Source organism: Carassius gibelio, chromosome B2 (genome assembly GCF_023724105.1).
Source record: "Carassius gibelio isolate Cgi1373 ecotype wild population from Czech Republic chromosome B2, carGib1.2-hapl.c, whole genome shotgun sequence".
Taxonomy (NCBI): Eukaryota; Metazoa; Chordata; class Actinopteri; order Cypriniformes; family Cyprinidae; genus Carassius; species Carassius gibelio.
This window is the reverse complement of record NC_068397.1, coordinates 6993691-7061303: the sequence shown is the minus strand read 5'-3', so window position 1 is coordinate 7061303 and position 67613 is coordinate 6993691. Positions and strand designations below refer to the sequence as shown.

The 67613-nt window shown below is 37.8% G+C and overlaps 1 protein-coding gene and 2 long non-coding RNA genes across 4 annotated transcripts; 2 read left to right on the top strand and 1 right to left on the bottom strand.

The window, feature by feature from the left end:
* The first annotated feature begins 16645 nt into the window (after positions 1-16645).
* Positions 16646-65334, top strand: LOC127951183 (alpha-N-acetylgalactosaminide alpha-2,6-sialyltransferase 5-like). Its single transcript, XM_052548935.1, has 5 exons — positions 16646-16793; positions 17414-17605; positions 46105-46517; positions 61670-61777; positions 63492-65334. The coding sequence occupies exons 1-5, from the start codon at positions 16779-16781 to the stop codon at positions 63736-63738; spliced, it is 975 nt and encodes a 324-aa protein (XP_052404895.1). The 5' UTR covers positions 16646-16778; the 3' UTR covers positions 63739-65334.
* Positions 20958-25555, top strand: LOC127951184 (uncharacterized). 2 transcript variants are annotated; one of them, XR_008152615.1, is made up of 4 exons: positions 20958-21027; positions 21944-22097; positions 22270-22339; positions 25066-25555. It is a non-coding gene; the product is annotated as an uncharacterized LOC127951184 (long non-coding RNA). The 2 variants fall into 2 exon arrangements; XR_008152616.1 differs by having other exon boundaries at positions 20981-21018.
* Positions 30714-42745, bottom strand: LOC127951185 (uncharacterized). Its single transcript, XR_008152617.1, has 2 exons — positions 42429-42745; positions 30714-31090 (listed from the first exon to the last, which is right to left on the bottom strand). It is a non-coding gene; the product is annotated as an uncharacterized LOC127951185 (long non-coding RNA).
* Positions 65335-67613: the final 2279 nt, after the last annotated feature.

Here is a 67613-nt window from a genome sequence, read left to right as displayed (position 1 = left end):
TCCCGAGTCGAATGCACAAAGTCTGAACTACCGAGGATGAACGTCCAAAATCAGCGTACTTCGTATTGAGAAACGCGTGCAGACCTACGTCACCAGTCTATTTGCCTTATCTTCTCGGTACTTTACACCGCAGTGGAAATGCAGAAATAGGTCCGGGGGGGAAAGGTTCCTGGTACAAATGTTCCGTGTAATTTTGGTGGAAAGGCGGCAATAGAGTTGAGGGCCTGGTGACAGACGTTACGTCACGTCTGGCTGCCGAGGGGATGGTGGAGCTCGACAGTGTCTACTGTATGAACTCTCTGGAGCATTTTTTAGCAAGCCGACCTGAAGCCAGGGCCTCTCACCCATTTGAGGTGAGAAACACAGGAGGATACCAGCTCCACATGAAGGCTATAGAATCTAGTGAAAATGTTGGGGGTTGTCCAGCCCGTATCTCTACAAATATTTGCCAGCGAGGTACCACAAGCCAGCACCCAGGAGGATGCAACACTTCTAGCTGAGTGAGCTCACAAACTGAACGGGCAAGACACACCCTGTGCCTGATAAGCCAGGGTGATGGTTTCCACTATCCAGTGATAGACAAAGAGCTGGTCTGAGGTCCTGAAACTTTGTGTCTGGTAGACCTCTGCACACACATAAAATTTAAACCCTAGCCCGGCCCCGGCCCGAGACGCTCAGGCCCTAGCCCGACCCGTGTCCAACAGCTTATCTGAATTAATGGCCCAATCCCGACCAGAGCATGCACACCACACCCCTTATATGTAATTGTTGAATAATAAAAAATTAGAAACTTTTTTTATTAAATTAATCTTAAAAAATGTAAATATAAGCTTTAGCTTTTTTTTTAGCCTTCTCAAATCATCATGACTAATCTATATATATAAAACAGTTCAAACATATAACAATGTTTAAACGTTAAACCTATAAATGTGCACTATATCCATTAGTTTGTGTGGAGACGCTTTGCAGGACATGGAGGTGCCAGCATGATAATATTTTCATTGGATATTCCATAATTTTTGCTCATAAATGTAAGAGTAATCATTTGTACGGTTCTGTTTGAGTCACTAGATGTCCTCCTTCTCCACAGTGTCAGTCACTTCCTCAAACACATTCCCCACGATCTCTGTCCTCTCATTGCACTTAGCTGTCACTAATCATTAATCATTGCACTCAGCCCATTCCCCATTAGCGTTTGTCTGTCTTAGTATGTGTCACAGAGTCCTTATGTTTATTACGTCCAATTCAAAGTGTTGTTCTTGCCATGTGTTAAGTTTTTTTTATGTTTGGATTGATACTTTGGTTTTGACCCCTGCCTGGACTGTTTACGATTTGGATTACCCCTAATAAAAGACATACCTGCACGTGGATCTCTCTCTGTGTTTTCCTGTATCCCGGTCGTGACAACAGTGTACTGCATCGGTAAATGCTTTTGCCCTGCTAAATAAGCCTACCAACGCCTGTGTTTCTTGCGTACATTTCGGAGAACCAGGACAAAATATTTAAATTGATTTCTCAGGCATTTAAGAGGCACCAAAATGAGGCACCGAAATCTGCATTCTGATTCAATTTGGTTTATACCGGTTACAAAGCTACCAGTGCCCAACCCTATATTACAATGGGAGACTTCTGCATTAATTTCAACATATATGGTCAAAACAAATCTTTTTAGCTGTGTAATAAGCGGGAAAATGTACATCCAGTCGCTTTTTGTTTGGGTCCTGATCACCCTGTCAGGGTTTATTCTGAGATAACAACCAGCTGGATGTACATTATACCTTACTTATTACACGGCTCTGTGGGATACTTGATTCTGATTGGTCAGTCACGACATTCGAGGTATTTTATCCCTGGATAACAACCTGTAAAAGCTAATAACACAGGCTTATCCAGGTAACAGCAGTTGGCGCTGTACTCTTGCTTGAACCATTTTTTTTCTTGGTGGAAGCTTTGCATTTGTTTTGCTAATGAAGTATTAAAACTTAATTCAGTATGGTGTACAATTGTTTATGTCATCCTGGTGTCGTGGACTCGTTTCATACAAACGCAGCTGCTGCCATTTTGCAGCGATTGTTTTGTACACTGTAATGGATTAAAAAAAGAATTAACAAACTGCAAGCTTTTAAAACATTTTTGTCTTAATTATTTTATTGCCTTAATTATTTTGTGGTGAATTGTTGTGTAATACGTGGTTTGCCTGCACCGTTTTCCCTAAACAACCGGCTGGATGTACATTATCCCTTACATAAAGGGTAGGCATAATAAGCATGGCTTTGGCCTACACCATAATTATGTTTATTTATTTATTTTGTGAACAGTTGTCTGTGAGAGCTGAAATAAAATTATTGATTGATTGATTGATTGATTAACTCTAGCATTGAGTTTCTCAATTAGACTGTTAAACTTTATATCAAATGCACTAGTTCAGCTAGTATCAAGAGGTACTTGTGTTGCCTGTTTATGAGGTTCCCTTTTGTTGTCGCAGTTGCAGCAAGGAGTTTCCTAAGGTTGTTGATTGGCTGGAAGTTCAGTAGTCCTTCGAAGTGACATTTTGGGCAGTGGCTGACAAATGGTGTGGAGCGTGCAGGTTGGTTGAACGCTTGAGGTGAGCACAGTCATACTCTGAGCCTCAGCTTTGCGGCAAAACTTAACTCAGTATGCGAAACGTACCTAAGTAAAAATACGAGAAGAAGAGTGTGATAAGACTAGATGGATTTTTTTCCCCATGATGTTCAAAGAAGCAGCTGGCATGCAAGCTAGAGCATGCTCAACAATCGCTAAAAAACATCCCAATACATAAATTAACCTATTATCTTATTAGTCACATGGTCTGAATTCTCCCGCTCTTTCAAAGTCAAGCAAGAGTTGGTTGGGTAGAATTACTTCAGGGTGGCTGGCGCTAAGGTCTGATTTACAATCATACACGTTGTCTTGGGCCTCATTGTGAAATTCAGCTCCTCATGTCTTAAATTGTCTGATTCACTCTGATACCCTACAAATAAAGAATGAAACACAACTACTGTGTGTCACCTGGAAGCACAACATCGTGATGCACAGTATGATATAGGCACAGACTCAGACTTTGATTCCATCTAGGAGGATATGAGAGTTTTTTGATATTTTATACTGATTATAGAACAAATATTGTTTCCATTAGTCTTGCATCTACTACCAGTGAGGCAAATGTTTCTACATGCATGTTTCTGAGTTTGTAGTGTTCAGAAAAGCATGACAGTCTATTAGTGTGTGATCTTCTTTCATTTAGTTTATGATACCCAGTTTTTCTCTGTAGCTACTTAGATATTTTGAGCTGATTATAGAATGCATATTGTTTTCATTTTCATGAATCTACTAGCTACAAGGTGCATGTTTCTGTGCGAGTTTGTTGTATTTGGATTGACTTAAATGTCTATAGTTCATGATCCTCAGACGGTTAATGTGTTATGCCCAGTTTTTCTCTGTAACCATTTACAAAGTCTGCAACTGTATGATGCCTAGTGATTAAAAATCTGTTAGGATTTTAAAGGTGGTGTAGTGTATTCCAGTCTTAACTGCCAAAATGTATCTAAAATGTCTAAAATGCCAAAACTTCTTGTTTAAAGCAATATCACTATTGTTCTGTTTACTGGAGGCGAGAAATGCTGCTTTTCAATTTAAGCTTTTAGATTAGCCGTGACCATGAGACTTTTGGAAAAAAATCTGAAATAACCAGGTTTAGCATGAAAATCATACACAGCATATATTGGTTGTTTGTGTTTTCTGCCATTTACATCTTCTGAACAAATATCCCACAGCATTGCATATGTGTCTCTAAACCTTTCTGTGTTTTACGACTTCTCAAAGGGACTTGAAATATGAAAGAATTATGAAATATGCATGACGACATATAGCAAATCAGTTGCTGTGCCTCTTCCTCACGCTCTCTCCCTCTCTCCTAATGTGGCTGTCATAGCAACATCCACACATGTGGCTTTTGGCAGCAAATGTAATGAGGTGAACACACACACTGTGTGCATGGTGTGCTTTGGCAAACTCATTCGGCATAGTGGTTCTCACAGAAATTAATATCAGCGAGGATCTAAAATGAATTGTCTTCCATACACCTCTTCATTCTAGCATCAGACGTGTCAGACGACCATCTGACCTTTTTTTAATTAAATAAGCTTTGAAAACACAGTAGACTTTTCATTAGTACATTAGCATTTTTATCTAAATTAGTACAGAACATTGATTGACGTTGCAGTTCAGCTAAAGCAGTTACAGTAACTGCTTAAGGGAAAATAGTGTTCTATCAGTGGGACTGTGGATTATACATATTTTCTCAGAGCCAGACTTTTGGCTAGCGGCACAAAGTCTGATCCACTTTGCAACCAGAGCTGGGTAGATTACTTGGTAAATTGTAATCCATTATTGATTCCAAATTACATGACAAAGATTGTCAACCCAGGCTTATTGGAAATAAATACCTCTAAATACATTTCTGCACACTGTTATTACGTATCTTACTGCATGTTTCACAGCAGTTTCAAAGTTAAATGTCCAGAGACATACAGTATAAGCTGCCTGATACCGTATTGCGGCTTTTCAGAATTCAAAAATCTGTGGAGTGTTGCTAAAGGTTAATGCTCTATCGTGTTTGAAATATCCCCTACACCACACCCAACCTTAAACCAACCCAAACAGTCTTAACAAATGCAAAAGTTATATAAAAATGCATTTGTTGATGCAGCCGTACTATTTCAAGTTCCTCATGCGGATTTGAGCCGTTTTGTTCATACCAGAGCTCTTCGAGTGAAATCATGACATAATATTCTGCAAGCAATTGTGTGAAAATTTGCCTTTACTAATCAAAACTCTGTCCCTGTAAATCATACTTTGTGTGAAAAGGAATAAAAGTTGTCAGAGTTGTACTGCCTCTACTGTTTATTTCAACTGGAAACCACAGTGATTCATACATATATGTAGGGTTGATGTTGTTGTTTTTGTTGTTGTTGTTGTTGTTTTTTCAGAAATGTATACAGATGGAAGGCGTAGTTGTGAGGCGGTTTGGTGCTCGGCATCTTTGCTCTGGGTGCGCTGGTGCAGTGTGGGTGTTGGGGCTGGCGGTTACACGCTGCTCTCTGCGGGCTCAATGAAAGACATGATTAGCCAAGTCTTGCGGAGACATCTCTCACCTCTGTGCCCGCTTGCAGTGTTTATATGAGCAGCGGCTGATGGGGCGCAGGTGTAGCCGCTCAGCTCGTGATGAGCAGGTGCAGGTGTGCCTGCTCCGTTTCCAGGGCGATGCTGATGAGAGCTGAAGTGGGGAGATCGGGGGAGGGCGGGGAGTGGAGCCTAACAGACCTGCGAAAGCTGACCACAGCCGGGAGAGCCTGTCGGCATTGGCGTTGGCCATCCTCACTCGGTGTTGCATGGTGAAGTTGAAGTCCTGGAGTGTGAGGAACCACCCAGTCACCCTGGCATTTGTTTCCTTGGCTCGGGCCATCCACTGCAGAGGAGCGTGGTCCGTTAGGAGCGTGAAGTGGCAGCCGAGGAGGTAATACCTGAGCTCCAGGACTGCCCACTTGACGGCCAACGCTTCCCTCTCCACCGTGGTGTACCGTTGTTCTGCAGGGGTCAGCTTTTGGCTTATGAACATCACTGTGTGTGACGAGTGGGGCAAGGCTGAGAGCCTTGGGAACAGGGCGAGGCCGGTGGAGTGATTGGAAATAAGCAACACCTGCTTGACCCACTGGTCTCGATTCCTACAGAGGAGATGGAAGGATTTAAAACAGGTGATGACAGTGAAGGATGAGAGAGGACCAGGCCTGGATTTTAGTTGTGTTTGGTTTTTGTTTGTGTTTTGTCTTTATTTTGTTATTAAAGTCTTATTTGATTGTCCGCCGGTTCCAGTCTCCTTCTTCCCTATAATTATGGAGTTTTTATTGTTACAGGGTGTTCCTCACCGTTGTGGCCCTCGATAGGACGGCTCCCAACTCGGTGTCGGAGGCATCCGTCTGCAGCAGGAAGGGGCTGTTGAAGTCGGGGGCTCGGAGGAACGGTTCCATTGTGAGGTTCGCTTTGATCTTGTAGAACGCTGCCCATCTCAGGGGTCCACGGGACCTTCTCCGGCTTCCCCTTCCTGGTCAGGTCTGTCAGGGGAGAAGCTAAAGAGGAGAAGTTAGGGATAAAGCAGCGGTAGTACCCCACCAATCCCAAAAAAGGCCCGTACCTGTGTCTTGGAGGTCGGCCACGGCACAGAGAGGATACCGGGCCCTTCCCTAAACAGTCCAATAGCTCGTCGACGCTGGGCATGGGGTAACAGTTGAACTCAGAGACCTCGTTCAGGCTGCGGAAGTCGTTACAGAAGCGGTGGATGCCGTCGGGAACCATGACATGCGATGGTTCAATTACCCCTAACCTCAGCATCTCCTGTACCTTGTCCTCGTTGGCGTGTCCCCGAGCCTCCGGGACACAATAGGGCTTGCTGCCGGACGATGGACCCTGGTGTTGTGCGGACGTCGTGTTCCAAGATGTGGGTCCGCCCAGGCTGGGGGGGAGAACACATCTGGAAACTGACTGACCAGGTGCTGTAGCTCCGACATTTGGGCGGTGGAGAGTTGGGGATCCATATCCATGACCACGGGAGTCAAGCCGGCGTAGGTGGAGAGCTGGGGCCCGGTCCTGACCCAGCGCTTCAAAAGATTGACGTGGTAGAGCTGATCCTCCCTCCTTCTACCCGGTAACGGGGCCGACCTTTTCCGTGACGGTATAGGGACCTTGCCAGGTGGCCAAGAACTTGCAGGTGGCTGTGGGCACCAGCACCAGGAGGTGGTCTCCTCACTGGAACTCCCATGATTGGACCGCCGTTGTAATGCCGTTGCTGTGCCTGCTGCGCCTTGACGAGGTGTTCCCAGATGATGGGCATAACTTGGTCAATCCGCTCCCTAATCTCATGCACATGCTCAATCATAGCTCAGTGTACCGCCGGCTGACGGACCGAGCCAACGTCCATTGGCACGTTGGGCAGGCCTGGCAGAACCGTCGGACTTCGGCCTCTAGGCCCGGCCAGTGGAATCGGTCACGGAGGTGCTGGATCATATTTTGGTCCCCCAGGTTGCCTGCCATCAGATGGGCATGGGCGATCTCGATCACCGCCTCCGTCTTGTTGCGCGGGACCACCAGCAGGGATTTTTCCTCCCCCTCCAGTGGGCGACACAGTAAAGCAGGCCATTATTCATGATGAAATGGGACATTGGGTGGGGTGCCAGCTGAAGCTCCTTTCCTTCAGCAACCCTCATCTGAGCCCAACAGTGCTTGAGGCGATCATCCTCAGTCACCTGCTGGAACAAATCAAAGTATAGGTAAGGAGGAGGATGGGGTGACTTAACACTTAATAATCATAAACTCCACCAGGGGTGAACAGTGTTCGCAGATCACAACAGCATCGCGTCACAGCAATATTGCGGTGCAGCGGCTTCGCTTTCATGATGTCATGAGCAATCCAGTTTCTCTATTATAGATCAGTGTTAAGAACTCAAGAACTGTTCAATAAGATGGTGGCAGAAAAAGTGGGGGCACAAGGAAACTCAGTCTGGGAAGTTAATGTCAAGAGAGTTTTGTGTGGTAACAGTTCATTATACAATAATTTGAATACCTGGATGCTAATCTTTAATCTGTCCACTATGACATATTCATTTTTGTAAAGAGCTTTATCTGGAGTGTGCAAAAAACATCATGGGAGTTGTGTGACTGATAGGATTTATTTATGGAACTACCCACTCATGTCTATAGTTTTCACCAAAAGTTACTGACTGTCATAAAACTTTGGGTTGAACTCATCAAATATAATAAGACCTAAAATGAATAATTTCTTCATTTCTTTATTTCTTTGCCTTCATACCAATTGAATTCAAGCAAAACTGATGGTAAGGATACATGTAAATTATAAATCAATATAATCATTATCTTAGTCACTGCAAGTTTAGAGTGTGATTTATAATAATAGCTATAATGAAAGTGAGTAGTGACATCTAAAATGATTAAAACAAATATATAACCTGAATAACCAATTTTGTAATGGATATTTTACTACAACCTTAGTGTTTGGTTTATAGAAAAAATTACCATGAGAAAAATTGGTGCCATCTGCATTGATTATAGTTTTTGGATGACTAGATTGACCGTATTCAACTCATTGTATTTATGATTACCAGTCTCACAACTTGAATCAATCAGGCTGATCTGTGGTGATCAATGTTATTTATAAGACCATTTGTTTGATTTATGTATAAATTGGGGTTGGGGTGGATCCTAGCCTAAGGTTTTTATTTTTTTTTTGTATTTGTCATGATTCTGCCTTCATGTCCTGACTTTCCTCTAGTCTTGAGGCAGGATCATGACAGACCCGTGTTTTGTGTACAAGCACATGGCCTTGTCTTTGGGCCATGTGCTTGTGTTGTCTCATTCCCTTGCCCCGCCCCCTTTGTTATCCTAGTTGTCGTGATTGCCTTACCTGTGCCACCTGTTGTGTCTTGATTAGTTTTCCTATTTATATCCACTAGTGTGCTCTGTCTTTTGTTGGTTCATTGTTTCCACATATGTGTATCTACATGTTAGCTTGTGAGATATTGTTACCCCTTAAAGAGCTCTTTGTATTACCCGTGAGTGTTTATTTGTAGTTAGTGTTTAGAGTCTATGTTTAATTGTGTCAACCCAGTCTTGTTTAGTTATTTAGTCTCTGCCCTTGTCATTGTTTTCCCCCTCGTGGGTTTTGTTTTCCCCTTTTTGTTTTTAATAAACCATTGTGTTGTACTTTCTGTCTGCAACTGAGCTCACCCCTACCCTCCACTTTACAGTATTATTATTAAAATAATTTTTCTGTACAAATAAGATTGTATGATTTCATTGTAATTGTCACTTTGTAAAATACTTCTTTTAGTTAGATTGGGTTGACAATTTTTAAGAAAAATCAGCTAGAAATGATTGTTGTAGCCCGTGGCAAACAACAGTTAACTTGCATATGTTCTGTATTGTCATTTTGGAGTTAAACAGTATAGACTTTTTCACAATTGAACTCTCTCAATCTATCTCTTGAATAGACAGACCAGTAATAATGCTGAATCTGCCTTTTGGTCGAACCAAAAAAAAAAACAAAAAAAAAACAGAGGAGTAGATTTGTCAATGGATTTGAACTTGACAAATAGTTTATATTGACGTCTTTCCTCAGTTGAAACAAGATCCATTCTGTTGTTCAGTCCATAGACTGTATAAAAATACATGGTTGTAGAGTCCGTGACATCACCCGTAGGTTTCTGAAGAGCATTTTTGTAGCCTAAAGTGGGCGGAGCCGTTCATCGCCATCTTGGCAGCGCGTCACCATGCATCACTCCAGGATAATCAAAAATGGGCAAAGATGCGGGAGATGGATGCTTAAATCACACCCACCTAGCTCGATGGTGGCAACAGCAGCGGCCCACGCCCTTAATTACGCAGAACTTTAAAGGGGTGCTTCATTGCAACTTCACTTTTTAAATGTTAGTTAGTTTGTAATGTTGCTGTTTGAGCATAAACAATATCTTCAAAGCTACGAAGCTGAACGTTCAATGCAAAAAGAGACATCTGCTTTAAAAAGTCTGGCAGTTTAATGCCTACAAAAACAGCTGGTAGGGACAACAATGAGTTATTTGGTTCGTGACATCACCAACCCAGATAAACCCTGCCCTCTGGAAAACGGGGCAACAGGGGCGAGGCCATGCTGCGCTGCTTTAGAGAAGAGGAAGAGAAAACTAAAGGTGCACTTAAAAAAATGGTGATGTGGTTCTTCATACTGTTCCACATGTCCCCCTGCTCTGCACACCCTCTACATCTCTCTCTCTCTCTCAGCTCAGCTCCAGCAATGAACTTTTACAATTATACACTTATTTTCGTACTGTATTAAAGTTTGCACAGGTTCTGCACGATCCCCTTCAATAATATCCTCTGCTTCTCAGTCGGGCTCAAATTGTTAAATGATAACTGCACCCCATAACACAATCAAGCCTAGAAAAAAAAAACCCACTGAATCACACCTTTAAGGCAAAATATAATTTAAATGAGTTATAAAAAAAAATCACCCCCCTCACAGCTGTCATGAAGGGCAAAATTTGCTATATAGACCAAAACCACTTTTTGTAACAGGCTGTAAACATATATTTTTTTTCTGCTGTAAAGTTGGGCATTTTAACATGGGAGTCTGTGGGAGTGACTCTCTTTTGGAGCCAGCCTCTAGCGGCCAGTCCCTGAATTGCAGTTTTGGTTACAGAGAGAGACTGGAAGGTTGCTGCTTGGTTCATTCATGTTTATTTTGTGCTATAACCAGCAAAGAAAATACTAATTTACATTGTATCAAAGACTATAGAAGGGATTTTGGTTATATAATGTGCCCTGGCAAATACATATTAAACAAAAGAGATGTCTCAGGTTCATGACTTTATTCCTTTTTTATTAGGATTACATTGCTGTATAGAAAAATAGTGCATCTGTATATAAACGTTGTCATTTTTAAGTAATTTATCATCTTGTGGTGATTTGAGGAAAATTATATACACTGAAATGTAAGAGATTGAAAACAGAAACCACCTGGCGCTATACTGGGAGTATTATCTCGGCGAGTCAGCAGTCTGAATGGCCATATAAGTTACATACAAGTAAAATGTATTATTTTTATTTTTTTTTTTGTAGTGAAAATCAAAATTTACACCATTTCCATTTGTGTTTACCATTTCAGTGTTAACCATTTCAGGCAGTTTCTTAACATAAACTCAAGGGGAAAACACAACAGTATCACATTCAGCGTTTTAAATTACTCGCAAGATGAACACAATTAATTTTTTTATAGTGTTCTTCACTCGACCTACAGCAAGTAGCCAAGATCTCTCTATGCTGCTCGTATGAGCTTTTTAAAAGGGGCGACTCTAATCAACCAATCAACACAGCCAGTGAGGCAGACCGTTTTTGAATATTAAATGAGGAAGCATTCTAAATTCCTCTATATTATGTCTACACGCACCAAACTTTAACTGAATCTGTGCACTCTTACTAGGAGTATCTCCTATAATCTACGACAATTATTAAGAAAAAAGACCCCCGACTCAAGTAAGTAATGAATCAAAGCGACCGATACAACTGATTCAGTTGGGTAACACAGGCAAATAGGGCAGACTACTAGAAACCGGTAACAACTCCCAGATTCAAACTTCTGTGGCAATTTAATTGCTGTCAACAGTAGTTTGATGACCGATGGGCCTCTGTATTCAGCTTCTCCTGGGATTATTGGAAGGAGGCCAATTCCTCCAGTGGTGTGTTGAGTGGAAAACGGGATACAACAACAGTAGAAATGAGGGTGAGAACTCTACCTTTAACATTTGTAACATTTGTAACTGCAGTCAATGTGTGAGTCTTCCAGCGTCATTCTTTTTTTTTCCGTTTTTTTTAGCTGAAAACAACTTGTTATGCTGATTGATGATGCAAACTGGCATTAATTATATCATTTTAATGTATTGGCATAATTCTTAACACAGCCACCTGATACAGTTGGATACTTTGGCTGACCAGGAACACCTATAGAAAGCAACAACTCAGAGATTATGGGGTTTCTGAAGTTTTAATTATCTCAATGCAGCTTGACTCATCACAGAGCTCGATGAAGCCCCTCAGCGGGTGATGGATGGGTATCTGTCTTCAGCTTCTCACAGGATCGCTATCTTGCATGTTCTTGGGTGGTGTTTCTCTGCACCATATACTATATGGGAATGACCCACTGTGTCAGGTGTTGTGACACTCTCATTCACTCTTCGCCCCACTTGGAACACTTTTATCATAGCTAGACACTGCTTTATTTCTCTCACTCACAGTGAAGATCAATAGAGAAGGCTTCGCTCGGTGGCTGAAGAATGGGGCAGTTCAGCTTCTCGTGGGACTGCTGACTCAGTAGGTGTTGTGCTGAGAGCCAGTGTGAACCAGTTAGTCTGGATAGTGTCTGGTGCTGGCCCGCTTAGGGGTCAGCCTCATAGAGGGTCAGCATTAGGGGCTTCCCAGCCAAGTTTTTGGAGCTGAAAAGAGACCGACCTCTGTCCGGTGCTGTGATTAGTTGGAAACTGGAAATAAAGTAATATAAACTAATATAATATAATAGATATAATAATGTAATATAGAGCAGCAACATGTAAATGATAATAATATACTACTTAAAATATAAAGAATAGTAATTTATAAGAATAAAATTATATATAATAAAAATATTAAATATTTTTTTAATAATCCTAATAAATTCGATTAATAATATTTAATAATATTTGTTTAATTCAATAATAACATAAAATAGAGTAACAAATTATTCTGATATTATTGTTATTAATAATATAATTTAGGATAGCAAAAATAACTAAAGTAGAATAGAATGTATAATAGCAACAAATCAGCTAAAATAAGAATAATATAAATATGTATAATAGTATAAAAATAAAAATTTTATAACAAAAAATAATATAGAAAAAACTATTAATATTAAATATATATATTGAAATATTTAATGATATAAACTAATACTAATACATTAGATAAGATCTATAAAATACCAACTACAACAATAACATGATAGAATAACATGGTAATAATAAATACATCCGATGGTTTTATATGGTAAATAAAAGTATTAAACACACACACACACACAAACACACACACACACACTTTTGTTTTTGTGAAAAGTGGGGACATCCCATAGGATTAATGGTTTTACCTTTTATACTGTACAAACTGTATATCCTATGACCCTACACCAACCCTACACCTAACCCTAACCCTCACAGGAAACTTTGTGCATTTTTACCTTCTCAAGAAAACTCATTCTGTATGATTTATAAGCGTTTTGAAAAATGGGGACATGGGTTATGTCCTCATAAGTCAACCTCTCCTTGTAATACCTGTGTCATATACCCATGTCATTATACAGAGTTGAGTTCTGATATGCCACAAAAAACAAGAGCACACACACACGTACACACACAAAAAGCTTCTTTTTTTGAGTGTGTGGCTGTGTAGCATAGACAAATGTTTACCATGCACTGGAACCGAATTCCAACGAGACGAAGAACAGGAACAGGGAACTCGAACACAGCGAGAAATGCGAAATGATCACAGATAGCGCAGGTATTAAATAGCTGAATTGATGAGCTACAGCGGAAGCTGATCAACCGGTCAGCAGCAATTACAGACACACCCACTCACACATACACACAGAGTGAGAATGAGTCAGTGAACCCATGAACTGTGATAGTACCCCGCCCCCTAAGAATTTCCCCTGGCACTCCAAGGCGAACTTACCCATTGATTGTAATCATCAATAAGGGAGTGATCCAGAATGTCTCCTTGGAAGAGGGTAATTTGGGCAAGGGAATGAAATGGACCACCTTTGAAAAAACGGTCCACTATGGTCAAAACAACCATATTACCCTGGGATGGCAGGAGGGCAGTGACAAAAATGTGGGACCATTGAATTAATCCGTCCAGGGATCAATCGGAAGTCTTACCACGAGCAAACTGAGCAAGGCAAAAATGATTCACTCCTGGATGACAAACCACATTGGAACAATGACCACCAAATAACATCAGACTGTAATTTCTCCAGCACAAATAACTGACTCGGTGGGCACCCGGGCAGAGTCGTAACCCCTTCTATAATACACTCAGGAGTGGACGGGTGCTCGGAATGATCAAAAATATGAGATAAGGTGTTGGGTTTGATGTTCTTGGAAAAATTCAAAATGACCAAAAAAAAAAAGTAGTCACCGAGCCTGCATGGAATTAAGATGTTTAGTGGATCTAATATACTTAATGTTCTTATGATCGGTCCAGAAAATAAAGGGTACCTCTGAACTCTCTAACCAATGATGCCATTTCTCCAAAGCTAACTTGACTGCCAGCAACTCTCTGTTACCAATGTCGTAATTACATTCAGCGGACGACAAACAATGAGAAAAAAATGTGGAAGGGTGCATCTTGTCGTCCAAGGTAGAGCGGTGGGAGTGAACCGCGCCTACCCCTACCTTTGACTCACCACAAACTGACGTGTATTATCAGGGGCTATGAGAATAGGAGCTGAAACAAAGCAACTCTTGAGGTTGGCAAATGCAGTTTCAGCTGCACTGGACCACGTGAGCATAGTTCTATACATAGTCCCCTACATGCCAAGATGGAATTCTGTTTCCAGTCCACCCTAGGATTGTGATGCACTAGCCAGGGATGGCCCAGAATGACAGGAGCCAGAGGAGATTCAGTGAACCCATGAATCGTGACAAACACAAGTATTATGATCTGTAACACTTTTACACTGACTGGAAGAAAAAGAATGAAAAGTAAATACAATCCAAGTTGCCTGTTGAAGAGAAGAATCATTATAACGCATTATTTACTTATAGAAAAGTTCTAAATCCTTGCTGATGGAGAGCTAAAGCCCTCCGCGACCAACAAGCCATCACTAGAGAGAGCGACAGAGCTGAGAATCGCCGTGGAGCCAGAAACTGTGACGTCAGTCCAGGTCTGTGAGCTGGCAACACTGCCTGCCATGAGGGAGAAAGCTATGGATGATTTGAATGCATAGAGGAGCTCCACCCCTGCACTGCCAATGAGGGTGAACTGAGTATGGTGCGGCAAAAGGGCCAAAATAAAGAGGAGGAACTCATTGACTGGGAATCTTATCTGGAGATCGAACTGCCCCCTCTCCTCTCTCCATTATCTCTGCTGGTCCTGTCCAGCCCTCCTTCATACATGGTTCCCTCATCCAGGTGGCTTCCGATTCTCCAGTGCCTGCTCCTAGAATGTGTCCTCCAGTGCCCTCCACTTTCAGCTCCTGCTTCCTCCACAAGCTCCGCCTGGCTACCCCATCCCTCCGGCTCCACCTTGGTCTGGCGTCGACCAACCTGCTCCTCAGGACTCCACTCTTCTGGGTTTGCATCATCCCTCCGTCCTTCCAGTTCCGTCAGACTCCTTCATCCTATTGGATCCACCTCAGTCCTCTGTCACTCTGGCTCCACTGGGTCCTCATCTCTGCATCAGTCACCGTAACCATTGTCTCTGCCTAGGGACTCCATATCCTCCCTGTCGCCCTGGCTCCACCATAGGCTCCTCCACCACCTGCTCCGCCACCGTTGGTCACCCCCCTGGAGTCGGCGGCCATTCATCCTCTGTGGCTCCTCCATCCTTTGGCTCCACTGTGGGTCGACATCATGGCTGTGGCCTGGGTCCAGCTGGACTCCTTCTGCTCCAAGCCCTTCCTGTCTCTTCCCTGGCTCCTCCCTCTATTGTCTCCTCTGTAGGCTCTGTCTGCCGGCCTTTCTACGAGTGTCGGTCCTCCACCAGAACCTCGTCCTTGGTACCCACCCAGTCCCCCCCATGTTGTCATACAGTGCGAGGTCACACCCACTGGAAGGGGGGAGAAATTTCACGCCCTTGGACTCATTTCATTGTGTTTTTCCACCCCATGTGTCTTCCCAATTATACTGTGTTCATAAGCCCCAGTCCTTTCAGTTTGTGTTTGTCGGTTATATTTGTTGAATGTCCTCCTTGTCCTTGTTTCCTGTGAATTATTAAAGACTATTGTTTGTGTTACTCCAGCGACTCTTCGTTCCACGTTCCTCTGCTGGGATTTATGACAACAGTGAATTTCCGCAACCTAAAAAAACTATTAATACCCATTTATTATTATTATTTTGTTGAATCAAACGGTTTCTTTCTAAAGTTTTTTTTTTTTTGTAATTTTTTTAAATGTGTTTCTCATCTAACACAGTAAGGACTTTAATCTTTTTTTTTTGGGGGGGGGGGGGGGTAATTTCTCAGACAAAACTGATGTGTGATTAATTGCCAATTAATTATTTAGTACATCATATGATTAATTATAATAAAAAAAATATAATAATATTTGACATCTCTACAATAAATGAAAAAGGGGGATAGGGAAGCAGAAATAAACAATTAACAGCATAAGAGTTATAAGTCTGCTCTTTTAATGGTCAAACTTATCAACTGCTCTGAGAAGTTAAATCAAGATAGGTTTAAATATTTAATATTTCTGTAAGTTAAAACAAATATATAATTAAATATGAGGGTAAGTATTTGAGACACACACACACACACACACACACACACACACACACACATATATATATATGAAAAAGACAAGTATTACATTCAGAATTGCAGGTATGTCATTAAAAAGTATTTTAATTAACAAGAGAATTTAGATATTAAAGCGTCATAATTATACTGGAGAATTTACTGTCTGTTTCAACGCTTAACATTTAATTTGTGTATAGTGCAATATGCATAAGCTGTAGATTGAGCTTTAACTTGTACTGAACCTGTAATATTCCTGCACACTTGTACGCCCATTGTATTTGTACGCAAAAAAAAAAGAAGCCCTACTCAGATATATATTTGCCTCTTAGCTTAGATGCCTATTGTATTTCCATGTCGCCGCAATGACTATATAGTAAGTGTGCAATTTGTTCTGAACGCTGAATTAGAGTTCACACTCAGTCAAACCCAATGCTCTTTAGGACCGGGCGTTTTCACATTCGCTTTCTGCTCGCCGTTCTCAAGAATGGGTTCAGTCCGCGCGCACGGCACACACACTGCCATCTCCCAGCTCGAGCGGAGCGCGGCAATTTAATGACGACATAATCTGATGAAGTAGCAACAAATCGAGAGGAAAAGTGGATCTTCATGCGCACATTCCCTGGAATATTCCAGCTGGCTTCAGGATGAAGACACCGATGGTAAGTGTAGTAAAAACAGTTTGAATGTCTCATCTCTCCTGTGCAGCATTGTTGCTGAAGTACTGCGGCTCTCTGTTGCTTTCACATGCTGAATGAAAGAAGATTAAAGACAATAATAATAATAATGCAAACTAATCTGCTTTTCCTGAATAATTACTTGTCGGAAATTAATTTTGGGGAACAGGACATTTTGAGAAAAGAACATGGTTTTTGTGATTTTCTTTTTAAAATTAATACGAATATGGTGTATTATTGCACAGCAGTTTACTTAAGTATGAAACTAGTAAATACAAAACATCGTTTTAAATAAGGTAGCTTTTTTGCGCTTTTTTGTTGTTGTTGTTGTTGTTAAGACCACCATATATAACGTTAGCCTAATTATAGTAGTTAGTTTAATGTTGCTGATGCAAAACCATTTTTGCAGGATCCGATGCATTAGTTTTAGGCATCTGCATTTAGTAACAACCTGCAAGTTCTTATAATCGCAGTCCCAAACTAATTAATATTTGAGAATGGAAATGTGATTTGTATCCTATAACTGACTGCGCTGCGGGCATGAGTTGATGATTTATGACCTTGCGCTTTGTGTGGATTTGAACTTTTGCCCTCGTGTTTTCCAGCGTCATGGAGTAGCCGTGTTTCTCGCGATCACCATGTGCACCAGTCTGTTGTTCGTGTACAGCGTCAGCTACAATAATAATACTACAGCATCCAGCCCGTCTAAGGGCGCGTCAGGTGAGAAAGTGGAGCCCACCAGTGCGCCCCGCGCGCCTCCAGCACTGCAGGGATACAGCAGCATCATTGAGCACAAGGTAAACGCGCCTACTTTTTGTATTCAAGTGAAGTTAATTGTCCGTAACCAATAGAGCGATGCACGTTTCTACGTCCTTCTGGAAAAGCAAATTGTGTCTTGAAACAAAAAAGCAAGTTTCTCACTACCCCAAGGTGGTTATTAGCTGGTTTAAGCTGTATGAGCTAAAACTTTAACAGCTGTAACAGTGTTATTTTTTATAATAAAAAAATCTAATATAAATATTGCAAAGTCTGCATTTCGATGTTATTTTGATTTCTTGATAGTTTTATTTTTTAATTCTGTTCTGGTGGCATACAGATCCAAAATTATACAAATTGTGTCAGTGTGCAAAAATAAATGGACCTAATATATATATATATCAATATTTAATTTTAATTTAATTTAATTTAATTTTCTCCTAGCCCGTAATAGTTTTAGTCATTTCCATTATTACATTGAGAAAAAGAATTATGATTGACCTTTAAGCTTGATCATAACTTGCAATCTGCACTTTATGTACTGTAGCAATTTTGTGCCTAACTGTCTTAATATAATAGGGGAAACAGATATGGTTTGAACAGATATTAGCTCTCAGCATACAAAAGTCAAGATTGGTGACATAATTTCAGATTAAAAAAATTATATAATATTAATCTGTTTATGTTCAAGAGACTACTGCAGTGAAGACAGCTAATCACTTTGCAACGTCACAGTCATTTTCTGATCTTGTTCACCGTTGCCACGAAATTGTAAAATCTTAATATATGGCAAATAGTATTGAAAATTATTCTATAAATATTTGGAAATGTTGTCACAGAATGTTTCCATCTGCTATAAAGGTGAACATGTTCAATAGACTTTAGAGAAATTCTCCACCCCTGCACCTTTCTTATTTTTTTTAAATGTTCATAATTCAACATTATTATTTAAGGTTGAATTTTGTATAACAGTGTGCTTTTCAGACTTGCTGTAGTTTTCGAGGAAACTAGTTTTGTCTTGGCTTATATAGTACAATACAGTAGAAAGTGAAAAATGGAGGTCTTGTGGTTAAAAATTGAACTGTGGCATTTAAAATGTGTAACCACTGACTACAGGCAGACACATTTCTCCTAGCTTATTTTCAAACTTGGATCCAGTTCAGTCAATACTGCCTGAGCCATTCGGACAGATTTAAAGCTTGTTCAGCTGCTGACACGGCTAATCAATAAACCAGATTAGTTTGGAAAATGATAAAAATCATTGCTGGTGTTCTCTTATCTCATCTTTGGTTAGCCGGAGCAATTTTAGTCCATAAAATAAATTTCCATTTCACTTTAGAATTCACTTCTCTTGTTGAAATCGACAGAGTTGCATGAGCTTGAGCAGAGCGGGGTTAAAGAGAAGAGTCAGATTGCATGCACTCACACAGTTCCTTGCGAAACCTTCCTCCATTGCCCATTAATCACTATTTACCCCTGGCTCAGGCAGACGGACCGTTCGATACTCACCTGCCTTTAGCAATATCAGCTTCAACTGGAGTAAGATCCCTCTCTGCCCTCTTCTATCTGTTATTGATAAAGCCAAAGCAATTTTTCTACAATGAGATCTGACACTACTTGTCTGATGCCACTGCTAGTGACTGCTATTGTTGTTCACATGAGGGCTGATAGAAAATGTACTGTTATGGTTAGAGATGTTCCGATACCCTTTTTCTCTTCCCGATACCGATTCCGATACCTGGGCTCAGGGTATCGGCCGATACCGAGTACTGATCCGATACCTGGGTGTGTATCTGTATATACAGCTGTATATACTACTAGCCCTGTGTAAATTGCTAGAATTCTTTTTATGGTGTGCTTCAGACAGATCCCTCAATAAAACATGAACAAATACATGGTGAACTACTGTATTTATTACAGTATTTTTATTATCTAACATGAATTTGACAGTATTATTTATTTTCATATGCAAAAAAGAACTTCAAATGCAGCCAAAAATCTAACACCGCAAACTAAAAAAGGTATTTAAGTTTTACAATATAACTGTATAAAAAAACTGCAACAAATAAGTCTAGGAATATAAAAAAAGATCTATTAATCAGATAATCTCTTTACAACAAAACAAGTAAAAAACAAGCAACCATCTAGGCATAATTATTATTATTATAGAGACGTATTATTATTACTGTAGGCTACAACAGTAGCTTTATATATTGTCAATTTACTCATGTAAACCAAACATTTATTTTAATGGGCTGCCATGAAGATCTTTGAGTGTCTGTGTTTATGATATGACAGTATTCTCAAATGAAACGGTAAATTCTCATGAAGTGACGGTTTATGCGTTCGTGTCCTCATGACACACAGCAGAGACTACAAAACAGCGAGCTCTCGCGCATCTGTGCCAGTCACCCACAGAGATGTAGATTTTGCGGGAGTAATATTTAAATAGTATTTTGCAGTTTAATATTCACAGACACTAGTATATATTCGGCTACTGTCTGGAGCCCTGCGCTTTGACTTACACTGAAGCGACTGAACGCAGCTGCCGGTACTGAATATACTTGAGAGTCTGTAACTACCGGTACTACAGAGACATACTGCTAACCACTGATCTATAATATAGTAGCGGCTTCACTGTCTTTTGGCAGTTTAGAATGTGATGAGTGATCCAGTCATATATAGATCAGGGCTGCTAACGCGTTTTCATTTCTTCTTCGCTGCTCTAAACAGGGGTTGCTTGTGGCAACACAGCACAACTTCCTGTGTTTTCAATGCATTTTGAGCAGCGAAGAAGAACCGTGCAGCGGTTAGGCAAAGCTTGCGGTCATAACTAGGTATTTTTTAAGAAAATGGTATCGGATCGGTATATGGGTTCATGTACTCGCCGATGCCGATGCCAGAATTTGTTGTGGTATCGGAGATATTTCCGATACTAGTATCGGAATCGGAACAACTCTAGTTATGGTAGGCTCTGTGCACTTTAAGTCACAGAAGAGCTGTTGACAAAGCCAAATGACTCTGTGATCGATAGCCCAGTTGCTTTGATGGCTCTCTATGGGTTGGTCTTCTGACGCTCAGGGTTTTTTGGGAGGTAACTGATGGCTGGAGTTGACATTTCTCGAATGATTTCATTTCATAATGCAATTGTTTTAAAATATGAATTATAAGTATTTCATTTAATATTCATTGTTTCATATGTAAACAATGTACACTCAAAAAAATGATTTTTGCTCTTTGTTCAATTTAATTAATTAACATGAGCACATACAACATAACTCTTTGTAAAAATGGTGTCAACTTAATTATATTTAACAGAAACAATGTAATTTTCAAAAAATTAGGTTTACAACATTTTTTTAAATTGAGTCAACAAGAATATTTTTTGTTCATCTTAACCGGATGCACGTCATCAACGGAAACGGATGCAGATGGATTGCTCAGCAGCTAACATGTGAGTTGGGTAAGTGGCCTTTTTTTCTTGTCTATCACCGTCCATCTAATTTTATTTAATTAACAAACTAATTAAAATATGCTTTCTTAATATCTTGTTGCATACCAGAAAGTTATTTTTCTATAAGCACTGTATGAATATAGCTCTTAAGTGTGTCATTTGTAGCTGATGTTAGGTTTCTGGATTCAGCACGTGGTGCAGACTTTCTTTTTTTCCTAAAAGTATCAAAACGTTAAAATGAAGAATCGCGGAACAAGAGAGAACAGAACACCCTTCAGTACCATGAATTAATGTATAAAACCAGGGCCATAAGACACGACTGATAATTAGAAATTGCCAAATTGTCCCCTAGGATTTTAAATTCTTACTCTGCATTTAGCTGTTGTTAGGGTGACAAAGTTTCAAATTTATATTTTAGGTCTTCCTCATCTATAATTTATAATTTATTGCTCGTCATTGTTAAAACGATTGAGATGCCAATCAAAGCGCACAGCAGCCAATCCAAGGCTTTAGATTAGTCACGCTTGTTAAGTTCACGTGCTCGTGACTGAATTCACCGCGTTCACGGAGTCTCGTCTTAAACAACAAATAGTGTTTTAGCGACGTAAGTATTACATTTCGCTGCTTCAGTAATTGTAAGTGGAGTTTTTGCATTTCTTCTGCTAGCTAGGTTATGATCATGGACCGACATTATGTCTGTGTAGTCAGCTAATAACGTTTTGTTTCTCCAAGCGCTTGTATGTGTAAGTTAATGTTATTCTGTTACTTGCGATTAATATATCAAGAGGAATAATCGAAAATGATTTCTGTCATAAGTTGTCACCCTGACCCTGTATTAAATATTTTGTTTTCTTTGTAGCATTTTAACCTTTTTTGTCTTTGCTGAATTGCCCATAAACAAGACCTCTGTAACTTATGTCTTCAGATAAATGAATTTCATCGGATCACAACCCTTCCTTTACACTCCAAAATTCATGTCCAAACTGGATCTGTTCTCTGATGATCTGCTAAAAGTGTTTACCAAAAAGGGTGGAGTGTTTAGAAAAAAGATTCAAGATGTGATGCTGCCAATGTCTCAGGTAGTATTTTTATTTTTTTCAGTTTTTTTATAAATTGCTTTTTAATACAAGCTATTGATATAGTGCTCTGTAATTCATAATGGCTCAGAGATGTGTATTGGAGGGTGTCATGTATGAATATCAGAAACCTGAAAAAATGTTTTGTCTGTTTTCTTATAATGCCACCATGGAGACCAAGCAAGAGTGCATTCTCAAGGGGCTATGCATCTACCTGAATGAAGATGAATATGATGGAGTATTTGGTGAGTTCTTTTTCGTTACAAACAGTTATCAAAAGTAATAACAAACTTGACCTTGCAAAAGACGTGACATGAACTGTGCCTAAAATTTTTTCAATTTAAAAGCAGAGACACTTTCTTATATATATATATATATATATATATATATATATATATATATATATATATATATATATATATATACACGTTTGTATGTTTGAATATCAAAAGACATTCCCCATCAAAACTGCTGATGGGTAAAGAGTTAATGTACATTTTTTAATTTTAAAATATTGAGTAAATTGTAAAGCTCAGATATGAATTAAATGACTGATGTTAACTTCTCTTTAAACCTTTGTACTCCACACAGCCACTGGTTTAGGTTTACGTGATATCATCCTGTTTGATAAGCACAGTTCTTAATAGTCAATTCGATTCACCTTTATTTATATAGCACTTTTCACAATACACATTGTCAAAGCAGCATAATTAAACAGGAAAATAGTTTGTCGGTAATGCAAGAGGACAATAACAAACAGACAGTTTTTGTTTTATTTTTTAAGAAAAAGTCAGTTCATTGATTATTCAGTGATGTCATCATCCAGTTCAACTCTCTTCCAATAGTGTCTATGCAATCAGTCAAGCATCCCTATTCGCCAAAGGTGGCAGTGGCAAGGAACCAAAACTTAAAGGGATGGTTCACTTTCAAATTAAATTTTGGTATGTTTTAGCTTACCTCAAGGACTTCCAAGATGTAGGTGTCTTTGTTTCCGCAGTATTTCCCATTTTGATATTTTTAGGTCAAACTGTTCTTGTCTGTGACTAATATAATGGAGGTCTATGGTCACCACCTCAAAGAGCATGAACAGAGAAGTCCAAATTAAACAATTCCCACCGTAAGTACACATTGATGACCTAAGACACGAAACGAGTGGTTTTTGTAAGAAACCAAACAGTATTTATATCGTTTTTACCTTTTGTACACAACCACGTCCAACTGATGTGAGGGCGCGAGTACTTCCTGTTGTGTGACGTGTGCACGCTCTGGCTTAGTCTGCGCAAGCACGGAAAGCACACTCATGGTTTACACTTACTGTCTATGGTTTACACAGAGATTTCTGAAGTGTTACCTTACACTGTGAAGATTTAAACATATTTATACGTACAGGAAATTGCAATGGAAGATGATTTCAATACATCAACAGACAACGTTGAATTTGTCACAGCCATATTTAAACCAGAATACACAGATAAAGTACTCAGGAGCGATCATGGAAGCATCCGCTGCGGCAGCACGTCTTCAAGCCTCAGAGAGACAGAGATCTCTTAAAAATTGGTGGTGTTTTAGTAGCAAGTGTTGTGAGATGCCGACAGAAGTGGAGAGCGTATGTTGTCACGAATGGAACAACTACAAGACGACGAGGACATTGACTGTATCGCATCACACCTGCCTGACTGAAGATCCTGAGTTTTCTCCGCTGTTGAGCCGCAGCGTTTTGCACATTGTGTTTAGTATGCCACGTATAAACTAGAGGCGACGTCCAATGCCAGAGGGACCCAATGGCACACTGTCAATAGTGAGTAATGTGTTGTTTATTATAATTGCAACGATTATAGGGTGCATTATAAACAAATTAATAATTACAGTTACTGCATTATATTTCAGACAATGCAGATTGGTGGTGTATTGTGTGGTAAACCATAAACAATGAGTGATGTACACACGCGAGAGATCGCTTCCGGCGCTTTTCGCGCTTGCGCAGACTAAGCCAGAGCGCGTGCGCACGTCACGTCAGGAAGTACTCGTGCACTCAGATCAGTTGGACGTGGTTGTGTACAGGAGATACATACATAAACCGTTTGTTTCGTGTCTTAGGTCATCAATGTGTACTTACGGTGGGAATTGTTTAATTCGGACTTCTCTGTGCATGCTCTTTGAGGTGGTGACCATAGACCTCCATTATATTAGTCACAGACAAGAACAGTTTGACCTAAAAATATCAAAATGTAAACTACTACGGAAACAAAAAACACCTACATCTTGGATGCCCTTGAGGTAAGCTAAAACATACCTAAATTTAATTTGAAAGTGAACTATCCCTTTAATTAGTGACAGAAATGAAAAATAAACTTTGGGAGAAAGTTTACTTAATCTGGGTGCCAGTTCTCCTCTGGCCTGATGAAAACAGCAGTTTAATTCCAGGCTTCACGGGTTCAAAATACAAAATATGATAAAATGACTTTTGCTTCGTATGGCTGCAAGACAACAACAACAAAAAATCATAACTGTTGGCAATAAATTTCAAGTTCTTATGTTTTAAATCAATGGAGGAACAGTAATGTATTGTTCATTGTTTGTTCATGTTACTTAATGAATTAACTAACATTAACTAATGGACATCATTCTAAAGTGTTACCGAAGTATCAATGGCTCTTGAGAATATCTGGTATTTTATAAATGTAATTTGTTAATGTCATTTAAATTAATTAAAAATTTCAAACAGTCACTGAGTGATAGTTAGAGATTTTAAGGAAGCATAGTTATTCATTGTTGTGATATTGACAAAGGCACTGTATTATTTTACATTATAAAGTGGAAAACAGTCTGCCAAAGGTGTTGAGTTGGGTTGTGATCTGGTGACCGAACGCAATAGCATTGTTTTTAGATGGCTCGTGAATGTATGAATGTGCTGTGGAAGTAGAGTTGTTCATTAAAAATAACTGTTTTTTTTTTTTTTTTTTTTTTAAAGGATGATGACCCTGCAAGAACCGAAGCGGACATAAAGAAGACCTTTTAGGGATTCTGTGATGTAAAGCATGAATTTGCTGATGCAACAGAAGACCCCGAAGATATCTGCATTGTGCTGGAAGATGTGGAGGTGCTTTCTGGTTTAGGTAATGTAGCATTGGCTACAGCCATGCTACTTGGACTAATATACTCTTTAAATCTTACTCATCCACAGGAGATCCACTACACTTTTAAGGTGCTCCAAAAAATGATTCTCGAGCTGAACTTGTGTAAATTGTCTGCCAAAGCACAGGCGCAGAAAACAAAGCTCTTCACTTAGGTGTGCTGTGTTTGAGGATCCCTTTGTGAATGCTGTTTTATTTCTTTGTATGCTCATGTGATTTTGTTGTATCTGAATTTTTGCACGATGAGCAGAGGTGATTACGTCTCTCAATCACATTTAATATCATGTTTAAGAAAACAAAATAAAATAACATTTTGTTATATTCTTATATGCTCATGTTTTATTTGAACTGTCATTTTTGTAACTTAATGAGCATGTTTAATTGCCATATTTGCAGTTTTAAGCAAGAAGACACTCAAGGTTAAATGTGCTCATGTTTTAAATACAGATTTTTACTAAATGGATTGACTTTTAACATATTGACTTTCTTCACAGTAGACTATAGGTATACAGTAAAAAGGTTTTAATGTAATAGAACACAATTATTTCACTTTCATTTGGAAGTAACTGTAGAATCAAGTTAGATAAGTGTAATGATTTAAATTGTTTCTAGTATGCAGTACAAAAATGTTTGTAGTTGACATTGCATTGTTAGATATAGTAGACATGACCAAATTGAATGTAGTTAACATAGCATTATTTTATATAGTAGGCATGACAAAATTCAGAGTAGTTAACCTGACACAACTTTCTCTATTAGGCATGGCTAAACATTATCTAGTAGAATGGACCAATTTTCTTCTTGTTGTCTTGACTAAAATAATTTAAGTTTACACAACAAGATTACAACAAATAATTTCAAACTAATTCGATATTGTTTGGAAAATGTAATTCAATTTCGTGGAAAAGTTTACTCAAATTTTTTTAAGTTCATTCAACAACTTTTTTTTTTGAGTGTAGGCAAGAACCTAAATATGGACTGAGCATTTCTGAATGATTTTATTTTATTTAGTCAATAGCAAAGATTCGAAACTGTGACCTTGATAATGCATTAAGCATGTTGCTATGTTGGGTTGTTGGGATGAGAATTGTTTCTGTCTTTATGGAATAATTTGCAATAACAAGACCCAACGCAGACATCAGATGTTTTGTAATCTTTAATGATTTTTGAGAGTCTTAACGCCTTTGAGAAATACAGTACGTCTCTCCCTCTCTCTTTTTTATTTATTTATTTATTTTGTTGATAAATTCATTAGACTAGATTCTAATATTTCTGGTTTAATGAATGTCGTTGCAGCTTTTGTTTCTGACTGTATGACTCAAGTGAAGAGGATCAGAATTCAGTGCATGCCTTTTCAAGTAATATTAAACTGTCTGAGTCTCGTAAAGATGTCTGGGAGGTATGTTTCTTTCAGCTCTGAATTTGGGTTTCTGCATCAGATCATTGGATGGCAGTGTGAAAGCAATGTATAATTTCAACATTTGCAATTTTTTTTCAGGACAGTAAGGTCAAAGATTAGAGCAAAGCCCATGAATCTTAATAGCAGTTGGTAGTATAACTGATGGCGGAGTCACATGCATTAATGCTGCTTTAAGACTTTAAAATGGGCAGGAGTTTAATCTTTAAAGTAGATACCAAGTGCTGCTTATTGTTTTGTTTCCCATCGGATTATGTGGGTGGATTATAAAGTCCATTATTACATCCGTGATGTCTGGCTGACAGTATAGAAAGAATGCGTATTATACTGCCCCAAATTCAGACTTGCCAGTTCAAAGGAAACAATTCTCAAGAGCATGCTAGAAAACGTACAGCCTGCTAATGTGGTTTGAAGATACTGGAAGGGCTCAGTTTGGAAGAACCGCACACGGACGCAAATAGAATTATGAAATACTATTTAAAATGCTTTTAAACACAGCTGGATTCTTTGAAATGCTAAGAGATGTATGCCAGGGCATTATAGTGTTTCACAGGCCTTAAAGAGATAAGAACTCTGCTGTCATCTTCTCACATTCATTTAATTTCAGTCTCCTATGAATTTCTTCAGTGCAACATCAAAACAAATGTAAATGCTGCTCTGTTCCATACAATGAAATGAAATGATGAACAGGGCTGTGAAACCCCTAAAAGGACAATAAAGTTATCTATTAATGTAGTGCACTATGGAGTCTTCTCAAATAACAAACATTTATTATGTATTAAAATAAATAAAAATACTTCACATCATCTTATCTTTGCCACATTCATCTTTTTTGTGTATTTGAGCTTCAAAACATGAAGTACAGTAAAACATGTTAAACCTTGAAATATAATAAACCAATTGAACAAATGTAATTTTAAATTTAATATAATTTTCTGAAATGTTTTGTCATTTCTATTAGGCAAGTGACATATCAATAGGATTTTGGTACAATAAAGAGTCCGATTTTTGTTTGTGTTGTTTTTCACATCATTTCAGGTAACTGTATCACTCTCAGACTGGTTTGCCAGGTCTTAGGTAAATGGAAACCCTACTTAAAGAGGTTGTTCCACATTATTAAGCAAGTCACAGTTCTCATGAAATATGGTGAGGAAGAAAGATCTTTCTGAAGATGAAAAGTATGAAACAATGCAATGTCTTGCAATAGCCAAATTTTGATAAAAGAGATTATTGAACTGTCAAAAGATTTGTGAGTGACTTAGATGCACATAAGATCTTGGTAAGACGTAGATTTATTAAGGAAAATTTCTGTCAAACAAAGGAACTGTATTGTAATGCTAGCTGTAAAAAAGCCACTGCTGAGCAACAGACAGGTGTTTGAAGCTACTGGAGTCTCCAGATCCTCTCCATGCAGACTGGCAGTTGTGTATACAACTGCGTTTCAGTCACTGCTAACCAAACCTCACAAAGAGAAACCTGCACAGTGGCTGTAGAAACACATTTTCAAACTGTTTAGCAGCTTTATTATTATTTATTATTATTATGTATTGTTCTTTATTTATTTATGCAACATGGGATAGTGTGTTATCCTGCATGAAAATCCTTTTATTTCCGAGAACACTATTCTTCATTTTATACCACAGCAGAAAACGGTCAGTTATGAACTCCACATATCTTGCAGAAGTCATTTTTACACACTAAAGTGACCTTACATCTCACTTCCCAATAGTCCAACCCAAATCATCACCCACCGCCTCCTTGCTGATATTGCAATCTCATTGAAATAGCATGGGCATATCAGAAATACATTTATCTGGACCATCCATTGTACTGAAGCATTCATAAGTGAATAAAATTATTTGAAAACAAGACGCAATGTGTTTGCACGGCCATTGTGCAGGTTTCTCTTTGTGAGGTTTGGTTAGCAGTGACTAAACCGCAGCTTTACACACAACTGCCAGTCTGCATGGAAAGGATCTTGACCTGTCACCTGACATCTGTCTGATGCTCAGCAGTTGCTTTTTTACAGCTAGTTACAATACAGTTCATTTGTTTGACAGAAATTTTACTTAAAGCTTCATCTGACCAAGATCTTATGTGCATCTAAGTCACTCACAAATCTTTTGATGGTTCAATAATCTCTCTTTAATTTTAGCAAAATATTGTTTGTTTTGATGCCTTTTGCAAAACATTGCATTGTTTCATATTTTTCATCTTCAGAAAGATCTTTCTTCCTCACTATATTTCATAAGAACTGTGACTTGCTTAATAATGTGGAACAACCTCTTTAAGTACGGTTTCCATTTACCTAAGAAGACCTGGCAAACTATTGACCAAACCAGTCTGAGATTGATACCAGTTACCTGAAATGATGTGAAAAAAAAAAACACAAACAAAAATCTGAATATTTATTGTACCAAAGTCCTAATTATATGTCACTTACATAATAATTTGGAACACGGTGTAAGAATTGTCATATAGTGTAATATATTTTATTTTGTACTAGAATGACAGGAGGGTGAGTTAATAATGACAGAATGTTCATATTTCATTGAACTATTCCTTTAAGAATGTAAGAAATCTATTTCATAGTCCATAGCTCTTACAATTTCTCATTACACAGCACATTAGTTGCACACAGGTTTGGATCTATATGCATTTTGAGGATTGGGTAATTGAGAGGACTGACTAGATCATATGATTTGAGAAAGGTGACTTAGAGATACTTCAGAACTGTAGCATTTATGTGGGATTCCAAGGATTTCCACATTTTATCCTCTAGTATGTGATTGTGTATGACTATGTATGTGATGTATGTAAGGAAAATGTACTATTCACTTGTACCACGTTTGCACAATGTATGTGGCCCCATTCATTTATCTGCAATCCAGTTTAACCCCATGCTATCTATGCCAGTATATCACTTTACAGTTTTCTTCATCAGGAACACAATCAAATGTAAAATAAAATACAGAATAGTCTTCAGTGTATGAATTAAACCGATATTATCGGCGATACGAACCTGCCACCGATATATCGTATCGGTGAATATGCCGCCAATATGCTTATTATCGATATTAACTTTTTTTTTTTTACACAACATATAATGCAGATAAAATGCTTGAAATGGTGTAATTACTTAGTTTGTCCAGCAGAGCGTGCTCCGTTGTTTGCTACTGGCGACCTGGATGAAACGGACTTATATCACACCCATTTTGCATAGTAAAGTTTATTGTGAAATTGTTAAATGCCCTGCCTCCATTACATATCTCTGTCACGCCATTAAAAGCATTTGATCACCAAATTTGAGCGATCAGTGCAAAAAATATATTAATGTGTGTTTATATATATATATATATATATATATATATATATATATATATATATATATATATATATATATTCACTATAGTCTATATATAGTACCAGTCAAATGTGTGTCCAAGTTTTGACTGGTACTGTACTATAATATGTGTACTATAATATGCACCAAGAATATCGGCAGATATATCGGTATCTGCCTTTTTTACTTCTTAATATTGGTATGCCCCCCCCCCAAAAAAACCATATCGGTCGGGGTCTATTCTGTATTACAAAACTCATTCAGTTAAAATCAGTGAGTGATTTGATGTTTGATTAATGCCGATTAATTATAATCATTTTTTATCTCTATTGTTGTTTTTCATTGGAAGCCAAAATCAAAACTGAAACTAAAAGTTGATTTGAAAAAGCCCATCAATGTTGGAGACAAACTGTCTCTCCACCTCCACTGTCTTTTGAGTGTGATTATTTTATTGTGAAAGTCAGGGGAATTTGACTGATAGCACAGTTAATTAATCAATTAATCAATTTAAATTGTTCATGGCTTTCGCAATTGCATTGTGTTTCGGTCACAGTAAATTTGGTGTTAAAACCTGATATTGTGACAGGCCAAATTCATGCCTTTGCACTTCTTTACTGAATTGTGTGTTACAAAAACTCAGATGATCACAATTAATTCTTGTTTAACTCAGCACAAGCGTTTTCCCTAGCTGTAGTCAAGTAATGTTGACATAGTACAGTAAAAAATTAGATGTATAAGGATCCTTTAATTTTGTCGTCACAGTTTGAATACGTTTTTACCACTGCCTCTGCAATTAACAGTTTCCGAAAGGTGGATGGTGATAGGAATGGTCCCCCTGCTCTCCGCTGAGCTCTCTCTGCATTTCATTTGCTGGATGACTGCTCCTTTGAATCCTCCCAGTGTGGGACGAGATGAGTGTCAGTTCTTCTCTCGAATGTGGAGAGGGAAGAGAAGTTGAGTGAGAGAAAGCGAGAGAGAGAGAGATCCCAGTGGTCTTCCCTCAGCTCAGCAAGCTGGGCTGATGTCTCCAGTGATGGCGGATTTGCACGCTCTCAGTTCTGTGCTGAAAACATCCTCTCTGCTCACTCTGAAAACACATAACCTGTGGACATAACCAGTAGGGGAGCTCTGAATGCGCGCTGATATGTACACCTTACGACCACAATTTTAGAGGATATTGAGAAGGCAGGGTTATGAAAGTCATTCCCCTACATCACTATCTGCCAGTTCAGATGTTAGTATTTGCCTGATACCTCATTTCCATTAGGTGCTAAAAAAAATTTTTTTTCCCAAAAACTTGTTTTTCAGAGCATATTTGAGTTTTATGATGGCCTAGTTGCTGCTTAGTAAACTAATTAATGTTAAACATGTTTGCATACAGTATCAAAACTTGTTAAGTTTTTAGCAATTCTTATTGCTGTTACATATGTATATGTATAACCCTTTAACCCTAAGAGTAAAATGGGCTACGCTATTATTTAAAAATATAAATATATGTTTCTCCCACTACACATAAAATGTTTGTAAAGTTTCAACCCTCTCTCTGACCTGAACAATTAAACAGTAGGCAGTTTATTATTTTTTTTATTTTTTTTTATTTTTTTTGTGACTGTGACTTGTGCCATTTTAAATACACATTTAAAATGAAATAAAGCTGAGATGAGAACATAATTTCAAGAGAATTTTGGGATATTTCTTAAAAATGTCAAATGCATTATCTTTGAAAAGGATACATTTTAGGGATACACAATGTATTGGTATCATATCGGGTTTATTTTTTTATTATTTTTAATCGGTATTGGTTAGTGGCTGATATTTACAGTATTTTTTGTTTCTTGCCCCATTAAAGTTGCATTTTTTTTTTCATCAGTGTCGGTTAATATTTGAAATACTGTTTATTAGATATTAGCTGATATAGGCAGTATTTTAACATGTAGTATATATGCGTCATATATCTTTTTTTTTTTTAATTCAGACAAGAAAATGTATAAAGAGCGATATAAATTTTTTCCAAAAAGCTCCTGTGGCTTTGCTTGAACAAATTAGTAATATCATTGCATATCATCTCGATGTTGAAATTCCATTGGCTACAATTACCTCACAGGACTGCAAGACAAACTGTCTCTTCTAGAAATATGGCATCTTCCAACTGCTATCTAACAGGAAGTTTTTCAGATCATTTTGTCTATGCACTCTAAACCATGTTTATTGTGGGTCAATGTTTCTTGGATTAGATTCTATTGATCTCATGGGACTGAACCACAGATTTATCTGCAAACAATTTTTGTGATATTCTGATTTTAACAATGAGTTTTGGACGGGCAAGCACCACTCAGATTTTCCTGAGAGTATCTTCTGAATTATTTAGTCATTTCAGTTGAGGCCATACCAAGTAGTCCTTCATGATTATGCTGGATTGGTCTCCGCTGAACACTCAGTTCCTCCATAGAGACACTGCAGGTCCTTTTATGTCAGACAGAAGTGCTCTTGGTAACACCTGGTGGGCAACACTACAAACAATATATGTTTAGACTAGAATTTCATCATGAATGTAATATCATGGATGGGCCATTTGAGTATTCTAGGTCAGGAAATTGCTTCTGGATGTTTCAGTACATAACAGGAAACGGGGATGTTGGAAACACTTGACAGTACAGGATGATAATTTTATGGTTTTCATGTTTAACCTCTTATTTTCTCTGATCCGTCAGCTCGAGGGGATGATGTTTGCCAGTTGAGTCTCAAAAGGCATTTTGCAAACCATAAACTGCTACACTATGCAGTAAGGTGTACATACATAACAGATGGATTGCTCTTCCTCTGGCTATTCTCCTGGTGAAAAATGTAGAGGGGAAAGCAGCAGATTAATTGGATATTAATGATTTTTTTTGCCCCATAATGGTGTAGAAGCCCAGGGCATTATGCAGCTATTTAGCAGTGATTGATGAGTTTGTCGTTCAGCCTCAGAAAAAAACGATCAAGCTGTTATTTGTGTTTTCGATATAATCTGGCTTTGATAAATTTGTATGCCGATAACATTTCCCTGGAGAGTCACAACATATTGCAGGAACCGCATGGAGTAATTTATTATTGCTCCACCAAGTCAAATCAGTCTTATAAAGTCGCTCCAAATGAGCTTTTTTTTAGTTGAAAGCAAAAGCAAATAAGGAATAGTTTTAAAACACCCTCATTTGACTTAAAAAATATGTTCCTAACTCTCAAAAAAAAAAAAAAGCTTTAAAAAAAGGGGTTTTGCAGTGATGCCATAAAAGAACCCCAGATAACACTGAGAGAAAAACAACAGTTCTAAAAAGAACCATTTTTTTCCAAGTGCAAAATAATCTAAATAACAATTTTCCATTATAAAGAACCTTTTGCACTATTTAAAGGTTCAGTGGATGTTAATGAAGTTAATGAAGTAAATGCAAAGGAAAGAACATAAGCTAGTCATATTGATATATAAACATGAGGACACAAAGCAGTGCAGGTTTAATAAAATCACTAATATATCCTTTAGTTTCCCCACTGGACTCAATTCACAACAATTCCAGAACCAGCCGACACTCTACTGCAGCTCATATTAAAGTGGAATTCCCGGAAGAATTTGACAGTTTTACCCTCATTTCAACACTGACTAATGGCACGGCTTCACAAGTATGACGGATGCCGTTGACAGCTCTCATCAGCTCCTGACATGACAGATTGAAATATTGCACAATAGTTTGGTCCCAAACACACTTGACAGCCCATTGTGTGAGACGTCCTAAGCTCTATAGTACAGATAGAGTATTATCATTCATTTTTATGCATATGCAGATCCCCATTGGGAGTCCATAGTAATTTAGGATCAGTCTTGTTGCTGAGGGATAAGCAAGATTGTGGGAGATGAATGGAGAACGTTTGTGACAGGATCTCCTTGATCTGGGCGCTTTAATGACTTCTTCTGATATCTGCCAGGCAGCTATTATAGATATGAATGCCATTTCTTTAGAGTTATTATGGAGGTCAGGGATTTAAAGAGAGGTCTGAGTGGTGAATTGCATACAATAATGAACCTATAGAGGGACAATGGGCTTTGTTACCAATTCTAATCATATTGCATTAATTACTTTTAAATTGAACAGAGTCTTCAGGGTTAATTGCACTAAATGTGCCTCATTCTCCTGGTGAACTTGAAACTGGCAGCTGAAACTAATACAGGTGGATTTTTTTACAGGACATCTTAAAGTTCTTTCAAACTGGCCTTTTATAAAGAATTGCTAATGAACACGCACAGTAATAAACACACATGACATTAAAAATGCAAGGAAACAACTATTAGAAACATAAAATGTAATAAAAGACCATAATGTGCATAATCGCTAATAAACATGTACTATTTAAATATAGTATAATTAAATGTGAGAAGTTATTTTAGTATCATTGATGTACAATTATAGTTTTTGTTGATATTTTGAATCAGATTTTATTGTTACATTTTCTGCTTTCATTTAAACAAATTTTTTTGTAGATTTTAGTTTTTAGTTTAGAATATATATATATATATATATATATATATTTCAGTTTTAGTTATTTTAGTACATATTTTATTTTATTTCAGATAACATTTATTTAAAGTAAATAAATGTTCACATATTTTATGGTTTTAGTTGTAGTTAATTATAATAATCCTGCTTTGTTATATTCATACGCATCCTGCACATGAAATATTAGGAATGCAATACAGTATTTGAGATACTGAGTGTGGATAATTTCAGTTAATATGTGTTGTCCTGGTAAATATATTTTTTCTGTGGAGTACTATATAATTGTTTTTAAGTAAAAAATTATTACCATGCACAATAATGTACTGATATATTATTATTTAACAGGACACTATAAAGCACTTTTTGAAAAACAAAATGAAAAAGATATTTATAAAATAAATTATTCTAATGATGCATGCAGTTAGCTAGTTAAACTTCACTGTAGCATTTAAAATTAGATTCTGGTAAAATAAAAATAAAATAATTTTTGAATAATTTATTATACAGTTCTGGTGTCTAGGTAGTTGATGGAGGAGATACACATAAGTTGTGATCATAGATAAACGACTGTATTGTCTTTGGTTATGTTTGCATGTGGAGTGTGATAAATGCATTTGGGGTTCGACTTGTGTGACGCAAGTGTGCAACCAGTGAAACAAATGGTATCCAATAAACAGCCCATAGAGAAATGAGGCATAATTCAGGGCATTATCAACACAAGGTTAGGGTCTCAGTAGCTCAGCAGAAGCCCAGGATCATTATCATTATCTGATAAAGAGCACGGACGTTAATGACTGGCAGAGCGTGTGTGTATTCGTGTTTTATATGGAGATTATATGATATCTCTAATGAATACTGTCTGCCATTATGGATATCGCCATGTGCCTTCAGAGCTGGGTGTGTTATTATTGTTACACAATTTTACTGATTTCATCCAGGAAAAACACAAACACACAGCATGTTTATGGAATGGCAAACACATACCCTAAAACAGCCCCAGCAGTATTTGGGTTCTTATCCTGTGAAGCATCTCATCTGGAGTTGTTTACTTTCATGTTTTATTTTGGTGAACTTTTCCAATCTTTCTTACACTCTGCAAAGTTTTTGATCTGTTTGATCACACTTTTGTGGAACTTATTGCTGTTTGCAAGATTTTAGAGAAAAACTCTGAAAATAACTTCTTAAAATTTTGGGCTGCCAAAGTTAAAGTGTTAGTATATACAATTATTTAAATGCACCTTTTGAATTAGAATTATTAACAGAAGTTTTTCTTGTATTCATTTGTTGAAGCTGCTGAAAAAGACTTGACTTGGTATGTCACTATATAACTATAGTGTTATATGTATATAGAATTTAGTAAAGTAATTAATTAAGAAGAACATCAGACCTGGCACTGGTTTTTCTGTGCAGTACATGGTCTTACGTTTCTTATTGATTGTATTTCCTTTTTAAATCAAATTGGATGCCAGCAGAAGAAGGACCAACTGTTATTTTACTCAGAAAGTTGGCAGAAAGGTTTTATTCCATAATGAAGGTGCACCAGGCAGCAGAGTGATAAAGCTAGCATTAGTTATTAAGGTCAAAATGCATACAGAGAAGCATATAAAAAGAAAATTAAATGCTGCAATTTCTGACATTCCTCAAATTATCTAGACGGCATAAAATTTCTCAGAGGACCCTGGAGTAAGATGAACAGCTAGGTGGGTAATTTTCTCCATAATTTTACTGAGTTTGTGTGAGGGAGAACAAAAAATCTATTAAAAACACAAATTTACCTGATTTCCTCAAGGAAAACCAGTCTAGTCTAAATAGGTTTTAATGCTGCTCAGTTTCTTAATGCATTTAATAGCTGCACAGTTAATGCATTTACATACTTTAGAGCCTACTTGCCATACCTACAGTACATTCTGTTCTGTGTTGCCCAATCACTGTAATCCCATAGAAAGACTATTGTTTATCAGCAAATTATGGAGAAAGACATTTTAAAAGAGGATGTTTGGCAGAAGTAAACTATTTGTGGCATTTCTCTGTTGAGTATGTATTGGTCTGACGTTCCTTATTCTGCAGAACACAAAAGGATACATTTTTAGAATGTATGTTGGTGTGGACCTCACTGATTACAACAAATATACCAAATCATTACCCTGGTTCCCGTGACCTGACTACCCTTGATTTTTCAATCAGCTCTTGGATTATTGCAGAAATAAGCTCTGTGATTAACAAAAGTTTATAATTGTCACATATTTTATTCATCATGATGATCTTCACAAATGAACTCAATTTACATGAACTTTGGCAATCAGCAGAAATAAAAAAAATAAAGTAGGCTATAAACAAACTACGCATCTTCAGCGTCACCATCATTAAGCCATGATGACATTTAATGTTCTGTAGTCCCATTTATCATATTTCAGGCCTTTAACCAAAAACTTGATTAAACTTTGGACTTTGTGACGATCAAATTAGAATTGCTAACTCATTTCTTTCACGTTTTAGCCTTCAAAAATATACCATCAACTTAGAATTTTAACATTGAAAAATGTGTGCTTTAGTATAGAAATCTACTTTAGGTATTATATTATTATACTATGTATATTTGAAGTTTTTGACAAAAAGAAAAACCAAATATATTACTTTGGATGTTTCTGGGTCATTCAGACCTGAATGTTATTATACAATGTCATCGTCTACCTAAGAAAAGTGCTCTTTCAAGCAGTCTCATGATTAATGCTTGAATCTTTTCCCTTTTTTCCCTCCAGAACGACAAATCACCCCAACCCCTCCCCCCACCCGCCCCAGTGCACTTGTTCTTGCAATCCTACCCATCCTCACACTTTTACTATGATTGCCCCTTCTAGAGTACGTCTCTCCTCTCTACACCCCCACCATCGCTCTCCTTGAGATGAGCTCTTTATCATTGCGGCCCATCTCTGGTTTATAAGCCAGGGGATGGATGCTAATTCCTCCCTGGGGGCTTGTTTTAAAGAATTTTGGATGTCTGTGGCTGGACTTAATCTGTGCTTGCAAACAACACAAAATGTTTGCAGGGAAGCACCTTTTGTATTCAGGGCAAAGCAATCATCCCAACAGGGAGCGTCTTCGTCTCATCTCAATTCTGACAGTGTCTCCTGGTTCTTTTTTTTTTTTCCTTTTGACTCGTTTTACTGCTCTTTCTCTCTCTCTTGCACCCTCTGTCTTTCCTTTTTCTATTCGGTCATATCACCTATGATGCACAGAAGTATTAGAGACACATTCTCTGAGTGTCTTTCTCCCGCTGAGGACACGTTGAGCCCTCAGTATGAAGTCAGAGTTGCCTCTGTGGCTCACAGATTAAGTTGGAGGGTGAAGATGTATCTGTAGGATTTACCTTTCACAAATACAGAAATGATGCAGGACGGGTTACATCCAAACAGCCCTAACAAATATGTTTCATTTGCAATATTGTTCTGTACTTTTACACTATGCCAGCATTAATAAGTCAATAATGTGTTGTCAGCGACTAACCTGTTGTAGGTTGTGGAGTGATACTTCAAATGCATTTTGACGCATTTGACAAAAAAACCAGACATGACTGAAACTATAGTGATACATTTAAAAAAAATTCTAAAATAAAATAAAGGTGCTTAAAAGGTTCTTTACATCAATGCCATTTAAGAACCATTTTTGGATCCACAAAGAACCATTCAGTTAAAGGTTCTTTAAAGAACCATCTCTTTCTAACATTTTTATAATATGAAGAACCTTCTTTAGCCACAAAGAGCCTTTTGTGAAAAAGAAAGGTTCCTCAGATGTTAAAGGTTCTTTATGGAACCATTTAGACAAAAAGGTTATTCTATGTCATCGTGAAGCACTTTTATTTTTAAGAGTGTAATTCAAACCAGCAAATGAGTTCATGAGCCTTTTCAATTCATTTTATATAATATACTGTATACACACACACTTATAAGAGTCATTGTTCATATATTCATTTAGGAATGGCTTTAAATGTGGTTTAATAAAATCTCAAACAGAGTTGAGAGTACTAGTCTGATATTGGTGATAATATTAACCTAAATATTTAATAAATTAAATGTATGAAGTAGGCTATAATATTTTATGAAGTTCAGACAGTTCTCAGTTCTCCAGTTCTGCAGTAGCTGCACAATATTGTGCAGATCATTGTATTGCTTTTTAAATAATTATGATTACCAGGGTATATTATTGATATTAAGGACTTGTTTTTGTGCTGTTCCTAGCACAATACTATGCTATGACCTTAAAACACATTTACCATACTGCATAATTTGTAAATGAATACAATTTCATAATCATATTCATATGTACTGACTTGCTTGGTAGCCCAAGCATTGCTCTTGCAATATAAAGGGCTCCACTCTTTGGACATTCACTTCGGAAGTGTCTTGAAACCTACAAAAAGTAATGTATTATCATTTTACAGAAATGTCGCCACAGGAAAGTTTTTCCAATGAGGCTGGGATGCCAAAAACACAGTGCAGATTAAGGCATAATGCCCTCTGGCAATAGCAGCATTCAGTAGACAATAATAATATCCAGTTCTTGAGAAACAATAACAACTTTATCAGAAAGTCTCGCAGCCAGAACAGTCATTTAGGGATGAATGTTCTGTGCTGTTCCATTATGAGTCCTATGAGTGGTTTCCTTCGAACTTCCATCAAAACATTACAGACAAGAAAATCACTAGATGCTTCTGTACATTTCATTTTCAAGAAGGAGACACGTTCCTTCATCTACAGCTATTTGGTTCTATTTGAAACGTAATAAAAACTTACTTTTCCCTCATTTGGCCTTTTGCTGTTATTGAAAGCTCCTAAAAATTAGGATAAACTTCTTTTTTTTTAGTAGAATATGTGGCAAAAAATAAAAGCTTGTGTCTAATTAAGAGCATGCAGGAACATGCAGCTTGGACCATCAGCAGGGTGATGATGGGAAGCCTATGGGAATTTGGCTAATTGCCGTCTGCTTCGTTATGGCTGGTGCGCCCCATCGCGTCTCCTTTGTTAGCTTCATATATCATGCGCACCGCAGGCCGTTCAGGTCAGCAGAGCGATTTACAGAGAGTCAGTAATCTCTGCAGGGCCTTTAATCGACGATGCCCCAGAGCTACTTCCTCCCACAATGCAAATGCACTTTTATTTCCTCTCTCTTCACTGATTTGAAAGAGATATCTGTTTTTTGTTTGCCTGCAGCATGTACAATGAGACTAATTACTCCCTCACTGTGTGTTTTTTTGTTTTTGTTTTTGACTTCATTCTTAATTCTGTTCCGTGAGTTCCTTGGAGGGCAGACTAAACATCATGGATTCTCAATTCAGAGTGGCATCTAAACAAAAAGGAAACTAGGCGAAAAAAAGCCTGGGGCAGACCATATTAGATATTCTATTATTGGGATGTTAAAATAAACATGAAATCAAAATTGACCCTACTTACATAATTAGTATTTTTCTGGTCTAATGATAGACGATTCATCAAACTCGATCACATTCTGGTACATTCATTCCTGATGGATAACCAGGCCTCCATTGTTGTCTTGCAGGCAGAGCTCTGACATATGGTGCAGCCATGCTTCAGGCGACCAGAGTTCGAGTTCTGACTCAAGGTTCTTTCCTGACCCTGTTACACTCTTTCCTTTCTCAGTGTTTCTTGCCTACCAGTGCACTGTCCTATCAGATAAAGCCAAAAATTATTGAAATTGAATTGTGAAGTGATTACATTTAAGGATTCACAGTATTTCAATTCCATATCGGCTGGTTTACTTTGCGGTCACTGAACTCATGTACAGTTGATCTTTAAAAGTGCAAATAAATTCAACATGGGCTCTCTGGAAACATGTGTCTGTGTCTTCTATACATACAGCATACTGCAGTTCTCAACTGAAATTAACACTAGTAAGAGCAAAACACCACCAACTTGTGTTCAGTTTCACACAAATTATGATTACAAGGCAAGTTATTGATTAATAAATACTTATTTTGTGCATTTCCTTGCACAAAATTATATTATGACCTATTTGTAAAACGAATACATATTGATGTTTACATCTAATAATCAGCTCTATATGTATAGCTTTTCTGATGTAGTAAACTTGCTCTGTAGCTCACCTGGGAAAGTGTTTCACTTGTAATGCCAAGTGTAAAACATGAGGCATGATTAAAAAAAAAGTGTTTGTGGAAGCAAGCTAAAATGTCTAAAATGTGTTTTTATCTTGTGTGCTTTTATTAACACTCGGTTTAGAGTAGGTTGAATTAATCTTTTACCACCACTCACAAGACATTTCATTTCTGAACTGCCGCAACATGTAAACCACAAACATAAAACGTTGTGAGATTCACTTTCATTTGTTTTGGAGATGACCGAAAATGCTTTCAACACCACTCACTCACTTACTTTTAAAGTGTTCAAGCAGAATATAATGTTGCAGAAATTTTGCCACAGGCAGAAATGTTTCCAATAAGAAATTAACACTTTACAACTTGCGACCTTTAGCAAATCGCAAAACTGACCGATATTTGTTGATTTTCGTTTTTAATAGTTTATTCATTTACTTTTTAAATAGTATAGAAAAAATTATTGTAAACTTGCCAAAATGTTAATATTAAAGCATCCCTAATTAATCAAAATTAATTCACTCTGACTTCTGCTCCAGACTGTTTTAACATTTGGTACCATAAACCATATGGTTTTTAGAAGAGTACTCCATCGGACCCCATGTGCAGAACTCTTGCATAATTAAATAATTACATAATTCATAATTTACAAAACACATGTCTGACTGTCCTATTAAAATGCTCTAATAATAGTGAAATATATAATAAACAATTTTCTCATGATACTAGACAGCAATGAATGTTTTTGTTAAAGCATATTTTGCCCCCAGCACTTCATCAAAAAAAAAAAAAAAAAAAAGAAAAAAAAAACAGCTGTATTTGACACTTCAAGGTGCATTAATGTTTTCAAGCAAATAACTAATTCTAAATTTGCATCATTTTCAGTTCATTTAATATTTTATTTTGAACCTTCAAATATAGCACTCAGTAAAACAATCTTAGCTGACCTGTTATAGAATTACATAAAATGCTTTAATTCTCAAATCATCATGCCAGGGTAGTGCTCATGTGTCATTTTGTAAGATTGCTCTTGTCATCTGCTTCTCAGATGGCCGTCAGTCTAATTGTGCCGTTTCCCAGTGACATTTCCTCAAGCTTGATGGACAGAGTCTGGCTCTCTCAGCAATATGTAATTTACAGTGTGAAGTAAAAGCTCAAGCACTGTAAAAAAACACTCAGGACACTGAGGCCTTTTCTTCACACTGCACACAAATCTGATTTGGTTTTCGAATCAATCTTTAGGATTGACTGTCTGCACTTTGTCATTTTGCAAATGATGAAAACTGATCTGTTTGTTCAGTCATTGTAATCAATATCCGGCATTTTTACAGTAGTTACTTCAGTAATGATAAGAGTGTCAGCACCATGCCAAGAGCCTTTATCATAAAACTCTGAGTAGATGTCATTTTGGAAAGAAAGGATGGAAAATCATGACCGGAATGACACAACGGATGACAGAGATGTATCACACATTCAAGCATATACTCTGTGCAAAACTGCTGACTCCTTCATTCTTTTTCTATACACTACATAGTGATTGTGACACAAGCTTTTTGCGCTGTTCTGTTATTGACAAAGTGAAAACGACAAAATGAAAAAGCCTCTAGCCAGTTTTCATCCAATTGTTTCCAAACTACTTTTTGCTATATTTTAAGTATCAACAAAGAATGGTTTGTGCTAAAGTTATGCAAGGGTACAGACAAAGATATCAAGGCAAGGATTGCCAAAGCAGCCTTTATACAGCTCAAGAATATGTGGAGCTCCAGAGATTTGACCTTGACAACAAATACCTGTCTTTTTTATCTCCAACTTCAAGTCATTGTTGCTGTATGGAGCTGAAGCCTAAAGGACAACCAAGATAGACCACCGGGAAGGTCCAAACCTTAATCAATTCTCCCGATCCACTGGCCTGACACCATCAGCAATAAAAAGGACACATTAACTTCCTGCTGAATAAGAAATCAGCTAGAGAAGATGGGGCTGGAGAGTGGACACCCTTTGTAAACTGCCAACCAACATAAGGGGGTAGGCATTACCCTAGAAACACCTGGCAACATGACATCAAGGCTGAAATCATAAAGATGGGTTACACCTGGAACCAGTTGGAAAGAATGGCCAATAACACAAGACTCTGGAGATCTGCAGTTTGTAATCCATACCCTTGCAATGAGTGCCTCTGGACACAACCCATTTCATATGTTTTTGTGCTGTTTAGATTTCAATATTGCATAGATTTGATTATTTGAATATGCCAAAAATGATCAGATTTTTGTGTCCCAGGGCAGATTTAAATGCTCACATGTTGACAGTTGTTGGACAATGACTAAGGAATTGCTATTGTGCTCATTTAACCCTCACTATTGCTCAAGAGTCTCCCTTGCAGCTATCGACTACATCGGGACATTTATCAGCAGTTAAACAAAGGATTTTGGGCAACACAGGAAGCTCATGTGGCCCACAAGGATTTCAGCTGATCCCAGCCTCATTAACATTATGTCATTGGAGCAGCACCTGTGTCTTCTTTGACCTGCGGCTGAGTTTCATTACCTAGAGAGCATCGGACGCCAAGAGGAGACGCATTCAAATGTCGCAGCACTGCCTGCAGAATGCATGGCGCCATTTGTTATTATTTCCCTCACAGCAGATGCCTTCATCCAGGACAAATTACGCAATGCTGGCAGCGCTCTTTGCATATTATTGATTTAAAGAGCGTGACAGAGGATGGGGAAGAGAAATTTAACCGTAAATGCAACACTTCCTTGAGAAGCAAAGATGGGCCTTTATTCCTGAAACACTTTATCCCCCAAGGATGGGACTGAAGGGACTGTGTCCTTATCACTGTAAGAATACCAATGGTGCTTTTATGTCGGCTTGGAATAATTCATGGAAAGCTGTAGAGAATGGAAAGCCACTCAGTGGAATAATATGTGGTTTGAATGTGGAGATGTGTAGAAGCAGGACGGATTTTAAAACTATTCAAGGTCAGGAGGCCTAAATTACTAACCTCTTCATTTATATCTGACCAACAAGATGTTGTGAATAAAGATATCCTCAGGCAAAATTGCACTGCCTATGTCAATAATATATTTGAAACTAGAACATTTTCCTCTTAATAGATCTTTTAATTTGAAGAGCCTCCATTGTTTCTCGGTGCATTCTGCCAGACCTATAACCCAGAGTAACAAAAGACAAAATTAAACAGTTGTTTATTCATTTACGGATGTTTCTTCACCAGTGGACACTTGGTCCTTGTGGAAAATAAACTAATAAGCTACTTTTTTTTAATAATTTCTCTTAAAACACAGTATTTACACTCTCTTCTTTAATCAAATAGTTCATTTTTTTTTAACCAACATGTCATTTCCACTACATATGTTGTATATTAAATGGATAGTTCACCCAAAAATAAAAATGCAGTGTCTATTTACATTAAGTGCAAATAGCCCACCTTATTGGCAGAGGCTATTTATGTTAACTCTGTCCACCAGCGTGTGATTGGGGTAGTCAAAACTACAAAAGACATGTAAAACATCAGATCTACTGGCGTTAATAGTAAGATGTGAGCTTTTGCAAAAAAGAAAAAAAAAATGTTTTGCCTTTCCAAATCTCATATCTAAACGGGAAGGCAGTCATTTTCCATGAAAATTAAGGAATTAATCAAAAAGTAGAAAATAAATTATAGGGTACAGTGTAAGTGTAGGGATGGCTTTATTGTCCCAATAAAGTAGCATCCACTTAATAATTTGAATTAAAATGATAATTTACACTCAATATGTTAATACTACTATTTTCCCTCTGTGTAAATAGAATCAATTGACATTTTCCCTTAGTGTAAATAGCATCAATCGCTATTCACACTTAAAAATGCTCTGTCATCATCATACTCATCCTTATGTTGTTCCAAACCTGACTTTCACTTTTGGGTGAATTATCTCTTTAATATCATTGTTTGATATATATATATATATATATATATATATATATATATATATATTTGCATAACTTAACAGAATTACAGGATGATTAGAAAAGACACAAAATACAAATATTTTGCTTATTATGTTCTGGTCAAAATATTTGCTCTAAATTTTGTATAGTAAATTTCATAGTATTTTGTTTGTAATGCAGGAAATGATGCCTGTAAATTGTTGTTGCTGTTAACAAAAAATGTCCTGGTGTAAAGTTTTCACAAACAGTTTTAATTTGTACTTTATATAACAAAAAGAAAAAAAACAGAAATCTCCACACCCTGGGCCCAGGGCCGTCGCCAGAACAAACCCAATGGGGGGGCATTTAATTTTCATAGGGGGGCACACTTTTTTTAATGATCTGAGACAGACCATAACAACAACCCATATTAGGCTATAACTAAAATAGACCACAATAGTCTTGTTTTGTTCAATTATTCAAATAAAATACTTAACCGTATGATCTCAACGTCTCTACTACGGCGTGCGCAGCCAGAGCGACGGCAATCACGTCATCACTAGTAGTAGGCCCATTCATAATTAAACCCCCTGCTCTGTCTACGCTGTGAATTTGTGTCTCATTAGACAAATTCTCCATTTCTACCATCTCATTAGCTCCAGAGTCGTCTCCACACACATTGGTGTTGGTCAAAGTCGTCTTTTTCACCGACGACTCTTTAAACCACTTTCTTATATCCATACTGTAGCTTTTCTGTACAACCACCAAAAATTTATTCTGAAATCGCATGCAATGCGCAGCTCAGCTGCGCAAAGGAATTGCGTATAAACAATACAATACTGTATGCTTAACTAAATGAATTGCATGATTTATATATACATATACATATACTTGCAGACAAACTGCATATTGTAATTTGAATTAATAAAACTTCTAACACAAAAATAACATATTGAAAGGTCTGCTGCTGGAGACTTGCCATTGGCTGTTGTATTTGAATAATTAATGAGGTAGGTCTTTGCAAGGTTTGGGTGCTGTTTTGGGATGTTTTAACAGTCATTTATGAATATAATTATATTTAAAATTATGTTCTGTGTAAAAATGTGGTGAATAATGAATTGTCTGAATCATTTCTGAAGGTAATGTGTTATGCATTTCTAGTGTTACCGTTGTAGTGATTACTGTTCCTGTGAGCCAAGTTCTGCTAAAACAAAGTCATTCTTGCTATGATCTAAATCAATAACATGTAATAAGAAATGTCTAATGCAAATTTGTAAAATTGTTCTGTGCGTAACGTTTAGGGGCACTGCCCCCCGATGCCCCCCCTTGACGACGGGCATGCCTGGGCCATAAAAGTGTAGTTACAGCATTGAGGTTTAACTTGTTTGCCTTGGACTGGTACACCAGGGTTTAAATTTGCTTAGCCACGTGCACACTATTTAAATTAATACTGTATATAGACTCTGTATGAAATATTGACTATTTTTTGACTGGTTTTATACTTGCATGGAGCTAATCTTTCCACTCTCTTCCCCACAGCCTCTGAAGATGCACTGCAGGAGCTGCGCGCTGGTCACCAGCTCGGGTCATCTTACCAGTGGGGGTCGTGGAAAAGAGATCGATCAGGCGGAGTGTGTCATCCGAATGAATGACGCGCCCACGGCCCATGGCTACGGGGTTGACGTGGGTCACCGCACGAGCCTGAGGGTCATCGCTCATTCCAGCATGCAGAGAGTGCTGCGCAGCCGCCATGAACTCCTGAACTCCAGTCAGGACACGGTCTTCATCTTCTGGGGACCCAGCAGTTACATGCGACGTGATGGGAAGGGGCTGGTTTATAACAATCTGCGGCTTATGAACCAAGTGCTGCCCAAACTCAAGGTCTATATCATCTCCTGGCAGAAAATGCTCCAGTTTGATGAACTATTCAAGAGAGAGACTGGCAAAGACAGGTAACAGCATTTTATTATGTTTTATAGAGCCAATTTAAAAATGTTATTATTTGATAAGAGGCCAATTTTACTATCTGTAATGATACGGTTCAGGAAAATAAGCTTAAATATGTGATGATACACTACTTTGATGTTTCATTGTATAAAGGCAAAATATTTTCAAACCCATTTCTCAACTAAAATGGGTCTGCAGAACCCAGTTATCTGAAGGCATGCATTTACATGACTGAGATAGCAGACGTTTTCATCAACGTGCCAATATTATCCATGTGACATGCCCTAATTTTTTATGACCTATTTTTATTTTAAAAAGGTATTAGAATAGAGTCCTAGAATAGAGTGTGCAGAGGCCATTCTTATTCCACATTTATTGCTCTCTGAGAAGACCAGCCCCTTTTTCCTTTCAACTCTAGGATCACATGGGAAATCAGTTCGTGTGGGATTCTAGATTTGAACATTAAGCCAAGATCTCCACTTAATCAAAGCAAGTGTGTGTGCGCAGCGTAGTGTGTTTTCAGTGAATGGGGGGTTTAATATATTCATTTTTGTCTGCGCAACATGAATTTGTCATTCACTTTTAAAAATAAAGGTTCTTTATTAAAACATATATTATTTTATGCATTATATGCGGCAACAGCTTTTATCACTTTAGTCTCTTAGACTGTGTATTTATTTGATGTCTGTGCACTGACGTGGAAGCGTTCAGCGTTAAAACCTGCGACTTTACCTGTGCAACTTCACTGAGCAATGAAACTGGCAATGCACTTAAATATAATTTTTATCTTCCCTTTACACACTCTCCTTTAATGTCCTCTCTTTTCCACCTCTATCATGTTTTTCCAAAACATTCCGGTTGTCTCTCAACAATGCTCTAACATCACACGCAAACGGAAACACCTTGCTAACCTGCATCCTATCTCTACATCTTCTACTGCACCTCTTTCTTACTCTGTGGGTCTCTGGATTTGTCAGGCAACTGTCAACAAAGCAGACTTCATTTCTGTTTTTTCTTTACAATCCACACTCGTCTTGGGCTTGACTTAGACCTGAATTCATCCAGAAGACTCAGCAACCCCAGCTGCTCTATCTAACAATTTATCTTTCTTTCACAGCCCCCAAACCCCGGTCAGGGGTGTGTTTCCTAAAACCAACAGGTTAGCAACTATGGTTTTGGGAGACGCACCCCAGGTTGGTCGGGGTGGGGGCAATAGTCTGCTAATTTCAAACAGTTGTAAATACTAAACCATATTTGCATTGCATTTCTATTGCATTCTGGCTGTGTCCCCTTGGTTCATTCATTTTGGTCGATGGTCATGAGCATGCTCTCAGATATTGTCAAATTTAGCATCCCGGTTTGTCCCAAAATAGCTTTACTGGGAGACACTTCTAGACTACAAATTTCTAATCAGTTTAAACCATGTTAATTGATTGCACTGACTGTAGCAAATAAAACCTTCATACTTAACTGGAAAGAGAGGAACAGATCTTTCAAATTATTACTAGTACATTTAAACTTAGAGCAATTAACGGCATTTGCACACAACATTGTTCCTTCCAAACAAACTTTGTCCCCTTTTGTTCAATTACTATACTTTGAATTTTACATAAATTCAAATTTGATTTTTTTTTTCTTTACATATATTTTATATATATTTTATATAATGTGTACAGTACATACTGGATCTGCATATATTATTACTATTTGTATTACTACTACTGTTATTATTATTATTATTTGATTATACAAACTTTTTCTTCTCACATGCATTCAAAGGCTTGGGATTATTGCTGCATAACACATTGCATGTTTGTCCATATGTTTGTCTTTGGTTTTGGTATATTTTTGTTTTGTCTTCTGTTATGTCTACTTTATATATATGTTGAAAGGAAAAGGAAAGGAAATACTCAACCCACTCTCCCCTGTGCATTTGAATATCATGCAATAACTGTAACAGTTCCTATAAAACTCCAGGTTATTGTAATTTACTGCCCTCCTAGGCGGATTCTAGCCAACTTCCTAGAGGAGCTGGATTGGCTGTTGTCCTTATTCCCAGAGATGGCAGTCTATGGCAACTTCAACATTCACCTGGACAAGCCTTATTCAACAGACCTCCATTCACTCCTTGCTTCATCCCAAATGCCTTACTACTACAAGCATGCACAAATCAGGCAACCAACTAGAACCACTGCATATCTCTGACCATTTCTTCATTACATTTTAACTACATTTTGTTACCTGTATTCCACCAACCCCTATACCGGTTACCTATAGACAAAACCTATGCTCCCTTTCTTTCCTCTGAAGTATCTTCCTCTCTTCCCTAACCTAGCCATTTCTCATCTCTGGATGTAAATGCAGCAACTGACACTTTATGCTCTACTTTAACCCCTTGTCTAGGCTAGATTTGTCCTCTCTCCTCAAGGCCAGCACAGGTTGCCCCTTCTAACCCCTGGATATCCAATGTTCTTTGTGAGCATCTGACCAATGAAAATATCCATCAGACCAGAGTATGTATCAGTCTTTGCTTTCAGCTTTTCTGTTAAACTCCATACTGCCGAATCTTCATACAGTATTTCCACAACAAGATCAACAGTGCTCCAGACACACGTAATCTCTTCAAAACATTTAATTCTCTCGTCTGACCCCCTCCACCACCTCTCACCACTTCTATAAAACAGCTGATGATTTCGACACATTCTTCACAGACAAAACTAGAACAATCAGTAGTCAATTCTCAGCCCCCACACACATGACCTCAAACCAACCACACTCACTGCTAGAACTCTTCTTCTGTCCCCTTACTGAGGCAGAAGTATCAAATCTTCTCCTCTCCAGCCATACTTCAACATGCCCTCTAGACCCAGTCCCCTCATACTATCTCCAAGCAATCTCTACTACACTCTTACATCACTCACATCATCAACACATCTCTCCTCACAGGCACTTTCTCCAATGCATTCAAGCAGGTTCTAACCACACTGCTCAAAAAACCTATTATAAACACTTCACTTTACAGATAGCTACAGACCTGTCTCTCTCCTTTCATTCATAGAGAAAACCCTTGAACGAGTTGTTTTCAACCAGGTAACATTGTTTCTTTCACAGAACAACAAACTGGACACTAACCAGTCCGGTTTCAGGAATGGCCATTCAACTGAGACTGCGCTATTGTCTGTCATGTAAGCGGTGCAAATTGCAAAAGCTGATTCCATATAATCTGTTCTTACTCTGCTGGATCTATCTGCTGCCTTTGACACTGTAAATCATCAAATCCTCCTGTCTATCCTCTCCTCATTGGGCATCACACCGATTCCACTTTGCTGGTTTGAATCCTGTCTTACTGGTAGGTCTTTCAGGGTAGCCTGGGGAGTGGAGGTATCCAAAGCACATCAACTGGTCACTGGGGTTCCTCAGGGATAAGTTCTTGGACCCCTGCTCTTCTCCATATAAGTTGTGACATTTGCCAAGTATGGTAACCCATACTCGGAACTGATGCTCAGCATTTAACCAATCCAAGTGCACACATACAGCAGTGAGTAGGGAATACACACGCCCAGAGCAGTGGGCAGATTTTTGTTTCAGCTCCTGGGAAACAATTGGGTGTTCAGTGCCTTGCTCAAGATAACTTCAGCCATGGGATTTGAGGGTGTAAAAGAGCGCTGTTCATTCACTTCCCCCACCTAAAGCTCCTGACAGCAATGAGACTCGAACCTGTGGGCCACAGCTGCCCCAGTATACACTACATCACTGAATCCTATCATACAGGCATATGGCTTCTTCTACCATTGCTATTCTGATGACACACAGCTCTATCTCTCATTTCAACCAGATGATCCAAGGGTAGCTGTACGGATCTCAGGCTGCCTGGTGGACATCTCCGCATGGATGAAAGAACATTACCTACAGCTCAACCTGGCAAAGACTGAGCTTCTTGTCTTTCCTGCCACTCCAACTCTACAGCATGATTTCACCATCCAGCTAGGTTCTTCAACAATTACCCAATAAACTTCGGTCAGAAATCTTTTGGGTCAGCCCTTTCTAACAGAGCATTCGGCACAACTTCTTGTCCAGGGCCTTGTCATTTCTAGTCTGGACTACTGCAATGTTTTTCTGGCTGGACTTCCATAAAGCAAAATCAATCCTATATAAATGATTCAGAATGCAGTGGCACGATAGGTATTTATCAAGCCCAAAATAGCCCATGTTACACCTCTCTTTATCTTCTTGCACTGGCTTCCTGTTGCGGCATGCATCAAGTTCAAGGCATTAATTCTTGCATATAGAACAGTCACAGGCTCTGCACCCGCCTACTTCCACTCACTATTTCGAATCTACATCCACTCCAGAAGTCTGAGATCCGCTAGTGAGCGATGCCTCATGTTACCATCACAGACAGGCTCAAAATCACTTTCCAAAACATTCTCATTCACCATTCCTGGCTGGTGGAATGATCTTCCCATCCCTATCCAGAATGCTAAGTCCCTGACACTTTTCAAGTGACAACTGAAAACTCACCTCTTTCGACACTATACTTGACTTCATCATAAATTAAATAAATAAATAAAAACAAATATATATATATATATATATATATATATATATATATATATATATATATAGTCTTTGTCTTTACTTATTCCTTCGCTTTCAAGTTTGTACTTATTTGAACAAATGCCTGAAACTTGATATTATGAGCACTTCCTGACCTGTGTCTGTTTGTATGAAAGTAAAACAGTAGCTAAACTTGAGAGCTTGTTGATCTGAATGTGAGAAATTTTGAGAAAAGCTTAATCTTTTAATTTGCACACACTGACAATGATAAAAACACCCATGTTTTGAATTGGAAGTTGCAGATTAATAGTTACAAATGTGTTGAATGACATTCACATAAAGAAAATGACATACACAAATGTTTACAACATTTTTATGAAGGTGAATGTGAGGCAAATTGTAAAGCGCTTTGGATGGCCATGCGGTCTGTTGAAAGCGCTATATAAATGCAGTCCATTTACCATTTACTTTTGCACTTTACTTAAGTTTCGCTGCAAAACATTAAGTCAGCACTTACAACCTCTCAGATCTGGCAGTACAAGTTAAAATCCTAGCGCTTTGACTTTTGTTACTCCTTTTGCGGTACTCCTGTTGCACAACTCACTTGTGCACTTGAACTTGTATGTGCAGATGTTAGAGCGCAGAGCCAAAGGAGGGGGTTCATGTGTGAATGAAGACATTTTATTGAACGATGCCTGACCAATAAACAAAGCCAGCCATTGCGACTTGCCAAGAAAGAAATTTGTATTTTATGCATATGTATCTGTTATTTGTAAAACACTGCAAACTATTTTCACTGAATATTTTTATCTTTTACATGATTTTAAGACACTGCATTCATCTTATCATTCAGGTATTATCTGGTAGACAAATAATGCAACATCTTTTATATATGTATATCCTATTGCATATTGCATAATATCGTAATATTGCATATTGAGTAGTATCGCTGTACCAGAGGCACTGAGAAATAGTTGTAACAGGCTTTGATCTCACCGCCACGTGGTCACGTGGTCACGTGGTTCATGAAGCTATCAATAGTTCCAAACAACAGCCAGGACAGACAGCAGTTTCACTATATTTGCAATGATTTCTAGTAATTATTAACACATAATACACTGTGTGCAGAATTATTAGGCAAATTAGTATTTTGACCACATCATCCTCTTTATGCATGTTGTCTTACTCCAAGCTGTATAGGCTCGAAAGCCTACTACCAATTAAGCATATTAGGTGATGTGCATCTCAGTAATGAGAAGGGGTGTGGTTTAATGACATCAACACCCTATATCAGGTGTGCATAATTATTAGGCAACTTCCTTTCCTTTGGCAAAATGGGTCAAAAGAAGGACTTGACAGGCTCCGAAAAGTAAAAAATAGTGGGATATCTTGCAGAGGGATGCAGCACTCTTAAAATTGCCAAGCTTCTGAAGCGTGATCATCGAACAATCAAGCGTTTCATTCAAAATAGCCAACAGGGTCGCAAGAAGCGTGTGGAAAAACCAAGGCGCAAAATAACTGCCCGTGAACTGAGAAAAGACAAGCGTACAGCTGCCAAGATGCCACTTGCCACCTGTTTTGCCATATTTCAGAGCTGCAACATCACTGGAGTGCCCAAAAGCACAAGGTGTGCAATACTTAGAGACATGGCCAAGGTAAGAAAGGCTGAAAAACGACCACCACTGAACAAGACACACATGCTGAAACGCCAAGACTGGGCAAATAAATATCTCAAGACTGATTTTTCTAAGGTTTTATGGACTGATGAAATGAGAGTGAGTCTTGATGGGCCAGATGGATGGGCCCGTGGCTGGATCGGTAAAGGGCAGAGAGCTCCAGTCCGACTCAGACGCCAGCAAGGTGGAGGTGGAGTACTGGTTTGGGCTGCTATCATCACAGATGAGCTTGTGGGGCCTTTTCGGGTTGAGGATGGAGTGAAGCTCAACTCCCAGTCCTACTGCCAGTTTCTGGAAGACACCTTCTTCAAGCAGTGGTACAGGAAGAAGTCTGCATCCTTCAAGAAAAACATGATTTTCATGCAGGACAATGCTCCATCACACGCGTCCAAGTACTCCACAGCGTGGCTGGCAAGAAAGGGTCTAAAAGAAGAAAAACGAATGACTTGGCCTCCTTGTTCACCTGATCTGAACCCCATAGAGAACCTGTGGTCCATCATGAAATGTGAGATTTACAAGGAGGGAAAACAGTACACCTCTCTGAACAGTGTCTGGGAGGCTGTGGTTGCTGCTGCACGCAATGTTGATGATGAACAGATCAAAACACTGACAGAATCCATGGATGGCAGGCTTTTGAGTGTCCTTGCAAAGAAAGGTGGCTATATTGGTCACTGATTTGTTTTTGTTTTGTTTTTGAATGTCAGAAATGTATATTTGTGAATGTTGAGATGTTATATTGGTTTCACTGCTGAAAATAAATAATTGAAATGGGTATATATTTGTTTTTTGTTAAGTTGCCTAATAATTATGCACAGTAATAGTCACCTGCACACACAGATAACCTCCTAAAATAGCTACAACTAAAAACAAACTAAAAACTACTTCCAAAAATATTCAGCTTTGATATTAATGAGTTTTTGGAATCATTGAGAACATGGTTGTTGTTCAATAATAAAAATATTCCTCAAAAATACAACTTGCCTAATAATTCTGCACTCCCTGTATGCATTGATTATGCATGGATAACTACGCTGACTATGCTTTACAATAGCATTTTATTCTGTGGAATGAAACAGCATTAATATGTTCTCGTACTCCTTAGCAGTCAGATGTGACTAACACCATAATTGTAACTTTTAACCAATAAAATAACTGTTCTACATTTTAGCTCAGTTCTGTTTAGTTATTTGAAGAGATTTTGGTACTACATAATATGCGCAATAATGTAAATATAACATTCTCTAATATGCTTATTATTTATATTACAATTAGTGTAATATTTAGGGTTAAAATAGAGAAAACATTATAAAATTCCAGTGCAAAGAGGCAAATTAGAGGCATTTGGTGGCCAGAAAGATAATATTCATATGTAATGCCATCTTATGGATGTTTAATAAATACATATATTTAGCTCTACTCTAGTTGCTCAAAACAGTATTGCTGGTCATAACTGCTTATTTTTTAGGTTTTGCTTTTAAGTTAGATATAAATTTTTTTAATGTTGCATTTAAAAAGTTTAATTACTAACAAGCAAATTAGGAATTTAACCCAATAAAGAAGCTTAAATTAATTTTTACAAAATATAAAAATAATAAAAACAACAAGAGTTATGTTGCAACTCGGGTACAGTGATATGCAGTGGGATATACATATGAAAGATGTTGCATTATTTGTCAACCATAATACCTGAATGACCATATGAATTTAGTGTCTAAAATCCTGTCAAAGCTAAGGATATTCAGTGAAATTGTTTGCAGTGTTTTACAAATAACTGATAAATATAAGACATCTTTCTTTCTTGGCAAGTCGCGATGGCTGTCAATGTAAATTTAAATATAGAAATTTAAAATAACTGTAGTGACAGCATGTAACAGGATTTCTCAACTCTGGATCTCAAGGTCCACTTTCCTACAAAGTTTAACTCCAATCTTGACCAACTCACTTGCCTGTAAGTTTCTAGTAATCCTGTAGGCCTTGATTCACTTGTTCGGGTGTGTATGATTAGGGATGGAACTAAAATCTGCAGGAAAGTGGACCTTAAGGGTCAGAGTTGAGAACCCCTTGCTTATAACCAGGAATTTTCAAGATTTAAAAATAGACAATAAAGCACCAGTCATGTAATCTTATTAATATTCAGTGAGCCATGCTTTTCTAGTGTAGGATTTGCTGTAGGTAATCATTTTGATAATACATTTAAAACAGTTCTTGCAAAAGGTGTTCACAAAGACATTTTAAGAGCATTTCTGTCTTTGTAGAGGCATCATAAATGCAATCCTATAATTTGCACTACCCATATACAATATTAAATAAACAACAATACTAGACATCAAAATTTGGCAAGGCTGCATACTGTAATATGAACAACCAAAATACACTGATTTAAGTCTCATGAGACAATGTAAAAACCTGTATGTGTGTAATTCACTACAAAGAACCAGTTCATATACATTTGTGAGCAATGTAATATTTTGTAGATTTTTGCCTGTGTAAATTATCAATCATAAAATGAATGTATGAAACTGAATGAACATATGAAACTGTTTATTCAACAGTGGTGTCTTGTCACGTAGATGCCTTTTTATAAAAGCAATAAACTTGTGTAGTCATGTTGTGGACACCCATTACCTGTGGTAAAAAACACTGTAATGCATGTTGTCTCATTGCTTATTGCCTTTTTGAAGGGTCATAGGGCCATAAGAACCTGAACTGTACTTACAGTTAAACCCCAAGACTACTTCTAAAGTAATTCAGGCTTATGGTGTTATAATTTGTGCTTTACAAATCATGTAAATAGTTATGCACAAGAACTTGGCAATGGGGAGGCAGTGTCTTTGCTCTCTGGCCTGGCAGTGACAGCCCTGCGGCACAAACACAAACATAGCCCAGTGTTCTGGCATTTTGTTTTTCCACAACTTAGCAGTTCAGTTTTCTCCTCTTCGGTTCGCTTCTAAACAATACTGCTTTGGAGAATGCGGTCTATTAGAATGTGTTCATAGGGATTCTGGGCATTGATCTAAGCAATATGTTTCCATGATATCTGGATAGTATTTGCTGGATATTGATCAATAACTGTTATGTTTGGACAAGCATATATGTTCAATGTTGTGGCGTTTAGACTTGAATTCTTTTTTAGATGCAGAGGCGGTGGTCATCCTCATTTTGCCCTTATGAGAAGTCTCATGTTATACTGTACCACACATACTTCTGTAAGAACAATTCATGCACTAAATATCATTATCCTCTAATAAAAGACAAAATGTTTATCGCCATGTACATTACAGAATTTTTTTTATTTCTTCTGAAGATGCATTGAAAGATACTAGAACAAAATAGTTCACTGTATTTATTATTTTATTTAACACTCAAATGACACAGGATCTTCTTTATCCTTTAATGGTTTCTGAGATTATAAGATAAATTAACCTTCATCTGGCAGTCATAAATAGTTGAAATATTGAGTCAAACATCATATATTTGCACTTCAAATACACCTGAAATTTCAGAAAATCCACTTCCACCTCATTAATACATGAGTAAGCCTTGTACTGTATATTTTTCAGTTTATATCTCCTCTATTAAAATAGGCAGTCATAAAGCAGGCGGTAATTTGCAATGCTCTTGGTAGATCATTACTGAGATGAGATGTTGCGTCTGTGTTCTTTAATGTGCACCTTGTCCGAATTTTACATTTCCCATCCATGCTGCTATGGAATTGCGCTTTTACGATAATTTGCCCTGCTTAGTAAATCTGGCCTTAAAAGTTAGATTGGTTTATGAAGTGGCACAAAAACAGCCAGTCAGAACTTATTTGATGTTTGATTAGGGTTTACTTGATTTCTTTAAATATAATGCATTATTTAAATAAATAATAACATAAATGTATTATTAATTGTAACCACATTTATAAAAACTTACTTATACATTCATTTTTGCACCCTTAGAAAGTAAAATGCATTGAAACTATTAAATGATGCATTTTAACTTTGGTTACAATTATTTATGGAAATATATAATGAATTGATGATGATCATCTTTATAATGCATTAAGCAAAACTTCAAGAAATTTGTTACATTTAGCCGACGCATTTATCCAAAGCAACTTACAATTGCTATATATGTCAGAGGTCGCACACCTCTGGAGAAAACTAGGGGTTAAGTTTCTTGCTCAGGGACACATTGATGTGAAGAAATTTGAAATCATTTAAGAAAGGGTTAAAAATAAATATAAACATGCTTATACTGTAAATGACAGTAAAAAGTATTTTTCACAAATTTTTAATACAAATATAATTAAAAAGGAAGCAAACACTAACCAACAGGGCACTCAGAATTCTAGGAAATGTTTGTGCATTGTGAATCACGTTTTCAAAATAAAGCCAAGGTAGCACTTATTTTACATAAAGCACACAGTAAAAATGACATGAATATGACATTGGGCAAAAACATGAAGAGCAGCATTATTTGAAATAACAAGTTTAAAGTTTGTCGATCCATGTCTCAATGAAGCTGAACTCTCTCTGTTCGCATGGACCAACTGTCATGAAGAGCATTCGACTAAGTTTGCAAGGTTTTGAAATTAGATATTCATTAATAATAATATAAAGATTTGTTTAAATTTATATAATTGCTTATTTGCTGAAAGCTGAATGCAATTGAGAAAATATTATAATGTTTGCCTTTCTATTACTAACAATATAAAAGCATAATGCTCATTATAATGCTTTTTTGTATAAATTTTAATTCCTTTGTTTAACAGTTCTATCTGATTATTAGACAAATAAGTGAAGAAGGGAGAATGTGTGCACTGTGTGCTCAAATGCTGACATTCTCAGCGCCGTCAAAATAAAAGTCCCGCCATGAGCGCATCAGCCAAACCTACCAAAAACCTATTGACCTAAGCTGATATTTGAAAAAATGACAAATATCGGCCGATATATTAGCCTTGGTAATATATATCGGTCTACCAAAACCTGCCATCATTCTAGTGTAACTAAACGAGCCAATGGACATTGGAATGTGGAATTTGAATCTGGCTGCCACACCCCGCAGCACGGGTATAAGAGGCAGAAGGTGCACTGCATTTATTCATCATTTCGCTTCAAAGCGGAGCGGTGGTGCATCACTACTGCTCATCTCTTTGAGTGTTTGCAGAAAGCGAGTGCGGGCATTACGGCAGACAGCAGTGGTGGTCACGGTCTCACTGGAATCATCCAACATGCAGACAGCCACACCAGGTGTGTGTGGTATCCAGCTGCATGCTTCAGCACTAAAAATGAGAAATCCCTAAAAGAGCAACATGGATTAACATGTCTTTTTAAAGGTGCCTTGGGTGGTGTTGGCGCAGTGGATAAGACACATACCTTTGGTGTGAGCGATCTGGGTTTGAATCCACTGTGAGACACCAATGTGACCCTGAGCAGGACACTTAACCCCTAGTTGCCCCAGAGGTTTGCGATCTCTAACATATTTATATAGAAATTTTAAGTGGCGTTGGATAAAAGTTTCTGGATGTGGTACTTACCTGGCAACGTCACGATCGCTACCTCGTGTCTGTGCATTAAGCACACTGAGGAAGTGTTTGTGGATAGTACATGTTCTTTGTGTGGGGAGAGTGGTGATACCCGATTCTGACTCAGAGATGACAGCTATGCTTTCCCGTTGTTCCCATACTTTGAGGCTGGATGATTGGTTCAACAGTGGGGATCGAGTTCTCAGTGCCTCCCTCCAGTGCATTAGGAGCTCATGGGATCCTGGAAGGCACCTTTTACTGCCAGAAACAAATAGTGCAGCTCCTCCTCCCTCACTGCCCTCGATAGTGGGTACACTTTGGGGTACACAGGCATTCCCTCGGTGGAGCGGTTTTTGGCCATGTAATGTTTCCCACGGCTGCTACCACTCTGCAAGGTGACCTGTGACTCTCCTCGCAGGCCTTTAAGTATTCTTCAAGGCTAACTGGCAGTGCTTATCGAACTTGTGGGGAGGCAACCTCTGGGCTTCACATCATGGGGTTATTGCAGGTTCATAAGGCAAAAGCCCTGAGGGACATGCACGAAGGTGGTCATGACCTGGCAGTTCTACATGTACTGCAGACCTTATTGCTTAGAGCAATAAAGGTAACCACACATTCTCTGGTCGTGCAACCGTGGTGGTCCAGGAGGAAATGTTTTGCTTCCACCCTGCTGACACAGCCCCTCAAACTGCTCGTTGCCAAGGGTGACCCTCTGCGTCCACCCCGCTCCCATGCAGCAGCAGCAGCCTTTAACTTGGCAGCGTCAAGATGCCTGACATAGGCAGGATGCCCAGCCAGTTCAGGTCCCTGCGAAACCTGGCAGCAAGCGCAAGAGGCCTCGAGACTGGCACTGTCTCTTGGAGCCTGGTTAGCACTCCCCAGTCCATCTCAGTGCCTTCTGCTGATTATCAGACTCGGCTACGCGATTCAATTAGCCCAGCGTCTCCCCATGTTCAGCCATGTTTTGTAAAACCTGACAAAACCCTGTGTTGCGTGCAGAAATCGCAGTCCTGCTGGTGAAGGATGCAATAGAGCCAGTCCCTCCAACCGATATGACGATGAGGTTTTACAGCCCTTACTTCATCAAAATGTTGATGCAGAAACACATTTTCGAATGCATCCATTCCCAAGACAGTTTTGTCTGTCCCTGTCACCCCATATATAGTCGTGGAGGTGGCTTTTGTTCCCTTGAGAACAGGGTGTTCGAAATTCTTAACTATCTTGATGACTGGCTCATACACAGTCTCGTGAACAGTTGTGAGCACACAGGGATGTAGTGAGTAACACCTCAGTCAGTTGTGACTGCACTGGATCCATGGCCAAGTCCCAAGGTGGGCATGGTTATGCTGCACTCACTGGGTTCAGATTACACTGGCCTGTACACTAAGCCTGTGGTCGGATCTTTAATTTCTTCTGGCAGGAGTGTCCCTGGAACAGGTATCAAGCGGTGGTTTTCACAGATGGCTTGGCAACTGGATGGGGAGCCACATACAATGGGCATGTGGCATAGAGGCTGACATTTTTTCGGGATTCCCGCGGGTCACGGGATTCCAATGGGAATCCCACAGGATTGGGAACAAAATGACTATTAATCACGGGATTGGGACGGGACAGGAAAAAATGTCAGCAGGAGTGGGCGGGACCAGGAATACACTTTGATCCCCAACTTTTATATACAAATATAGCCTACCTTTTATATAAATAAACTATAATCTAGTGGTGTGTGATATGACGATTTTTGATCGTGGACGATAAAAATGTCTCTACTATCTTTTTTTGAAAGAAATATCGTAGTACCATGCTGCAGCGCACATTCTATCAGCTGCAGTTCTTTTCCCTCCGTCATACACTGTACAACGCCACATGCATGGCATTCACAGTAGTGTTAACTAAACGCTAGAGTAAAGGCCCGTTCACACCAAGAACGATAACTATAAAGATAACGATATTAGTGTCCACACCAGCGAACGATATTGTCTGTGTATTCTAAGCAGACGCGCGTCTGCTGCTTTAAATTCTCGAGCTCATTACAGCAGGATTAATTCTGATTTGTTGGCAATGTTTTTATCGTTCATCAGAAAAAAAAAATCGTTCTGAAAGTGATTCCAACGATATCGTTTCTCTTTGCCTTTATCGTTATAGTTGTGGTGTGGACTCCGCTGTTCTTTAATATTGAGAACGATTTTTAGAACTATATCTTTACCGTTATCTTTATAGTTATCGTGCTTGGTGTGAACGGGCCTTTACTCTCTCATTTACATGTGCTTTTAAATGTTTCATTTGCGCGCTGCTCTGACCTGTGCTTTTTCTGAGCGTCACATACACCCGACCAGAGTATGTGAGTGGAGCGGTGTGAGTCTCACTCGCTCCAAGCGCGTTTCACCTTTGCTCCATCACAAGTACAATTGGATCTTTCCGATCAGAAGGTTATAATGACAGCAATAACCAAGCAAGAAGTTAAAAGCTAATTCTCAAGGAGTTTGTCTGTTCCTTTTACTGAATATTTTTGGGTTAAAGCATGATCATTTTAAAGCATGCATTTAAAAAAAAATAATAATAAAACGCAGCCTTATGAGCATTGTCAAGCAAAATCGATTCAAGAATTTGAGTGAACTTCACAAGGAATGAGGCTGGGGTCAAGGCATGCAGAAATTTGGCTACAGTTGTCGTATTCCTCTTGTTAAGCCACTCCTGAACCACAGACAATGTCAGAGGCATCTTACCAGAGGTCCAAAGTCCTCTTTTCAGATGAGAGCAACCTCCCCATTACAGAAAACCTGTTTGCATTGTTACACTTTCAGATGAACATTTAATATATAAAAAAAAAAAAACATTTTTTGTATGCCATGTCATGCCTTAGGTACTGCTTTTGAAGAAAAATAAAAAATGGGAAAACAGTATTGGGGTATTCAAAAACATGTTCTGCGTGAATGGCCCCTAACTGTGCAGAGGTTATAGTTTAGATGTTTATTAATTCCATTGGATATTCTAGAGCATGCACAAGAGATTATTTACATTGCATCTGCCAGACAGTGGATGCTCTGTTGTCTGAGGTAATTTAACAGTAATCAAAGGCTTCTAATCAATCACGTCCGGGTTGTTGTTCACTAATGCTGTTTGTTTTCCTTTATTAATGTGTTATTTGTCAAAGATTCACCAGGGCTTTCATGTCAGATGGCAGGTTGGCAGAACTGATGAGCAGTTGAGGATAACGTTCGGTTGTAGAAATGATCCTGACAGCTGGACAGCACTCTAAACGCAACAGAATCTTGGGCTTGTGTGTGTGGAATTTCGAACAGATATATCTTCTGGAATGTTAACTACAGCATGCCTCGCAGTTTGGTCTTCGATGTATTGTTTTCAGCAGACAGTCACACACACACACACACACTCTCTCTCTCTTTTTCTCTTTCAGGAGAATCTCTAACTCGTGGTTAAGCACAGGCTGGTTCACAATGACTATTGCCTTAGAGCTCTGTGACAGAATCAATGTGTATGGCATGGTTCCTCCGGATTTCTGTAGGTAAGTAAGATTTCACTGCTTTGCTTTTGGGTTTCAGCATAAGGTGAGGTCCAAAACTGAGACCATTAGTAAAGTATATTTTTTTTTATGTTGCATTTACTCAAAAATACAGTAAAACATAATACTGTGTAATTTTATAACAATTTAAAACTAGTCATTGTTTCTTCATTACATATGCTGCATTAGGCTATATAGCCTAATGACAAAAAAAAATTATAGAACGTTTAGCAAACACTGAAGAATCTAATAAAAAATAAAACAAAATAAAATAAAAGAGAGCCTCCGTAGCATAAAGCGAGGTAAACAGCAAAGATAAGCTTTTCAAAATGAAAACAAAAGAAAAAGAAAAGTAAAACTAAACTTGCTGCCGGAGAAGTGCTTGAATGTTTTGTTTTTTGTCTACAAGAACACCAACATGTTCACCTCTAGTTTAAGAAACAGTCTTTTACTTTACATTAGCGTGAAAACCATCAAAATTCGTGTCAGTTTTGCCGAGCGTACCTTTTCGATTCTGCTAACGCAGCGAGTATAAACCAGGCTATACACTCAATGTGCTGCACAGTTCAAACGAGTTCTCCTTTAATGTTTCTCATATGCAACAGAAATGGCAGCTTTTATGTGTGAACAATGCGGTGGTCACGCCAGTGCAACTGCTCACAAAATTTAGTTGGTCTCAGTCTGGAGACAATTACAATTAATAGTAAAAATAACAGGTTATTATTACTTTTTATATGATTAATAAAATGAATATTAAGAAAACGTGCCCACTCCATTTTGTAATAGGCCTATTCTTTAATTTTGTATTCAGTATGAAAAGGTGCATTTCTATTAAATGGCACGTCCATGTGGACATGGCGAATCAGAAAGCATTATTTATTAATAAATAATTAAAATGTATTATTTTACCCACACGTACAAAATCACTTTGCAGAATCCGGTGCTTGAGTTAATTGCTTTATGCGCGAGCTTGAGCTCGGAATGCCTATGTATTAAAGTATGGTTAATATATTATTATATTAATCAATTTAATATAACGTGCGACTAGTTGACTAAGAAAATCTTTAGTAGGGCAGGCCTGCTTAACACAAGGAAGCACTATATTTTTAAAATAAAATGGTATAATGACATCACGTAAAGTACGACAGCTGTAAATGACGTTGTTATTGCACTGCACAAGTTATGCATGCGTAAGAGGTCAAATGTTTTTTTCGATTATGAAGAATTATTTTTGATCTTGTTTTCCCTTTAATACATATCTTCCACAAGATATTTTTCTATATTACTTTTAAAAAGTGGAAGGGACAATATCGACCCTGGCAAAAAGCGGTGGGGACATGTCTCACCCATCCCACCAGAAATTACGCCTATGTGTAAATCACATGTTTCCAGTGTGGTCAAAGATCTGATCTTTCTGCGTGTTTGTTCAGGCAAGCCCTGCTGTGTACCAATGCTATGAGAAAAATAACTGAGAGCCAAAAATTAAACGATTCATTGTGATTCCCCGCTGAGGCATGACCTCTCCCCCCAGCCATTTTGCAACCATGATGTATTACATAAAATCAATTTATTTCCCTTGAAGCCAGTTATTCTCTGAACCAAATCAGGTTAATTGCCTTGAAAATGAATATCTAGCTCAAGATTAATTTGGGAATCAGGGAATGTAATGGTACCTTAACACTTTCCCCATTTTAATCTCTGCTCTCATTGTGTACAGGGAGTCTCAGCACCCCTCTGTCCCATATCACTACTACGAACCAATGGGCCCGGATGAATGTGCCATGTACATCTCCCACGAGCGAGGCCGGCGAGGCAGTCACCATCGCTTCATCACAGAGAAGCGGGTCTTTGCCAGCTGGGCTCGGATGTTCAACATTCATTTCTACCAGCCGGACTGGAGTCCGCCACCGTTACCGGGAAATAACACGGCAACCACAGCCTTTCCCCGATCGCAGAAGACGTGACTCTCACCAGAGCCTTCAGAGATCTCCAGCTGCCTCAGACGGATCACTGGCTAATTCCTGTTGCCGTGTGGATGGAGCTTTAAGTGTTGGATTGACTGAGAGAGAGACTGATGCAAGGAGAACTGATGCTTAAACCTTTCTTTTCTTTTGCACATTCTTTGTTTCTTTAGGTACAAAATGCATTCCAGTAGTCTGTACACATCCATATCCGGATCAAAGAGCTCTAGAGTGTATACGATCTGCCTGCAAAATGTGTACTAAAGACAATGTAAAACAGCATTTGCAAGTCATTTTACTTTGATAATATGAAATATTATTTAATGAAACATGATAGTCAATGACAGAACAGAATGATGGCACTTGATTTTATTCAACTTTGTGAAAAACAGTCTCAATTTACTGTGTGAGGTGATTAGAAGACATTAGCAGAACAAGAAAATGTCTTTTTTGGATTCAATTTTATGAAAGCTTATGAAGTTCGCAGTGAGGCCTGAAATGTGCACTAAGAAAGTAAAACAATGCCAATTTTTGGATTCGTGTTGACTTAACCCAACACTGTCCAGTGTATTAATGACGTTTACACTCTAAAAATTAAAGGTTACTTTATTGGCATTGATGGCTTCATGAAAAAAGTTTGACATCCATGGAAACTTTTTAACTGTAACAAACCTCTTTTACAGTGGAAAACAATCTTTAGATTATTCAAATATAAAGAAAATAATGGTTATTTTAAGATCTTTCTGTTCACAGAAAGGTTCACAGTAAAAAATTAGGTTACACTTTATTTCGATAGTCCACTTTAGACATTCTACTGACTATAAGTAATTTTGTAACCTACATGTCAACTACATATCAACTAAATATCAGAAATTTGCAACTACATGTCTACAAACTCTCAGAGTCGACTGTTGGGGTAGGTTTAGGGTTAGTGTTAGGGGTAGGTTTAGGCTTAGTATAAGTTGACAATAAGTTGACAAAGAAAGTGTTAGAAGATATTAAGCAGACAGTCTACTAATACTCTACTAACTGCTAGTTGACATGTAGTTGCAAAGTTACTTACTGCTAGTAGAATGTATAGAGTGGACTATCAAAATAAAGTGTTACCAAAAATTATATGGTCAGTCAGTCATGGCAATTTATGTTTTTACATTAAGTTGAAAAAAAAGTTATATGAAATGTAACTTTATTTAATTTAATTCAAGTTGATTATACTTAGTTCAGTTCATGACTTTCTTAAGTTTTAATTTGAAATGTGTTTTTTTTGTGTGTGTGTGTATTTTTTAACAAAACATTTTAGCATTGCTGTGAAGACTCCCTTTTGAAATTTTTAGGCATGCATAATATTTGAACATTTTTTAAAACATTATACTGAAATGTATAACAGGTGAATTTCAAAGTACAGTTTTTTTTACTTTAATTATTTTCCTATTTTATTATCCCAACTGACACTGGATTTGTATTTATTTATTTATTTATTTATTGCGGTGTTTGTTTTATGCTTATGCTCTCATTATTCTTTCTCAAGATAATTTAAATTTTCCAAACTCATTGTACAGCTGAAAGTGTGATTGTGAGACTGATTTAAAATGATTTAACATGAACAATAAACAGTTCTTTTGTTTAAAAAAATTATATGCAGTGTGATCAAGATTTCTCACATTTATCAAGGCTAAAAAAATCTAAGATGAATCCTGCTGGAATACGAAAGGATCCACAAGAAATTCAGTGGCATGAGGGCAACACAGAATATATGAAAAATGAAATCGAAACCCAACATCCATTATTTTTGTGGTAAGTCTGGAGAGGAGCATGTCAGAGGTGTACAGGATGCACACAGGTGTAATTACAGCCGTCACAGCAGGAGGCCATGCATCGTTGACCATAACCGCGCTGTATCTGTCCATCATGCAAATGTACACACGCGTCGGGACTGTTAAAGCAGCCATCGCATTAATGCGCCCCAGATGACTGACAAGTTGGCATTGCTGTTGAATGCACAAATGTTTGCAGATACGCTGCCCAGCTACGAGTGATGAGTCGGCCTATTATAGCTTGAATTATTGCAAAAGCTATGGTTGTATAAATGCTGAAATGCCTGTCCATCTTGAGGGGAAACATTATTTCTGTATGCTAAGAGCTGTGGAAGAAATTGTGTCATTTTGAAAAACAGCAAGTAGGAAATATGTTTCAAAATAAAGTCATTTCTATAATAATAGGTTGTTATCTTAATTGATCTGGCCACGATAATTGAGTTAAATTTTTATTTAAAAAAGAGAAATTGCAGCTTTAATTGACATTGGTAAATACATATAGGTTGTTATCTTAATTGATCTGGCTACGGTAATTGAGTTACATTTTTATTTAAAAAAGAGAAATTGCAGCTTTAATTGACATTGGTAAATACATATAGGTTGTTATCTTAATTGATCTGGCCACGATAATTGAGTTACATTTTTATTTAAAAAAGAGAAATTGCAGCTTTAATTGACATTGGTAAATACATAAAAGGTTAATTAAAGGAATATTCCAGGTTCAAAAGGTGTTCATTCAACAGCATCCCGATCTCACGGCAATTCGTAAATTTTTCACGAAATGGCTTATTCGTACGAATACGTACAACCACTCGTACAAATTCATACGATTTTTGCCAAATCGTACGTATTTTCCGAGTTGCACAATTCATATTCATGAATTTGTACGAATGACCTACACCTAACCCGGCCCCTAAAACTAACCATCACTGGGGTTTAGACAAATCGTATAAAATCATACGAGTGAGGTCGTACAAATTCGTACGAATAAGCCACCTCGTAAAATACTTACGAATTGGTTGTGAGATAGCATTGGAAATGTTGTTTACAATGCAGAATCATTTCAACTTGTTTTTTAAAAAAGCAAAAAATCAAGGCTGCAATGAGGCTCTTATAATAGAAGTTAATAGGGCAACTTTATGATTGATTAAAACACATGTGAAGCTTATAATTTTCTAAAAGCATGTGCATTCATTTTATTGTTACAACCTGTGTGTTATATACACACAACAGAGTTATACAGTTGTTTTATATATATATGAAACATTTTATTTCAGTTTGATTTGACTTAAATAAAATAAAAATAATACACACTAAAAAAGTACAACAAATTTAATAGAACTTTAAAATGAACATATATGTGAACACAAATGAATGATGCTGTACATTTGGATATATTTTACACATAAAAGTTTAGAAAAATGATGATGATCATCATCATTATTACCGACTCTAAAATCATGATTCAGTTGAGCTTAATTTACATTAAATCCACAAAAACTGGTGCTTTATGTATGTGTTCTTGTTAGTGTAACACAAGACCACTTTCTCATCTCCGGTTCTGTAGACAATCTTTGAAAGCAGAGAGAAAACACATTGAACAGAAGCTCAAGTGTGGCACTGTGGTAAGGTATTGAAAGAGAGAATTGGTGAGAAATAAAGCAATATAGGCCACTGCAGCTAGACCCAGATTACTACACCAGGAGTCTTTCTCTTGGTTAGTGTATTGATCTATGGTGGCCCAGCTATTTTCCAAACAGTGAGTCGCTGACTGAGAGACAAACGTCTCCGGCTCTGAGAAAACAGAGATGAAATCACAGGGTGTTGAGCTATAATTAAACCCCAAATATATGAGAAGTTAAACCAACCCTGGAATTACATGCTAGATGATTTTACATCAAAAAAACATGAATTGCACTGCAGAATCAAAAATAAGTGTTTTTTCCATCTGTGCCAGTTTATAATTGCACAAAAATCCAAAAGGTCTCGTCGCATGAAGCTGATATTATTTATTTAAAAAATAATTATAAAATAAATAATGCCTTTTAAATGGGCACTAAAGAA

Coding starts and splice junctions, on each gene's coding strand:
- LOC127951183 (XM_052548935.1), top strand. Junction 46,518..61,669: donor AGAGAGACTGGCAAAGACAG/GTAACAGCATTT, acceptor TTTCTCTTTCAG/GAGAATCTCTAACTCGTGGT. Junction 61,778..63,491: donor GTTCCTCCGGATTTCTGTAG/GTAAGTAAGATT, acceptor CATTGTGTACAG/GGAGTCTCAGCACCCCTCTG.